We start from the raw sequence: 54,276 nt of genomic DNA on the forward strand, positions 1-54,276 counted from the left end.
TAGGGCTTGTAAGTAAGCATTTCACTGTAAGGTCTACACCTGTTGTATTCGGTGCATGTGACAAATAACATTTGATTTGATTACTTATGCCACCTTGAGATGGAGTGTGGATGTGTGGTGTCCCAAACCAGCCCCTCGCCCCTACCTACTCGCTTGGTGGGCCCTCCCTTGTACCTTCTTCACTGAAGAAACTCAAAGGGTGACTTCCAGAGTGGCAAGCGGATCAAATGAAGCCATCAACTTTAGGACACACTGGTGACTTGAATGATGCAATTCATGTTCCATATTTAAATAATAAAACAAGCATGAAATTCAAACGAACATATCCCACTTGTCCTTTCACAAGATGTGAACCTCAGTAACAGTTAAACATTTAATTTGGGTGGAATTTCATTTGTCAAGCCTCGAAATCAGACACAAACAAATGCACGTGACATATAATTATTTTGCATGAAATTGCGCAAATTCCAAACATACTGCAGTGCATGTTGGGATAGCACTTCGCCTGGAGCCTCCAGCCTTGCTGGCTCGGTCAAAGTGGCTATCGGAGGTTCTAATTAGCACCGACACCCTCAGCTTTGGGACACTTGTGTATATGGCAGAGGTGTGCGTGAATGCCCAAATGAAGAGCCGAGGGGCTGATTTGGGATTCAGCCTACCTGTGCACCTAACTACTAACTAACCTTAACTAACCTCTATTCGTAACACAAGGAAGTACATTTAGAATAAAATCTACCTTAAGCCATGAGGACGAGGCAATGTTCTACAAGATATTTCATCTTTAATATTTTTCTATGAACATCAGAATTACAATCTTGTGTAGCTGCCCCACTACCTCAGCACAGTAGTATAGTAACCCAGAGCACTAAAGCTTTCTTTATATATAACCTTGGTTACAGTACAATATTTACGAAATTCTGAGATAAAATCACTGGAATTATACATACTTTTTTTTTAATCATAGGGAAAGGGATAACATACAGTAATCATGCTGTAGCATGTGAAAAATAGATAACATTTCAACCTATAACTAGTGTACAGTATATCCTTGGCCTCTGTACCATGTTAAGGCAAAGTAAGCATGTTGGAAGCCACTTATTTTTTATATATACAGTTCCAGTCAAAAGTTTGGACACCTACTCATTCAAGGGTTTTTCTTTATTCATACTATTTTCTACATTGTAGAATAATAGTGAAGACAACAAAACTATAAAATAACACATATGGAAACATATAGTAACCAAAAAAGCGTTAAACAAATCCAAATATATTTTAGGTTCTTCAAAGTAGCCACTTTGAATAAACTATTTCATAATTTTGATGTAGAAAATAATTATACAATGTAGAAAATAGTAAAAATAAAGGAAAACCTTGGAATGAGTAGGTGTGTCCAAACTTTTGACTGGTGTATATATATATATATATATATATATATATATATATAAAATCAACATTGAAAATAAACTATATATATATATATATATATATATATATATATATAATCAACATTGAAAATAAACTATATATGTCCATCAAAACAAATGTTCTACTCAGAGAGTCAGACACTATAAGTGACAGACACTATAGTCCACATGAAGTAAAACGAACAAGTGTGCAGAGCAATCAAACAATTACACAGTTTCAATTAAACATAGTTTCAATCATCTAAAACATTTCTTAGGGGCCTAAATTCACACTTAGCGATTGTGGTCACAGCTGTGCTAAAAAGATCACCAACTGAATATTTCCAACATCTCGCACATTAAACTAATTAAAAAAAACACACATTTGATTTTTTTTAAAACATGGTAACAAAGAACAAAGAAATTTAAGATGACATTAAAATATTAAATTCTCAGAGTGAGAAAATAGAGCGTATTGACGTGTATGCATTGTTGATTGCTGTGTGTATGTCTTTGTGTGAGTTCGTATGCTTCATGCGTGAATTTGTGTATTCGTCTCAGATCATGTATTGCTGTGCTATATTTTTTTTCAACAAAGAAAACATAAATAAGAATAAGTACAGTAACATCAGGACAACTGTCAAATATTTACAATCGTACACTCATATGACAAAATACACCGAAGTTTATATAAAGAATAGTGTGACAGTTGGTACCTTTGTATTCTAAATCGGCCACGAAACGAAACATTCAATGTAAACATTGCACTACATAGTTTTTGTAAGATTTGGGAAGGCTAAACATTTTCAGGGAACTCCTGGTAGTATAACAATATCCATTATACTCCAAGACCGCCAGCACAGTATTTGCAAAATATATAAGCCTACTTCAACATATATAATATACTGTCACTCGTATCACTCACACGCTACGCACTGTAGCTCAAATCCCCTCTAAAGCCTCCTCAACAAATACCAATATATATTTGGTTATTTGTTTATTTTTTACATATTTTTTTTACAAAAATTGCAGTTTGACATCATGTCTGCGGAGTATATAATTTGTGCAAAAGTCTACCACGAGGCAGACCCCTTGCACTGGAACATCGGGATTGGCCCCTTACAACAGACCTCCAACCAATAGCGTCACAAGCTGTGGAGGGAAGCTCCATCCCTTTACAATTTACTCTCTCCTGATTGGTCCCTCTCTACCTGCGGCCTGTACCAACTCCTCAGGCCTTTGACGCCTCTTCTGACCTCCTCATGATGACATCCTGACCTCTAGCTCTGACCTCTGACCGGCCTTTAGAAGACCCAGCTGACAGGAACCCACTGCTGCTCTGCGCCTAGTCTCTCCAGCGCCATCTTCAGGCCGCAGAAGGCCCCCTCCAGGCTGTCGTTGATGATGTTCAGGTCAAAGTAATGCCCGTAGGCCCGCTGGATCCTTTCGCTCTCATCCACTGTCCTCTTCAGCTCTGAGTCCTGCATGGGAGGAACAACAGGGTGATGATAGTGGTTATCATGGACAACTATGACCTGTTTGTGTATGAACAATTGGGCCCATTCAAAAAGCATCTCAGAGTAGACGTGCGGATCTAGGATCAGATCCTCCCTGTCCATTACAATCTTATTCATTGTGGTCTAAAAGGTCAAACTGATCCCATGGCATGACCGAGAAGGTAATAAGGGATGACGTAAACACTGAGATTTGTTGTACACGGTCAGAAATGAATTTCCGTGAATGGGCATATTAAAGACGATGAATTGCTAGGGTTAATGCATTTTGAACATACCAGTCCTACATTTTACCATGTGTCTAACAACAATGTCTGCTAACAGTAACAGGACCAATGATGTAGCTGTGATACAACTATCCAGTCTGTCTGGGACTCACCGTTAACTGTTTGGTCATGACTCCGGCTTCTTTGGCAGACTTATTCATGGCTTTGAGGACCTCGTAATCTGGAGCCTCAATAAACACCACGTAGGGAAGGAACTCTGACGTCCGCAGTACCTTAAGTGCCTGTAGCGTGGAATAAAAGTAGCTGTAACAATATATTATTATTAGCCGCTAATGACGTAACGAGCTAATCAAATTGGCCATGAATCACTTGAAAATGTGTCTCATTAAAGGAATCCACTCCTTCTGTTTCATCTCTGTAATTCAAACTCCTTCTTTGGTTAAACAATAACAACATTATATGATAACCCTATTGCTTTACTATGTGCCGAAGTTTGGCATAGTGGTAATGTAGCCAACAATCTAAAAATAAAACAATACAATATGAATGGGGGACAGAATTCAGTTCTCCTTTAAATGAAAAAAAGGTCAAGATCAACCTCTTCCCTGGACCTTGATACCCCCAAAAATGTATAGAGGATAATATCTGAATGAATAAAGATGCCCAGATGCTATAGTCTACCTGTGGGTTGACATCCAGGATGCAGATCTTGCCAGAGTCCACCACCTCGTGGATGGAGTTGATCTTGGTGCCATAGAGGTTCCCGTCGTACTCGCCATGCTCCAGGAAGCGCCCGTTCTTAATGTCCGAATCCATCTCACTGCGAGTCATGAACGAGTACATCTGTCCATCCTTCTCATCCACCTTGGGTTTCCTCGAGGTAACTGTTGATCAGTGGTGGAAAAAATACCCAATTTTCATACTTGAGTAAAAGTAAAGATACCTTAATAGAAAAAGTTAAAGTGAGTCACCCAGTACAATTCTACTTGAGTTAAAGCCTTGAAGTATTTGGTTTACATATACTTAAGTATCAAAAGTAAATGTAATTGCCAAAATATACTTAATTACCAAAGTAAAAGTACGAATAACAAAAAAAATCCTTATATTAAGCAAATTGACAGATAGCCAGGGGTACACTATTGTTTACAACACACAGACATAATTTACAAAAAAAGCATTTGTGTTTAGTGAGTCTGACAGATCAGAGGCTGTAGGGATGACCAGGAATGTTCTCTTGACAATTTTCTGTCCTGCTAAGCATTCAAAATGTTAAGAGTACTTTTGGGTGTCAGGGAAAATGTATGGAGTAAAAAGTACATTCTTTTCTTTAGGAATGTAGTGAAGTAAAAGTAAAAGTTGTCAAAAATATAAATAGTAAAGTAAAGTACAGATAACCCCCAAAAATACTTAAGTAGTACTTTAAAGTATTTTTACTTAAGTACTTTACACCACTGCTGGTGATAAATACAGATTGATGGTTGTTGTTTGGTTATGTACATTAAGGTATAGCAACTGACAAATACAGTGCTGAACAACGCACACGGAATCACAAAATGTAGTCTTTGTAACTCATACAAATGTGTATACCGTATTTGTATTTGTAAATTGTTTATGTTTTTTGTATACTTTTCTAATATGGCATTGATTACAAAATACCAGAGTACATCAAAGTGTCAGTAGCTCTGTCAGTGTTGAATGTTAATACTACTCACAGGGGATGGTGGTCCCATAGCGCAGGGGGTCTGACACCAACAGTTTGTTCTTCAGACTACGGCGGCCCACTCCCTGTGCTCCAATCAGAACCAACGTCTTCCGACGGAACGGGGAAACCTTGGCCACCTCCTCGTAGATCCTCAACTCGTGCCGATCAAACTCTGAACAGTCAGCATATTCATATCAGATATGTGCTTTACTAACGGTATTACTTTACCTAATCCAATGAATGCTGCACCTACACAATCTAGCATACTGCATTGACAACAGTTTACACTTTTGTCTAATAATGTTTACAACAAGTAAAGACTACATTCGCAGCAGTTTCAAACATTGTTACGTTTACAAATGGTCATGTTGGTACAAAAAACGTACCTGCATTTTTGGTCGTTAGATACATCATCTTTTTTTTCTTCTTCCCGCCCATTCCAGAACAAAGAGGACCTGTGAAAAGCAACACACAAAATGTTCGATCTTCATTCAGTACTTCTCAACCCACTTCAGTTGAATCTTTATCAATTTAATGAAGAGCGCCTGCCAGTCAGGGTCTGTTGCCTTTTACAAGTGTTGCTGTTCTGAATCGTAAATCAAGTCTGCTGAGGGTGGAATAGGTAGCATGTACCACCAGAGGGTAGTATGCCTCTGCATTACAGTAAGGATGGCACTCCATTTTATTACAACAGTACAACTGGGAATCACTGTTACTGCCCAGTCGTCTCTGTATGGCCGGCAGGTGGGCTTTGAGGACGTATGTTTGAAGCAGGGACAACAATGGGCGTGACATAACCTTTTGATGTGTGTCTCTTTGTTTTATGAAAAGAAATACGACTTTGACATCAACACAGTGGATCAATATGTTGATGATGCATTACAAAAACTGGCCCTTTGACAATGATCACTTCTGCGTTTTAAATATGTCTAGATCACATTCAAATCATAATCATATACTGCATGCTGGTTCCAATGGCTCAGTCGGTAGCACCATGGCAACGCCACTGTTGTGTGTTTGATTCATACATTCAATACAAGTAGCTTGGGATGGGCATTTTCTATATAATTATTTTCCGCATGAATACCCCCCACAAGTGTCCCATATGTGTCTACATCAGGCCCAAGAGCAGTCTTAGCAGACTGGCACTTCCTCCAACTGAAGTTACATTTAAGTAGATTCTCTTATCCACAGTGCCTTGCATACATTTGCATACTTTTTTATACTGGTCCCCCGTGGGAATTGAACCCACAAACCTGGCGTTGCAAGCACCACACGCTACCAACTGAGCCACACATGAAGTGAAGGGAAGCAGCTGCAGGCAAGGCTGCAGGCTGACTCACCACCCACCACATGTACTAGTGTGCTACAGACAGACAGAGGACACTACAGTATGACTGTGACCTGACCCCTCTGTTTAGAATGAGCTTAACGAGGAACAGATTGAATCAGCCCGCCTGTCTGAGTCATTCTTCTCTAAGCCTGCTGCTTATTGCTAGTCCCTCTTCACTGATGAAACAACCGTCTTGAAGGTTGACTGGGGGACAAGCAGGCGGCTAAAGCGTACACGCGCACAGTGCACACACAAGACACCCAGAGCAACAAATCTTTATTTTGTCTCCATTTATGCTTTGTGTTTTTGTTGTTGTTGTGGACCATATTGTTGCGCATTCAGACAATAATAAAGCATCACCACACCCTATCCCGTTTGAGTTTTTAATTGTCTTGTGTAATTTCCATGACAAATGTCGAGGAGAAAAACGTGTTCAACTTGTGAATTCACAGCGTTATCTTTAGCGTGTAGAATATGTCGAGCTACTTTGTGTCCTCCAGCCCTTATGGGTTATAATACGGTATAAGGAAGGATGCATATATAATATACAGCACCTGTTGTAACCAGCTCCAGATCTCTCTTGACAAAAGCCTTCCTCTTCTCCTCCAGGAGCTGGCTGGGGATGAGACCTGCACTGCCCCCCTCCAGGTGACATGCCTGTGATGGAAAGAAATACATAAAGCTGTCCTATCACCACATTAAACAACAACACATTGAAAACTATTCGGGATAAACGGGATAAAGTGAACGAATTAAGAGTGGTTGTCCATTAGAAGGGACTGACCTGCCACCAGTTGAGGTCCTCCTGGTTGAAGATCTGCAGGATGTCTCCACTGCTGAAGCCCAGGCCTGCCTCCTTACAGGGGATCAGGTTGTCATGGGACGGGTCGTAGTCAAAGTGACACTTCACATAGGCCTGAGGAAGATGGAGAGGGAGCTCGGTGAACAGGTCAGCCACTTGACTAGAGGTGTTTGTAATTATTAAGGGTCCCCATTCGCTGCTTCCAAGGCAGCAGCTACTCTTCCTGGGGTCCGGCAACATTATGACAGTTCTATACAGTTCTAAATATGACATGGCATTACATTTCATGACACTCTACCCAATACATTTAGTGTGTTCCCTCAGGCCACTACTCCACTATCACATATTTACAATACAACATCCATGCGTACGAGTGTGTAGAATGCGTGTCTTCTTATCATGTGTGTCATAATATATAATATACTGCTTATTAAAAAATGCAAAGTTGAACACTTTAGTACATTATAGCTAAACTACTGTAGTTTACATGCCTTTCTAATGTAAACACAATCTGGTCAACCAGCGTGTGGTCTCAATGGTCCCTATTGAATAGCTACAGTATCTGGTCAGGACCATATAAATCAGACGGCCTTGCTCATCCGCCTCTTACTTTCCCAGACATTACAAAGCTAGAGCACCACCCCTTGTAATACCTTCGCCTAAAAATGGAAAAGCCGAAAGGAGGAAGAGCCATAACGGGTAGCCATGACAACCATACGATATGATCTACGGTGATTTCCAATGCTGCCACTAGGAGTCAGAGAGGGCACTGGGTAAAATATGTTGTCTACTTAGCTCGGTCACCTCAGCATACACCCGCACACAGTACAGAGAGGTGGTTATTGTTGATACTGTGAAAAACACAGAGTCGAACATCTCTTTAATGGACTGGATTTATTTTGCACTTAAGGGGAATTTATCATCTACTATCAACATGTACTGTAGCACCCACCTGCACGTAGATCCTTATATGGAATGGAATTGTGTTTTGACAAACAGTTTTTCTCATTATTGGCAATGTGCTGTGATGATGGAGCAGTTTTCCGATGCAAGGGAAATGTCTATACAGACAACAGCGTCTAATCTGTCATCTCTCTCCCTTTCAGAGATAACATTCTGCAGCAGCTCTCTGTTTGGACAGCTTGAAGTCGCCTCCGGCAATCAAAATACTTCAAAATGAACCCTCGTTGGTCGTCAGGAAGAAATTAAATTTGTTGTCCAAACCTTTTGAAATGCGCCCCAAAATATTTCAAAAGAATAGCCCAGACCTGATGTTATCCAGTCAGCCATGAGGGGCCGATTCAAAGGCACTCTTTCAAATGGGCGTCTGGCCCAGGGCCTCTGTCCAGCTCATATTGGGCCTTGGCTGGTCAGTGGAATGGGATAGACAGTACAGAGCTGTGGGTTATTGGCATGACATGAATTACTGTTATTTGAGACAGGTGTCCAGTCCTGTGAGCTTTTCCTTGTTCGCTTTCATTTGGGCCATGCTGTCGCTGAGTATACTCAGTCTATCACACTCTTTGGCTCCTTTGAGACCCTGTGACCATTAGCTAGACTCCAGGGTTAAACACTCACAGAGCTAAGGACACTATACCAACAACAAATTCAAAGGCTGTGCCTCTAACTGGAAAGGGATTGTTTAAAAGGACTAATAGTAACCAGTCATGTGTTTTGGGTGTATTCATTGAGGGTGCATACTAAGGGGAACAATGCACTATTTTGAATAACTTACTGCAAAAGTTAAAACTCTTGCAAATGGTGTGCAACTCTTAAACACTCTTATATACAGCATTTTTGTCAGCTGAAATACTGAGGATGTGGCTGGAAATCATACATCCAAACATTTTCTTTCTAGTTGGAACAGATCTACTTGTACAGATCCGTTTTTTTCCCCAGGTTGTTTTTGGTTTGCTCTAAATCCTACTCACTCCAGTAGCTAATTCATTATTCATGAGAGAAAATAGTTTAGTAGGATTATATGGGGTCAATTTCACGCCATATGTATTGAATTCAAAATAAAATAAATAGTGAACATGAAAAATAAAGTTGAGAACGTAAACATTATATTTTCCAGAACGGGTGAAATAATGGATGTTGAAATCAAAAACCAAATAATTGAAAGCATAATATATAGAATTGTAAACAAAAATAAGACATCAAAAGCAAAACCCCAAAACTTGTAAGCAAATAATTTTAAAGCGAGAGCAAAACGCTATGACAAATGATAAAAAAAATATTTGAAAACGAATGCAAAAATCTTTTCTGTTAAACTTTCCCAGCAACGAATCCTATTGAATTGCATATAGATCTGAAAAGATTTGATAGGTATAAGAAATATGGTAATAGCTCTAACTGTACTCTGACAGACTAAGTGGATTTTTTGGGGGCATATTGGATACACCTATCCAATGCTTTCAGATGTAATGAAGTCCAAAAACGGATATGGGCTAGGGTTCCAATTAGAATGAATCATAGGACCCTAGGAATTTCGGCAGCTGTTGCTGAGGTCATATGGGTCAATGTATGGGGTCACCGAGGGATCAAGGGTCAGGGCCCTACTCACCTGGCGTGGGTTATGAGGCTCCTGGTAGCTGGGGAGGATCTTGAGCACCACACTGCCACTGGCCTCCTTCAGCATCTGCTGGAGCACCTTGGGGTCATTGCCCACCTCTTTTGCATTCACCTCCTTGATAATGTCACCCACGTAGAGGAGGCCCTGCTGGTCGATCATCCCGCCATGAAGGATGCGGGCGATCACCAGCTCTCCACTCTCCACCCGAAATGTCACACCCTACAAAGACAAAGATGTAGCACTTCATTTTACCATTGGTTTTTATCTACCTGAGCCGAGTCAAAGAAGAGGAAAACATCCATGACCATGACTAGAAGTACTGACAAAGGTTTAACAAGGACCACCATTTTGTTTTTCAGTTTCATAAAGAACCACAAATCAACACACAGTTGCACATGTAAACCAAAGCCATTTCAAAATGGCTGCCATGGTGTCCAGCATTTCTTGTCCCTCACTTAGTCTTACCAGGTGCTCTCCAGACACCTTGCGGATGCCCACCATCCTGACTGCATCTGGAGGCACAGGCTGGTTGTTGAAGGCAGCGTCCATGAAGGAACAGGGGCTGGGAGGAGGAGTCTCAAAGGTCTTGGAGGCCACCGAATCATGGGTTTCCATGAGAGACTGTGGACCAATAGGGACAGAGGATGAAGATGTGGATGATTGCATGGCACATACTGTAGGATAGAATTGCTCTAGTAAGACAGTAATATTCACAACTGATCTTAAGAAGACTGCATTGGATACATTAAACAAAGTAGCATGGCATCCATGGTAGCAACATCAGTTAGGTTTCCCTTCAGTAAGGGATTTCTTTGAGAATGGAGTAGAAGTCGTAGAGTTGGAGGGCTGATCTTGGATCAGTTTAGCCTTTTAGATCATGATGAATAAGATTGCATGGACAGATTGCATGATCCTAGATCAGCTATGATAGCAGGCATAAACGAAAACGTTGAGTGTGTAGACCTGGAAGTGTGGCTCCTTCAGTATGCATGCCAGTTCGTCTGCGGCCTTGCTCCTGTGCGTGAGGGGAGTGAGCTCCTTCAGGATGTCCTGCACCAGCTCCATGTTGTTGTCACTCACCGCCTCCAGCCTGGACTCCTCCAGGTTCTCATGGGCCTGCGGGTAGCAGGGAGACGGGAACTGAAGGTCAAAAAGTTATTGTTAATAACTAGCCATCTTTGTTGGTCATTTTAGCCCATTGCAGTAATTATTTATATGTACTATTTAGCAGACATGTTTATCCAAAGCAACTTTCAGTGCAGTGAGTGCATACATTTTAGTATTCAAACCCAGGACCGTGGCATTCCTAGCGCCATGCTCCTACCAACTGAGCCACACAGGACCAATAATACCAAATTAGAGCAAATATATGGCAAATCTCACGACGTACTTAGGCCGTACAAATAGTCACAGAGTATTTACTATTGACTCAGTTCTTTTGTAGCACTAAAGTCACTGTCCTGTAAAAATACAGAAAACTTCTAAAGAAACACAGTGTAACTCCCATGCAGCAACAAACCGCTTTGAGTCACGACGTCACCAAAAAAATATGCGTCTGCCTTAAAACAGTCAGATACACTGTAGGTTTTCTCCCTGTGCTGTGGAGCATCAATATTTTAGTTTATATTAATATTTCACTTCGTCTTTCGCACTGAGGGCACTGGGCCTACTTTACTGGACATGTCTTCACCTTTTAACACGACTGGCCTCTGGCCCACCAGAGGAACTAAATCATAATGTGCTCCTGCCCCTCAATCTCCAAGTGTTTATTTCCCATTAATCCCATTAACAGAAAACCCTCTAATTCATTTAGAAGTTTGAAATGCTTAATTAAATGGTTTCACTTTATATAAACTAATGTTGGCTTCAACCATTATACAGTAGATACAGTGTAATTACAATGTTGAGGCAGTGTTACAATGTTGAGGCAGTGTTACAGTGTTGAGGCAGTGTTACAGTGTTGAGGCAGTGTTACAGTGTTACAGTGCTGAGGCAGTGAAACAGTGTTGAGGCGGTGATACAGTGTTGAGGCGGTGTTACAGTGTTGAGGCGGTGTTACAGTGTTGAGGCGGTGATACAGTGTTGAGGCAGTGATACAGTGTTGAGGCAGTGTTACAGTGTTGAGGCGGTGTTACAGTGCTGAGGCAGTGAAACAGTGTTGAGGCAGTGATACAGTGTTGAGGCGGTGATACAGTGTTGAGGCGGTGTTACAGTGTTGAGGCGGTGTTACAGTGTTGAGGCGGTGATACAGTGTTGAGGCAGTGATACAGTGTTGAGGCAGTGTTACAGTGTTGAGGCGGTGTTACAGTGCTGAGGCAGTGAAACAGTGTTGAGGCAGTGATACAGTGTTGAGGCGGTGTTACAGTGTTGAGGCGGTGTTACAGTGCTGAGGCAGTGAAACAGTGTTGAGGCAGTGATACAGTGTTGAGGCGGTGATACAGTGTTGAGGCGGTGTTACAGTGTTGAGGCGGTGTTACAGTGTTGAGGCGGTGATACAGTGTTGAGGCGGTGATACAGTGTTGAGGCAGTGATACAGTGTTGAGGCAGTGTTACAGTGTTGAGGCAGTGTTACAGTGTTGAGGCGGTGTTACAGTGTTGAGGCGGTGTTACAGTGTTGAGGCAGTGTTACAGTGTTGAGGCGGTGTTACAGTGTTGAGGCGGTGTTACAGTGTTGAGGCGGTGTTACAGTGTTGAGGCAGTGTTACAGTGTTGAGGCAGTGTTACAGTGTTGAGGCGGTGATACAGTGTTGAGGCGGTGTTACAGTGTTGAGGCGGTGTTACAGTGTTGAGGCGGTGATACAGTGTTGAGGCGGTGATACAGTGTTGAGGCAGTGATACAGTGTTGAGGCAGTGTTACAGTGTTGAGGCAGTGTTACAGTGTTGAGGCGGTGATACAGTGTTGAGGCAGTGATACAGTGTTGAGGCAGTGTTACAGTGTTGAGGCAGTGTTACAGTGTTGAGGCGGTGTTACAGTGTTGAGGCGGTGTTACAGTGTTGAGGCGGTGTTACAGTGTTGAGGCGGTGATACAGTGTTGAGGCAGTGTTACAGTGTTGAGGCAGTGATACAGTGTTGAGGCGGTGATACAGTGTTGAGGCGGTGTTACAGTGTTGAGGCGGTGTTACAGTGTTGAGGCGGTGATACAGTGTTGAGGCGGTGTTACAGTGTTGAGGCAGTGTTACAGTGTTGAGGCAAGTACAGCGTAATTACAATGCTGATCCAAATTAGCACCGGAGAAATGAATAAGAACACTGAGAAAACAACTCAAATAAGGATATCAATACAAAGCAGTTGATCTGCTGCTGCATAGACAATAAAGATATATCAGATATCATTTAACATCCCACCGCACTGCTACGTTACTCCCAAACAGACACAAATAGCCATGTTGTTTTGTGGGTAGATTTACAGAGACAGTCAATCCCACAGAGACATGCTCCCATGGGCCTGTTGTCTGGTCTGGCAGCTATGGCTGTTTGTTTACGTGACGGAAGGGAACGCGCCCCTGCTGTTGAACAGGATATGAGTACACACAAACACTTGCTCGGACGCAGAAACACACAGACAGACAGACAGACAGAAAAACAGACAGAAAAACAGACACACACTCAAAGAGACACACACACACACCCACACAAACCCTCCCACTCACACACACACTGTGTAGGACTCTTCTGCAGGAAGACTGGGTTTACTCAATGTGCTTTGGCAAAGGTCTGGCAACCTGGTGGAGCAAGCTGTCAGAAAGTGGTCCTTGGACAGCAGAACAACACAAATACTGCTGCTTAGATCAGGGGGTGGGGAAACAGACAGACAGCCAGAAGGTTCAGCCCTCTTGGAATAGCTACCTTTAGTCTCTGCTGTTGTCTGGCATTGTTAGCTACTTCACAGGCACATTGAAAATATGGGAGGCTGAAGAATCCAAATAGAGCGAAAGGACTGCATGTGCATATTAAGTCTTTGTCCCGTTTAAAATAAATTCTGTAGACCACCTAAATTGACGAGAATACTGTAGCTACCTTTAGTCTCTGTTGTTGTTGTCTGGCTTTGTAAGCTACTTGATATGCACGTTTGAAATATTATATGGGAGCATTGGCAAAACAAACACCGAGAGGACTGTACTGAATACATACACTCTTCCAAAATGGTTCTTCGGTTGTCCCCATAGGATAATCCTTTTAAGTTCCAGGTAGAACCCCTTTGGGTTCCATGTACAACCCTCTGTTGAAAGGGTTCTACATGGAACCGAACCAAAAGTGTTCTACCTTAAACCAAAAAGGGTTCTTCAAACGATTCTCCTATTGGGGACAGCCGCGGAACCTTTCTAGGTTCTAGATAGCACCCTTTTTTTTCTAATAGTGTAGCAGACCAGGTCTGTGTCGTCTCGTTCAAAAGACATAGGCCACCTCAAGACGTGAGCGAGAGCAAGAGCAATTGCGCGCTTGTGATCTTATGAGCTATTTCAATGCTTCAATAGTTCTGATGACTCCAGCATAAGGAGCCAAGCAGTAGCTGCCATGTTGATAATTGATCATGATGCACTGTAGCTTTGTGAATGGCTTTTGGCATAGCTGCTCCATATATTCTATACCATGAAGAATAATACAATAGACCTGCGTGGAGGTCAATGGCAAGCAACAGTACACTCTGTTCAAAACGCCTGTTTCAAGTCCTTGAACATAGGACAGTGTTCGTACAGCTTGCATCTGTGAATGAATCCTTTAGGAGCTTCCCATATATAGATAGACAAAAGGGGGACACACACGCACAGATAATAAATCTCCCCCAGAAAATAAATAAATCAGCCTTGAGAGAAGCGGAGTGGAGAGCAGAGAGAGAGAGCGAGAGAGAGATGCAACTGGATGCATTTGATGCAGTGCTCCCCAAAGAGCTCTAATCTCCTCGCTTCCAGAAAACTCTGTCTGTCTGAATGCTCTGAATCGGAGAGAGAGAAAGACCACACACACAGCATTAGTGAGCCTGTGAGTCTGTTCTTTCTTTGAGAGCATGGCAAAGAACAGAGTATCCCCCACGATTGTAAAATCTCAGCGCTTCTGACAGTTCCTAGGCCTCAACTGCATTTGAATAGATAACGCAACAATCACGACTATACTGTCATTTTAATAATTACAATGTTAATGTCAATGTTGATTTGTTAATTTCCTTCTCAAGGTTCTAAACTTAAATTGAGGTTTTATTATTTTGTTTATTGATTGTGGATTTTTCATTCGAGTAGCTTTTGGAAAATTCAAATGTTTTTAAGGGCGCTGAATTTGGAATAAAAAAGACCGAACCAGGAGCTCAGTGGGGCGCTGCTCTAAATCGCCAGTCTGCTACTCCAAACTCCCTTTATCCCTCCCCTCCTCCTTCCCTCCAACCTCAGTCTCTTCAGAAGCCGAAAAGCTCAAAATGTAACTCAAACGAAGAACATGGATCCATTATATGTTGGAAAACTAGTAGCAGTCGTCATTTAAAAAAGAAAAGTCGATAAGGCAAGTTTTTGTTTTGGTATCTCTTCTCTCACAACAAAGTAGCTTCTTTGTGCTTTTTGGTGAACATTGTGCCTCATAATTTGAGTCCAGTGCATACAGTTTTTGACAAGAACAGACTGATAAGTTGACTAAACAAACGATTCAGGAATTGCAATTCCATCTACGTAAAGCAAAGAATACAGTCATATGAAGACAACTAGAACTCAACAAGAAAGCTATAGCCTTATAACGACAAGCCCGACATAGTGGAACAGATCCATAGAAAAGTAGGTAGACTGTAGGGAAAGGTATATTCTCACCACAGGGCTCTCCATGATGCCCTTGAGGAAGATGAGGTCCAGGTCATTGGCCATGGTGGAGCTGGTGCTGTCACTCAAAGTGTCCAGAACCTGCTGCATAGCTGGAAACAGACACAGGAGAGAAGAGGACAGTTAGGACTACAGGTTACTCACCGTTTCACTTTTCCCCCCCTGTGCAGTGAAAATCAGTTTACAAAAATGAATAATTAAGTAAGGTCTTTGCAGCAACTTTCTGAGTGCGGAACTACTATATCGTTTGTAGATCTATACTCGCTGGTTGTACACGCATACTAACCCTTTGGGAGAATGCAGTGGTTTTCATTTGATTAGTCACCATTGGTCAGCTCATAAGGAAAACAAACACATAAAGAGAGAGAGAGTGTGAGAGAATAGAAATGTTCACCGGAAGCATGAGCAAAAGAACCTAGAGAAAAGTAGTCTAGAGGAAAGCAATACAGAGAGAGATGAAATGCCTCACATCCTTTCCAAAGCAATCTCACCACTGTCAGTGAATTCCCTGTCAATTTCCTTTCTGACAGTGGAGACAGCATCTCACCTCCCCTTCGTCTCTCTCTCCCTCTTATCTCGCTGGGGTAGAGTCATGGGGGGGGGGGGGACAGCAGGAACTGTACGATCTGAGGAAGTCACGTCAACAACCCTTCAAAGCAACTCCACTTGTATAACTAGGAAGGTTGGCAGTGCAGTTTGTCCACTGATTTTATATAACAAAAGGGACACATAGTAGTTGACTGGCTGACGGACTGTCACTAACTGACTGACTGAGTGGCTTTTATTTAACCAGATATGTCATTGAGAACACGTTTTCTTTTACACTAACGACCTGACTGACAGACTGATGGAGACAGTGGCATTTCTTCTCAGAACATTATCCTTCCCTCATTATGTTGGATAGCTTTTCGTTCATCTCACTGGCTTGTCCCATCCCCAACCTGTCACAATGCATCAGACTTGTAAATTGTCAGAGAAGTCACAGTGGGAGTCCACTAGAACATGGGTTCTCCAAGTCGTAATGCACATATATATATATATATATATATATATATATATATATACTTTTATCTTGCCGTGGTCCCCCATGCAGTACCTCCGTGGACTGGGGGTCCAAGGTCATATCCCAAAAATGATATACTGTATGCACTACATCTTTTTACTGAATATTACTAACAACAACAGATTAAACGTATTTTGGCCAAGGGATCCGTGAAATAAGTTTAAAGGGTGTAATACAATAATACAATGTAATATCATTATATATCGTTCATCTACAATTTAGGTTCTTAACCAAGGGCAACATGGGCCTGGGAGGCTCACAGGGATATTGGTATCCACTGCAGTACTCCACCAATTATCAAATGTTTCAACTCAATACTTATTGTATTCCCAAATGTGTATTTTTCCATCAAACATAAATGCATTGTAATTTAAATTTTAAAACTGTAAAGTTTTGTCTGCCTCAAGGCAAAATATGTAGAATTGCAGGATATTAGCTTTAAAGCTGCAACAACAAAAAAACTCTCTGCCCCATGACAAAATGTGTAGAATTGCAGGAAATTAGCTTGAAAACCGCAACATTTTTTCTCCGATGCCAAGAGACGGGCCTTTAAAATGTTCCTCCTCAGGGCCTGAGACTTGGTTCGTCCTGCCATGCACTGTCAAAGTCATATTGAAACTCCTTGTTTGCTATTTCTGGAATGTGATACAAAACAAGGCAGCAGTGTGCTTCAGGACCATGTGGACGCCTTCGAGCGGTCAGGTAGGCTGTTTGAAGTGTTTATCCAACTGGATAAAAAAAAAATATATATAATAATAATAATTATGTCCCCCCCACTTCTAAAACCAAAGTTGCGCCCCTGACTCGAGTTGTATTCTAATTATGAGGGGGTCCCTGTTAAATTTGCTATCATAAAAGGGGTCCCCGACCCCAAAAGGTTTGAGAACCCCTACGCTAGAGTTCTTTTTCCCCATGTCATCACTTGCTAACGAGGCATCATTCCCTAATGAGGGCGTGATATGTACCGCAGAGATGATCTGTCCAATTAGAGTGCAGTTCATCAATTTAATCAGCTCCATTAGGAGTGACTGTTAATTTGGAGACACAACGACCCTGCATCATTTACTGCCTCCCACTATAATATTGTTTTCTCATAACCATAGATCAAGGGTATGATTACCCTACCCTACCAGAGACCATAAAAAAACTATAAAACAGATCCAAACCATAAAGTCCTAGTCCAGTTTTCAGCTCATGTTTCACCTGATTTGGTTAACAAAAGTCGCATCTCAATAGGTGGTCCAGGTAATTCATGAAATAGCACAAGTGTGGGGGTGGGCCTTCCTCTTCTGTTCTCTATTGCTCCTCTATCGTTCCTCAAGCAAAGGGGGAGGCTTGTGTTTTTGATACTAACATGGACGACAATACTGAATATCTAAGGTGGATAATAATATGCATTGTGAACAATAAGATTTGGAGGACAAGATGCATGATGACGTATGACGACTATAATATAACTTAATTTTGAAACAAATCAAAACGGAATTAAAAAGAAGAAGAAAGCTGGACACTATGAAATATGTAAATGATGTTAAGTAGTCTAATAACGAACCCATGTATTGATGTGAAAACAGATTTGTATTTATATGAATTAATCTATTATGTTTGTTAAATAAAAATAAAAAAATCCTTCTTTTTTTTAAAATATAATTTTAACAAAAAAGAAAGAGAACATGTGACCCTCTAATAGTGTCTGGGAGAAACTTCTACGAATTCCACCCCACTCCATAATACTATAGTTCTGGTGGCACAGATGGGTAAGATGACATAAAATATAGAGAGAAGACAGTAGAGAAGTTGTGCATCTTTTCCAACATGAGGGTCTGCAATGAATCATGGCCAAGAGTGACAGGTAGTTCTGTTCTCACATCACTATAGAGACACTTCACAAACACAGTAAGGCTATAAGGAACTCTGAGGTCAGTCATGCATTGTACATCAGACACAGCCTTGACTTGTGTCAAAATAAATGGAAGTCACACACTCTAGTCCACTCCAAATCCTCAAGTATGTCCTATTTGAAGAGAAACACACTATGAATCTATGATGAATCACACACATACAAACACACAAACGGTATGTTACCACAAAAATCTCTGATGGTCGTAATGATACTGTTCATTTTCAAGAGGTTACTGATGAATGGTTTGTTTGCGCTCCCTGTCATTTTGTTTTACATCTGTCCTATCATTGCAGACCTCTCCCCAATAATAGAGACATTACTGTAGTTATACTCATCATAGACAACTTCTGCCGTTTCAACACATCCACCCCCAGCTGTCAATAGCAAAACATAAAGATGCAGCCCTGGTCTTGGTTTGGCTTCCACCGGGACAGGAAGGAAGGACGGAAGGAAGGAAGAAATAAAGAGGAAGGAAGGCCCTCCATGATTACAAAACCCAGCCTCCCTCTGCCTCCCTAAACAAATAATTAGATGTAGTGTGCAGTGGTATAACCTTGTTATCCCCTCCCTTCTCCCCTCCTCCCCTCATCCTCTCTTCTCCTCTTCCCCCTCTTCCCCTGGAGATCTGGAGCAGAGGTTGCAGATCAAAATCTGGAGCGGAAGTTGCAGAGAACAGATCAAAATGCCGACCAAGCTTTTTCAGGCCTGCATAATTCTCTTTAATCACCAACACTCACCACAGTGTGCCACAGGGTTTGTTTACTTTAGTTTACAGGGCCGTTCTTTGCGGCACTCTCTCTCTCTCTCTCTCTCTCTCTCTCTCTCTCTCTCTCTCTCTCTCTCTCTCTCTCTCTCTCTCTCTCTCTCTCTCTCTCGTCTTCTCTCAATTTCAATTTAAGTGGATTTATTGGCATGGGAAACATATGTTTACATTGCCAAAGCAAGTTAAATAGATAATAAACAAAAGTGAAATAAACAATAAAAAATGTACAGTAAACCACGTTCCAAAAGAAGAAAGACATTTCAAATGTCATATTATGTCTATATAGAGTGTTGTAATGATGTGCAAATAGTTCAAGTACAAAAGGGAGAAAAAAAATAAACATAAATATGGGTTGTATTTACAATGGTGTTTGTTCTTCACTGGTTGCCCTTTTCTTGTGGCAACAGGTCACAAATCTTGCTGCTGTGATTGCACACTGTGGTATTTCACCCAATAGATATGGGAGTTTATCAAAATTGGATTTGTTTTCAAATTCTTTGTGGGTCTGTGTAATCTGAGGGAAATATGTGTCTCTAATATGGTCATACATTTGGCAGGAGGTAAGGAAGCGCAGCTCAGTTTCCACCTCATTTTGTGGGCAGTGTGCACATAGCCTGTCTTCTCTTGAGAGCCAGGTTTGCGTTAGGCTGCCTTTCTCAATAGCAAGGCTATGCTCACCGATGTCTGTACATAGTCAAAGATTTCCTTAATTTTGGGCCCGTCACGGTGGTCAGGTATTCTTCCACTGTGTACTCTCTGTTTAGGGACAAATAACATTCTAGTTTGCTCTGTTTTTTAGTAAATTCTTTCCAATGTGTCAAGTAATTATCTTATTGTTTTCTCATGATTTGGTTGGGTCTAATTGTGTTGCTGTCCTGGGGCTCTGTGGGGTCTGTTTGTGTTTGTGAACAGAGCCCCAGGACCAGCTTGCTTAGGGGGCTCTTCTCCAGGTTAATTTCTCTGTAGATGATGGCTTTGCTATGGAGAGATTTACTGTCAGGGCCCAGGTCTGACAGAATCTGTGCAGAAGATCTAGGTGCTGCTGTAGGCCCACCTTGGTTAGAGAGAGAAGCACCAGATCATCAGCAAACAGTAGATATTTGACTTCGGATTCTAGTAGGGTGAGGCCGGGTGCTGGAGACCGTTCTAGTGCCCTCGCCAATTTGTTGATATATATGTAGAAGAGGGTGAGGCTTAAGCTGCATCCCTGTCTCACCCCCCGGCCCTGTGGAAAGAAATGTGTTTTTTTGCCAATTTTAACCGCACACTTGTTGTTTGTGTACATGGATTTTATATATCGTATAGTTTTCCCCCAACACCACTTTCAATCAATTTGTATAGCAGGCCCTAATGCCAAATTGAGTCGAAAGCTTTTTTGAAATCAACAAAGCATGAGAAGACTTTGCCTTTGTTTTGGTTTGTTTGTTTGTCAATTAAGGTGTGCAGTGTGAATACGTGGTCTGTCGTACGGTAATTTGATAAAAAGACAATTTGACATTTGCTCAGTACATTGTTTTCGCTGAGGAAATGTACAAGTCTGCTGTTAATGATGAAGCAGTTCTCTGTTGACGCATATCCCACGGTAGTTATTGGGGTCAAATTTGTTTCCATTTTTGTGGATTGGGGTGATCAGTCCTTGGTTCCAAATATTGGGGAATTTGCCAGAGCTGAGGACGATGTTAAAGAGTTTAAGTATAGCCAATTGGAATTTGTGGTATGTATATTTTATCATTTCATTTAGGATACCATCAACCCCACAGGCCTTTTATGGGTTGGAGGGTTTGTATTTTGTCCTGTAGTTCATTCAATGTAATTGGAGAATACTTTGGAGAATCTAGTGTCTCTCTCTCTCTCTCTTTCTCTCTTTCTCTCTCCTCGCATTCCCCCCTGTTCTTATTCCCATCATTCCTACAATGCTGACATCATGTAGGCCTCACAGTAGGCTCTTTACATGGCTTGAATAAGCCATGAAGGAGAGCTAAATAACAGAGGGGGGAAATAAGTAGCCTAGCCATGCTTTTGGAATAGGTTTGCCATCTAGGCAGATTATGAGCGAAGTTGTGAAAGCGACAAGAGAATAATGGCCCTATTCAACAGCGGTTGGTTACTGCTGCCATTGTTGTATTATTCAGAAGGATTATCACAAATCCAACGTGGCCTCCTTGTGTCTCAATGCCTTGCTGCTCTGTGTCAGTTGCCAGATTGGGTTGCCTCGCTCACTTTCCCCAACCTACACTACAATAAAAGAGTTGTAGAATTAAGAGTAAGAAGAGTACAGGTCAGAAGTTCACAGATGTAGGTTTAGATGTCAGTATTAGTTCAGGTGATCCCTTTCCCATAGTGTATGACCTGCGGAATCTGTGTAATGCATGCTATTGTGTTTCAGATTAAAATGCAGTTTCATCTTTACGCAGAGTATTAAATTAGTAGGGGACCGATTACTGTGAAATCCTCCCCTCTGAACTGTGTCCAGCTACCATTGTCAAGATTTAATAGTTTCAACCACGCTAAAGAAGTACTCATCTATCTCTATGCCACAGTTGATATACACAGTAAAAACAGTAAAAACGCAATCATTTGTACAGTAATCAACTAATCAACTATAGTTTAATTACGTTTGAAGACAGACTCAGAGATATGACATAGATGCAGAAATATAACAGTATAGTGGGTCAATTTCCGCAACAACTAAGAGCGTTGAAGTGCGAGGCTCAACAACAGGTTTCCAGATAGGACCCTTTTGGGTTCCACGTAGAACCCTTTCCACAGAGGTTACTGAATGGAAACCAAAAGGGTTCTTCCTGGAATCAAAAAGGGTTATCCTATAGGGACAGCCAAAGAACCCTTTTTTACAAGAGCAGGGGCGCAACCTTCACTGGGGACGGGGTCCCCACATTCTGAAATTGCATTTTTGTCCCCCCCAATTTTATCATTGGAACGTAATACAAAACGAGACAACGGTGTGCTTTAGGACCATACGAACGCCTCTGAGTGTCGGGTAGGCTGTTTGGAGTGTTTATCCGACTGGATTATAATGACGCCCCCCCACTTCCAAAACCAAAGTTGCGGCCCTGTATAAGAGTGTAGAGCAATCAGCAAGATTACCACATTCCACTGGCTTTCCAGGCTGTGTAAGGGATATTTGACCAAGAAAGAGAGTGATGGAGTGCTGCATCAGATTACCTGTCCTCCACAATCACCAGACCTCAACCCAATTGAGATGGTTTGAGATGAGTTGGACCACAGAGTGAAGGAAAAGCAGCCAACAAGTGCTCAGCCTATGTGGGAACTGTTGAAAAAGCATTCCAGGTGAAGCTGGTATGCCAAGAGTGTGCAAAGTTGTCATCAAGGCAAAGGGTGGCTACTTTGAAGAATCTCAAATATTCAATATTTTTTGGGGTTACTACATGATTCCAAACGTGTTATTTAATAGTTGTGATGTCTTCACTATTATTCTACAATGTAGAAAATAGTAAAAATAAAGAAAAACCCTTGAATGAGTAGGTGTGTCCAAACTTTTGACTGGTACTGTACGTCAGAGGGGTTGGCTAAAGTACATACAGATCTGGTGTCAGGTGATATGGGGATTGGGTCACAGAGGAGCAGACAGTGGTTTTAGCAGATAGACAGTCATTTCCCAGTGCATGCACACACACACACACACACACAAATACACACGCCTCTATGGACCGCCTGACAATAACAACAGGATGTACTGTGGATATTGGTTTTGTAGAGGTTTGAAGGATGTAGGAAATACAGACTAATGATGTCTAGAGACAAAGCGTTCCAGGACAGCCAAAATGTCGGATTTGAATTTGCTGAAGGACTACTCGGTAATTCTGTAAGCTATTTGGGTAGTTTCCCTGAAATCCTCTTCAACTTTGCTCCCTCTGAATAAATCAATGGGGTGTTTGATATGACTGTAAGTAATTGCTGTTACATTTTTGAAGTGAGTGCACTGCTGTGGAGTGATTTATAAATCAACTACTTTCCACACTGACAATGACCGACAAAATCGCCTAGATCACCTATTGGGAGTAAGCCTTTTAAAACATTCCATTTGACAGAGATAAAAACGGTAATATAATAATATCCCCTGCTTTCCTACAGTTGTGTAATTAAACTAAGGCCTCAGGTAAAGATGAGCATCGGTGGACAATATTCAGTAAACGTCTTGGAGTGGAACTTATTCCTGAGTGGTCTGTCCCTGTTGAACAACTTATGATGGAACACGCACTTTTAATCAATAGCTTGTCCTCCCTGCTGAAAACAACAGCATAGACCAGCATAGTTCCAGTTTAGATGGTTTAGATCAGCGGTGTCACACTCAGATTCCCCACGGGCCGAATTCAGTATTCACCGAGGGCTGGAGGGCAACATTTAAAATGTATTATATTTCCTTGCCGTAAAAAAATTGCTCAAAATTGTCCTCTAACAATCACTTTTTCCATTGTTGATGGTCCCTGACTGTCTAGCTCTCGTTTCCATGACTGTTAGCAAGCTGGACAGAGTGAAGAGACTAAACGTAGGTTCATTATCATTTCTACACAGTTTCGATTTGGTTTTAGTCATTTCTATGTCAATTGAGATCTAGGCTACATCAAAAAGAATCCAAAATGCCATCCAACACAAGGTATTGTATTATAAATTGAGCTAGCCTAGAGTGTGAGAGAGTTCTAGTATGTAGATCTCAGAGTTGAAGTCAACATTCCCACAGTGACACAGTAAGTTTACTGTTAAGACAATTGATTTGGACTGATGTTTGTGTAAAGTATGCGAGCATGCAGTGTATGTGTGTGTGTGTGTGTATCTGCGTACATTTGTGTGTTAATGTGTGCATGCATGTGCCTGCGTCTAATGCAAGTGTACAATATATGTGTGTAACACCTCCTGACAGTCAGATATTCCCAACCCCCCCCCCTTCCCTGTTGAGAACACAACAAACCCTCTGAAGGGCCTGCAGTATAACAGCCACTGAAACCACAACTACATCTCCATGGTGATGGTCATTGTGCCCAGTCTGCGTGCCTCAGAAGGGCTCAGACCTCATTACCAACTGAAGGTCATCAGTCCAGACAACAACCAGTGATATTTAGTGACATTTCACTCTTGCACCACCCATTATATTGAATGGTAGGATGTCCAGAAAGATGACAGGGTTGAACAACAGCTCTATTATATGATGGCTGTCAGGAAGGTAACAGACAAATCTGTGGCGTAGACACACTTTTGTTTTTATAATGACAATTATAATCTAGAATTGCGCAATAAGGCCCGAGGAATGTGCGGTATATGGCCAATATACCACGGCTAAGGGCTGTTCTTATGACGCAACGCAGAGTGCCTGGACACAGTCCTTAGCAGTGGTATATTGGGCATATACCACAAACCCCGAGGTGCCTTATTGCTATTATAAACTGGTTACCAACATAATTAGAGAAGTAAAATTAAATGTTTTTTCATAAACGTGGTACACAGTCTGATATACCACAGCTGTCAGCCAATCAGCATTCAGGGCTCGAACCACCCAGTTTATAATAACATTTCAATAGCAACATGACACCATTGTGTCACCAAACCATCCATCTTTGGGTCTTTGAAAATGGCTACGTAAAACCCAGGTTTTATTGTTAGGATAACCAAACAACATTATCAAATCCAGATCACTCAGAAATAATACACTCAACAGTGCTGTCTATGGCCCCACACTTTTATTACTGACAGCATCATCATACATGAAAACTCCCTTTACTCATCATCAACGGTGTTGATGATTTGTGAGTCATAAATGGCGCCCTATTTCCTTTATGGTACACAACTTTTGACCAGAGTCCTATGGTTAGTAGTGCACTACATAGGGAATAGGTTGCCATTTGGGACATGTGATTGAGTATTCGTCTGACAGGTCCTGGTCCAGAGAGGGCAGAGAGAGACGGATGTTATTTGAAGGTTGTGTCTCTGTCGGTGACACTCCCGAATGTGACCGCTCTGAGAAGCGCACTGTTGCATCCGATTAACCGAATAACAGCGAATACACAAAACAGCAGGTAGGAGGGAGCTCCTCAATGAAGGACTAATGTGAATAAACTGACAGACTGTCTTGCCTGTCACGTCAACTACTATTAGGAAATACAGTTGAAGTCAGAAGTTTTCATAAACTGAGTTTAATTGTATTTGGCTAAGGTCTTTCACAATTCCTGACATTTAATCCTAGTAAAAATTCCCTGTCTTAGGTCAGTTAGGATCACCACTTTATTTTAAGAATGTGAAATGTCAGAATAATAGTAGAGAGATTAATTTATTTCAGCTTTTATTTCTTTAATCACATTCCCAGTGGCTCAGAAGTTTACATACACTCAATTAGTATTTGGTAGCATTGCCTTTAAATTGTTTAACTTAGGTCAAACGTGTTGGGTAGCCTTCCACAAGCTTCCACAATAAGGTGGGTTAATTTTGTCCCATTCCCCCTGACAGAGCTGGTGTAACTGAGTCAGGTTTGCAGGCCTCCTTGCTCGCACACGCCTTTTTCAGTTCTGCCCAAAACATGTCTATAGGATTGAGGTCAGGGCTTTGATGGCCACTCCAATACCTTGACTTTGTTGTCCTTAAGCCATTTTGCCACAACTTTGGAAGTATGCTTGGGGTCATTGTCCATTTGGAAGACCCATTTGCGACCAAGCTTTAACTTCCTGACTGATGTCTTGAGATGTTGCTTCAATATATCCACATAATTTTCCTACCTCATGATGCCATCTATTTTGTGAAGTGCACCAGATCCTCCTGCAGCAAAGCACCCCCACAACATGATGCTGCCACCCCCGTGATTCACTGATGGGATGGTGTTCTTCGGCTTGCAAGCCTCCCCCTTTTTCCTCCAAACATAACAATGGCCATTATGGCCAAGCAGTTCTATTTTTGTTTCATCAGACCAGAGGACATTTCTCCAAAAAGTACGATCTTTGTCCCCATGTGCAGTTGCAAACAGTAGTCTGGATTTTTTTATGGCGGTTTTGGAGCAGTGGCTTCTTCCTTGCTGCGTGGCCTTTCAGGTTATGTCGATATAGGACTCCTTTTACTGTGGATATAGAATCTTTTGTACCTGCTTCCTCCAGCATCTTCACAAGGTCCTTTGCTGTTGTTCTGTGACTGATTTGCACTTTTCGCACCAAAGTACGTTCATCTCTAGGAGACAGAACGCGTCTCCTTCCTGAGCGGTATGATGGCTGCGTGGTCCAATGGTGTTTATACTTACGTACTATTGTTTGTACAGATGAATGTGGTACCTTCAGGCATTTGGAAATTGCTCCCAAGGATGAACCAGACTTGTGGAGGGCTACAATTTTCTTTCTGGGGTCTTGGCTGATTTCTTTTGATTTTCTTATGATGTCAAGCAAAGAGGAACTGAGTTTGAAGGTAGGCCTTGAAATACATCCACAGGTACACCTTCAATTGACTCAAATGATGTCAGTTAGCCTATCAGAAGCTTCTAAAGCCATGACATAATTTTCTGGAACTTTCCAAGCTGTTTAAAAGCACAATCAACTTCTGACCCACTGGAATTGTGATAGAGTGAATTAATTATAAGTGAAATAATCTGTCTGAAAAATTACTTGTGTCATGCACAAAGTAGATGTCCTAACCGACTTGCCAAAACTATAGTTTGTTAACAAGACATTTGTGGAGGGGTTGAAAAACGAGTTTTAATGACTCCAACCTAAGTGTACGTAAACGTCCGACTTCAACTGCACATCTCAACCTCACTGTGTTGTACAGTAGTACAAACCACAAGCGTTATCTTATTCACTCCACATTCACCTCTCTATCTAGCTGTTTATTGAATGTGTATTATAATTACTTATGATCGTCAACGCAACATTTTGTCTAACAAAGGCATATAAATCCAGTACGTCCTGTGAAAGCTTCAACGCATTCAGTTGTGCAACTGACCAGGTATCCAATATCCCTTTACGTGTCACGCTTGTCGTTGGTAATGGAGGACCAAAACGCAGCAGGTATGTGTAAGCTCATCTTGACGTTTATTAACTCAGAATGAACGTACAAAAATAACAAACAAGAGAACGAACGATCAACAGACAGTCTGGCAACGCACAAGGCTAAACACAGAACAATCTCCCACAAATACACAGACAAACACACCCAACTAATATAGGACTTCCAATCAAAGGCAACACCACACAGCTGCCTTCAATTGGAAGTCCATCCCAATTAACTCAACATAGAAATAGATCAACCAGACTACACATAGAAATACATCAACATAGACCATAACTCAAAACCCGGAAATAATAAATCAAACGCCCTCCTAACTAACACACCACCCTGAACCACATAAAACAAATACCCTCTGCCACGTCCTGACCAAACTAAAATGACAATTAACCCGTATACTGGCCAGGACGTGACAGTACCCCCCCCCCTTAAAGGTGCTAACCCCGGAAGCACCTTAAGAAAAACAACCCCAAACAACAACAAAACAAAAATCCCCCCCTACTAAAGAGAGGGAAGGGAGGGTGGCTGCCGTCAACGACGGCACTGTGCTACACCCCCCCTCCCCAACCCACCTATATCTGGAGGTGGCTCCGGTTCTGGCCGTTCCAGGCCGTCGGGCCACTCTGGCATCGCCGGGGGGCAGTCGGGCAGCTCGGGGCAGTTCCGGGCAGTCCGGCCACCCCGGCAGTTCCGGGCAGTCCGGCAGTTCCGGGCAGTCCGGCCACTCCGGCAGTTCCGGGCAGTCTGCTCTGGCGACTCCTGACTGGCGGGCAGTCCGGCCACTCCGGCAGTTCCGGGCAGTCTGCTCTGGCGACCCCTGACTGGCGGGCAGTCCGGCCACTCCGGCAGTTCCGGGCAGTCTGCTCTGGCGACTGTTGACTGGCGGGCGGCTCTGGCGACTGTTGACTGGCGGGCGGCTCTGGCGACTATTGACTGGCGGGCGGCTCTGGCGACTATTGACTGGCGGGCGGCTCTGGCGACTATTGACTGGCGGGCGGCTCTGGCGACTATTGACTGGTGGGCTGCTCTGGCGACTGTTGACTGGCGGGCGGCTCTGGCGACTGTTGACTGGCGGGCAGCTCTGGCGACTGTTGACTGGCGGGCAGCTCTGGCGACTGTTGACTGGCGGGCAGCTCTGGCGACTGTTGACTGGCGGGCAGCTCTGGCGACTGTTGACTGGCGGGCAGCTCTGGCGACTGTTGACTGGCGGGCAGCTCTGGCGACTGTTGACTGGCGGGCAGCTCTGGCGACTTTAGACTGGCGGGCAGCTCTGGCGACTTTAGACTGGCGGGCAGCTCTGGCGACTTTAGACTGGCGGGCAGCTCTGGCGACTTTAGACTGGCGGGCAGCTCTGGCGACTTTAGACTGGCGGGCAGCTCTGGCGACTTTAGACTGGCGAGGCTGGGTTTACGCACTAGATGCCTGATGCGTGGTGCTGGTACTGGATATGTCAGCTTTGAAACACACACCTTAGGGCTAGTGCGTGGAGCGGGAACAGGACGTACTGGACTGGGCTGACGCACTATAATCCTGGTGCGTGGTGCTGGTACTGGAAATGCCAGCTTGGGAACACGCACCTCTAGGCTAGTGCGTGGAGCGGGAACAGGATATATAGGACCATGGAGGCTTACTGGCGGTCTCGAGCTTAAACCTGGCATCGCCCTTTCTGGCAGAATGCCTACTACCCCCTGGTAAATGCGGGGCGCTGGTATAGCGCGTACTGGTCTAAAAACACTTGGCCTCGCCATAACACCCATTACCCCGAAGCATAAGACCTGTCCATTAACTGGCCTCCGAGAAACAGTCCGGGGATTTGGCCTGGGGCTCCAAACTTGCCCCGCCAAACTACCCATATGCCCCCCCAAAAAAATATATCTTGGGGTTGCCTCTCGGGTTTAATCACCAGTCGTGTTCCTCGGTAGCATTCCCGGTCTTTGCTCCATTTCTCCCGTTTATCCAATCCAAATTCCCTCTGCTCCTTCCTCTGCTGCTTGGTCCTTTGGTGGTGGGAGATTCTGTCACGCTTGTCGTTGGTAATGGAGGACCAAAACGCAGCAGGTATGTGTAAGCTCATCTTGACGTTTATTAACTCAGAATGAACGTACAAAAATAACAAAGAGAACGAACGATCAACAGTCAATCTGGCAAGGCACAAGGCTAAACACAAAACAATCTCCCACAAATACACAGACAAACACACCCAACTAATATAGGACTTCCAATCAAAGGCAACACCACACAGCTGCCTTCAATTGGAAGTCCACCCCAATTAACTCAACATAGAAATAGATCAACCAGACTACACATAGAAATACATCAACATAGACCATAACTCAAAACCCGGGAAATAATAAATCAAACGCCCTCCTAACTAACACACCACCCTGAACCACATAAAACAAATACCCTCTGCCACGTCCTGACCAAACTAAAATGACAATTAACCCTTATACTGGCCAGGACGTGACATTACGTTCCATTTCCACCACTATCCATTTGTACAGTGACACATTTCCTTAGTGAACAGCATGGACACGGATGCAGTATAGTACGCAATAAATGCAACATGAATTAATACCATCAATTATGGATAGAATCTATAAGAGCACTTCCCCCACACACTGAGAGCACATACAGTATATTCAATGTACTATCATTCAGTTTTGTTCTATGGGAGGCTGTCACTATCTATCTCCTGGTTATTGTAACGCACGGCCATTTACTGTTACGGGCAGCCATATTTGTCATGAAGAGTAAAATGGTTATTGTCATAGAAATCGAATGAAATAGATTGATTATATTTCTATGGCTATCTGAGGGCTCTGCGTAAAGTAGTACATGTTTTCTCTCTATGCACTCATTTTCCTTCAGTCATAAGGGACAATGAATCTATATATACAATAGTTTAGCTAGTATGTAATAATTCCACTTGATCAATGGTCAAATTAAAGGACAGGAATACCATACAAAATGATAAGTAGTCCCATATGCTTGAGGTTCCGCTGTTAGTTATTTCTGACATTGGGTGAATACAGTTTCACACCTTAGCAATGAGTCTCGCACATCCACACCCTATCGCCTTTGGTACTCATGTCTCGCTTGTATCTCCCAGATAGCTCATAATTCTCACAACCGCACTACACTTCTATTTCTACACCAATACATACAAGGAGTAAGTGGAGCCCAGCCAAACATAGATCAACCATAGAATCCAAACCCACATCCCTTCACCATAGATCAACCATAGAATCCAAACCTGCATCCCTTCACCATAGATCAACCATAGAATCCAAACCCGCATCCCTTCACCATAGATCAACCATAGAATCCAAACCCGCATCCCTTCACCATAGATCAACCATAGAATCCAAATCTGCATCCCTTCACCATAGATGAGCCACAGAGTCAAAACCCTCATCCTATTACCATATAGTCCAAACCCTCATCCTTTCTATGACCCCTATCAATAGAGTGCAAACCCTAATCCTTTCACCATAGATAAACCATTAAAACCCTAATCCTTTCACCATAGATAAACCATTAAAACCCTAATCCTTTCACCATATATAAACCATTAAAACCCTAATCCTTTCACCATATATAAACCATTAAAACCCTAATCCTTTCACCATATATAAACCATTAAAACCCTAATCCTTTCACCATAGATAAACCATTAAAACCCTAATCCTTTCACCATAGATAAACCATTAAAACCCTCAGCCTTTCACCATAGATAAACCATTAAAACCCTAATCCTTTCACCATATATAAACCATTAAAACCCTAATCCTTTCACCATAGATAAACCATTAAAACCCTCAGCCTTTCACCATAGATAAACCATTAAAACCCTAATCCTTTCACCATAGATAAACCATTAAAACCCTAATCCTTTCACCATAGATAAACCATTAAAACCCTAATCCTTTCACCATAGATAAACCATTAAAACCCTAATCCTTTCACCATAGATAAACCATTAAAACCCTCAGCCTTTCACCATAGATAAACCATTAAAACCCTAATCCTTTCACCATAGATAAACCATTAAAACCCTCAGCCTTTCTATGACCCCCATCACCATGAGCATCACCCCACCCACCTGTCCTTACCTTTCCCACTGAGCTCCAGGCACTCCAGGGACAGGACAGAGTCCTCCAGGGAGAATCTTCCAAACAGGCTGCCAGCCATGTGGTACACACACACACACCTCCATGACACACACACAAACACACACACACACCTAGCGATGACTCACACACCTAGCGACGACTCACACACTCACACCTGAGACAGCCTGAGAGAAGCTCCTCTCCTCCTCTCTCCTCCCCTCCTTCAGAGCGCCTCTCTCTCTCCTCTTGCTCCTCTCCCTCCTCCTCCTCTCAATACCTGCAGCTCCTGAAAGCTGCCAAGGATGACTGAGCCTCTCCCCCTGAATGGAAGCTTCTCAGAGGAGAGAGGAAGGGGGAGAGAGAAATAAAGGGGAAAAGAGGAGGGGTAGAGTGATGCAGCTCACGTGGGAGGTGTGATGCTTGGAAAGGAAGGGGGAATCAAGGCACAATGATCTTCTACTAGCCACTACCGTGTGTGTGTGTGTGTGTGTGTGTGTGTGTGTGTGTGTGTGTGTGTGTGTGTGTGTGTGTGTGTGTGTGTGTGTGTGTGTGTGTGTGTGTGTGTGTGTGTGTGTGTGTGTGTGTGTGTGTTGGGAGGGAGGGCTCGGGGGCTTAGGGAGGAATCTTCTGATTGGTGCTTATATCAAGAACGTCCTTCCTGTTTAGTGACATCATCACGGTTCACCACACATTGGCCGTGTCCTGATTCTCCACCCTACACTTGGACTCTTTCCCGTATGAATTTAACACTGATGAAAACTCCTTCCAACCAATCCTATACCTTTAAATTCAAGACAGGAGTGTGCAAGTGCACGCTTCCGTGAAAGGGTGGAGAATAGAGATATTGCCAAAATCCAAGTAATAAGAGAGATTGGGAAAGCTATGAAACTCTAAAAACTATTCCTCCTCACCTTCTCTGTGCACAGTATGGTGGCTGTAGCTAGCTATTAGCATTATGCTCACGAAGTAGTGCACATAAAAACCTTACGGCTTCATTGACCGAGTGCATGAACCACCTCTTCGTTTCAAATCAAAATGTAATTGTAACCGGCTGCATATCAGTACCAAAAAATAGCTATACTATAAAATGCTAACTTTTTTGATAACTGGGAGACAAGAAATTGTTCCACGGCACAATTTATTCTTGGTTACAGAAAATGTCCATCAGGGAGATCTCCCCCTTGGCTAGTTTACAAACAGAGATTGACGTGCGGGCCATTTCTAAAAACAGATTTAATGCACATTCAATATCTCAGGGGGTTGAACCGCCATAAATCTAAATTCCCCTCCTCTCCTCGCCTGCTCAAACTCATGAGCTACATATATTTCACATCAGATGCCATACAACTTTCGGTAATACATTGAGTCAGCCAGCTATTGGTGAAAACACTTAAAACGAGAGAATTTCCCCTCTCTTCCATCTCCCAATGGTGAGATAAATTAACTGTCTCTGTTTTTGTCATTGTGTATGTGTCTGTCCTGTGTTCCTGTCCTTGTCAATGTCCTTCTCCCACTCCCTCTCCCTGTCCAATAGCAAACACAGAAATCAGCCCACAATCAGGAATTGAAAGGATTTATTTGAAGAGAAATCAGCCCACCCAATCTCAAAACTCCCAAACCCCCATCTCACCCCAACACTAATACCCACTAGAGAAGCCTCATCGGGGGAAGGTCAGGGGGGGGGGCACCAAGGTCAGTGTGCCTCCATTGGAGGGTAGTGAGGTCTAATAACAGACAGATCCTTCCAGGCAGCCAGACTGATAAGTCTGAGTTGGAGTCCGAATTCACTGCTTCATTAGGCACATCATTAACTCACATTAGAGGAGACCAGATAACTTGCAGGGCCCCACGTGATAAACTGTCCCTACCTGCTCCATCTCTCTCTTTATCTCTCTCTCTGTCTCTGTCTCTCTCCCACTTTAACGCTTTATCTCTTTTTATCCCTCCATCATTTCTCTTGCTCTCATTCCTTCTCTGTTTCTTTTTAGCTGTGTTTCTCTCTGTTATGTGGAAATATGCTGGAGTGGGGGGGGGGGGTCATTCATCCAGTCTCATTCATCAGAGAAGGTTGAAACATCTCTTCTTCTCTTTCTCTTTCCCTCTCTCACCCCTCCTCTCTCCCTTTTTCTCTATCTCTCACCCTATTTTTCCTCTATCTGTCACCCTCTCGCTTTCTCTCTCACCTCCCCCAAGGTTAAAGCCTGTCAACAATTAAAACCTTGGACCTCTACCTCTCTCTCCCTCTCTCTCCCTCATCCTCTCCCTCTCCCTTTGTCTCTCTGTCTCTCGCTCACATACACACACACACAGACACACACTTTTCACCCCTTTCTCGCTATCTCTATCTCTTTCTATCGCTCTGTCACGGCGAGGCCAAGCCACTTACCAGAGTCCGAGCTGGATGATGCCACGGGCATTTTGGAAATCTGGTCTTCCCAAATCCTCTTCTTTGAATCGTGTTAGGTCAGCTGGAGAGAGAGAATGAGAGAGGTAGGGAGAAGAACATGGTAAACAAACATTAATTATTCATCAGTTATGAATACGACCACCCTCAAACACCAAACTGGAGAAATGGACCAAGAGGAGGAAGGGAGGGACGATAAGAGAAGCAGACAAAGAGCAGTAGAGGGAGACTGAGGGAGTTCTCCCTCGTGTTATTTACGCCCACCCAGTCCCAGTCCCAGTATAGTTTCCATGCCCACACATGCCCATTCCCCTGTTGTCAGCGTCTAATTATAGGTAACACCCACACTGTCCAACTCAGTTTCCACGAAGTCAACTATAGCTAGTTAGAGAGATTGGCTCCAGTAAGGGGGTGGGCTGGATAACATGTTGTATTAGCTTGGAGAGGATTGTTAAGGCATCTGATTGAACCCATTGGCATTACGCTTAATGTCATCAGGAACTGACTGGAGAGGCTCAACAACTTCAGACATGTTCTAAATAAATTGTTTGCCGATGGATTTGTGAAGAAGATTCCTAGAATTGCATTACATTACAGCCGTGAGATATCAAGGACAAGTCGCGACGGATTGAAGAGTTGAGTGAGACGTTAGTGTGTGAGAGCGAGAGAGAGAGCTGGAGAGAGAGAGAGAGAGAGATGGAACAGAGGTGGAAAAAGAGAAGTCGATGAGGGAGAACAGCAACCAAGGATGCTAATTCTTGGTTGCCATGACAATATACCGCAGACTGTGGTCAGGGTGAAGGGGTGGTAGCCAAATAGGAGGGAAAGTCTATCATTCAACCCCCTCATCACACACACACACACACACACACACACACACACACACACACACACACACACACACACACACACACACACACACACACACACACACACACACACACACACACACACACTTCCTACAGTATAAAGCACAAAGCACAATCATCATCTAAAAAGTGTGTGTCTATGCAGATGAGTATATTACCACCACATCAGCACTTAGACAGAAGCTGGAATTGTAGTTCCTGCTGTGCCATTGAAACACACTGAAAGCCAGAGTGTGAAATGTACTCTACCACTGCCCAGGGCTTTGTATAACTCTGATCTACGCAGATCAGGCTCTTAAAACGTTCACACCAGTCCTTCCCCCAAGCTTATCCCCCCCAGCCCTCCGGGGTTCACACTGGGAAATGACAGAGCACACAGGCAAGCACACACACGATAAAGCACACACAGACGCGCACGCACACACATACAGTTGCTCTCTCACACATAGACGCACAACAAACACGAACACACAAATGACAGAGCTTGTTAAAAGTATGCAGGCAGCTTGCAGGCAGCCTTGGCCATGCTTGAGCTGGGTTTACAGAGGGTGAAGAGAGAGAGAGAGAGAGGTCAGCATTTTCCTGCTTTATTTCGCCAGCTCTCTCCCTCTTTTTTTTCGGAGCGTTTCTTATGCAGGGGCAAAATCAGCCCAATGACGCTGCACACCGAATGATATCATTTTCTTAGCATATTTTAAAAACGGATGAAATTGTAATTAAGCGATTAAGCCTTTATAAAGCACTTTCCAATCTAAATAATAAGGGTATATAAATGTACAATAGTTGCATTAGATTCTACAACAGAGATCAGGGTCTGTAGTGTGTTCCTGCTAGGTCTTTTATATTGTGGGAACTGCTTTGTCTTTTGTTGTGATCCAAAGTCCCATGCTCTCTGTCATACTGAGCCGAGGCTACATCGACACCACAGCTGCCATGACATCATGCTCGCAGCGCAGGTCTGCAATCATCATCTCTCCACCCTGCCAACCAATTAAGAGAAGAGCAAAGCTGAAGTGGAGAGAAACACTAACACTGGGCCAGGGCCACACAAACAGAGGGATGGACGACAACAGGATTTGCCAACACAATCTCAGAGAGAGGAGTGAGAAACACTGAGGGTAGCATTTCTATTTCTATACGGTCATTTACAGGTCTCTGATATATATTTTTGAAAGGTTTGTTGTTACATAAACTAGGTGTCTTGGATCCACATCTTGGCCAGGAGCCAGCACCTACTTTCTTAATGTGTGGCCCTGGCACACAGGTGTTATATCTACCCCCAACAGGTAGGTTTCACCTTAAAGCTGTGATGCCAACACACGCACACAAAAACACTTTCTCTCACCCACACACACTGTTACTGACAGACACAGACTCTTTGACACACACATACTCTGACAGGAACAGACACACACAAACGCGCACACACATACACCACAACCAAATCCTAATCCACGCGTGGCTCGCGTCACGCCTAAAAATAACCCTGCCCGCACTCCCACAGGTTCTGCTCCTCCTCTCATTGCTTCACAGGGGGAAAGTGCTCGTATCCAAGACAACCGCAAGGATCTCTTTCCTTTTTTCCACTGGTTTGCCATGGCAACAAGGAAAAATGCGTAAAATAATAATAAGGGGAGAGGGAATTGCAATTGTACTCAATTGGGGAATAATGAAATGCAAATGGTAGTAGTTTAATGTGTCTCTGCTATTGTATTGTAGTTTTTTTTATATATATCAAAACAATACTGAGAATAAATTGTAGATGGTGAACAGCACCATTGAAATCCAGAGTATTGCCTTCAAAACGAATCGATCACAGCACAGTGAGATACACAAGCTGGATAACAAGGCTTAAATGGCAGTTTAAAAAGGCCAACTCAGAGGTCTATGATAAAAGCTCTCAATGAGAAATGTCTTTGTGAACTTGCCAAAAGACTGATTAACTTGATTTCAGATTTCAGATATGTATCCTGTCTCACCAAAGTGCTTCAATAAACTTCAGGGGTGTGTGTCTGATTGTACACTTTATATAGTTTATATTCAGGTTCACTGGTGCAATATTTGAGTGGCAAGCGTATGGTGTATTTGGTCTGGGGCCGGGGCCGGGGCGGTATTCATATAGTGTCTTAGAGTAAGAGTGCTGATCTACGATCAGTTTTGCCTATTAGATCATAATGAATGTGATTACATGGACAGAAGGGACCTGATCCCACTCTGAGACCGGCTCTGACACCGGCCCTGATTTCTCCATGAAAAACTAAAGGTAGAGAATTACAGAACATTTATAAGGAGCTTTTAAATAACAGATGAAAGGTTTTACTTATTTACTTAAGAGCTGTGAAATCAGGTGTGACCTAAATTCCTTCTAAACAAACTCAAACTTCTGTGAATCTGTGTCACACAACGGGAGCCCAAAATAACTTGAATTCACTACATCAAAACAAAAGAGTATTTTGTTGGGAGGAGAAACAAACTAATTGAAATGTAATTTGAAGCTAGTATGTGCCACATGGTCAACTGAGATCTGCATTTTCAACACTGTTTTCATTCTCACCACCTCATGTATATTGATGCACACAAGGTGTTACTATAGTTAGCTACTTAAATTTCCCTGGGATCAACAGTGATAGCCCCAACTCAACTGGAAAATAACATTTTAGCCACACACACACACACACAGTAGCCTTAGCAGTGAAGCGGTTCCACTGCCAGTAATTCAGTCAAGGTCCCTGTTGCTGGTAATTCAGTCAAGGAAGTACTGATTGAATAAGTCTGAGTAATGACAGGCCTTGGTTCAACGTCACCAACATACCTCTTGACTAAAGTTTCTGACCAAATGTTACAGATAGGATATGGTACAGTATGATATGGTATACTATACGATATATTTAAGCAATAATGCACGAGGGGATGTGGTATATGGCCAATATTGCACGGCTAAGAGCTGTTCTTAGACACGACACATCGCGGTATATTGGCCATATACCACATTGCAGTATATGTACCACTTAAACCACATTGCGGTATATTGGCCATATACCTTAGCCATATTATATTGGCCATATAAGACAAACCTCCAGGTTGCCTTATTGCTATTATAAACTGGTTATCCACGTAATTAGTAAAAATAAATGTTTTTTTCATACCCGTGGTATATGGTCTGATATACCACGGCTGTCAGCCAATCAGCATTCAGGGTTCTAGCCTACGATATACGATATACAATACAATATGTTACAATACAATATGATCAGATACAATATGAGGGCTTCAAAGGAAATGCTGTGATGTGAACCTCTAGTCACAAAGTTTCTAAACCCAGAGGTGCAACATCGTTAGACTTCCGGGAACGCTTGCGAAACAGACCAAGCAAGCCAAACCGGGATTTGACGTTTGAGAAATCAGTAACCACATTTCCATCCACAGTTTTTATGCGAGTAAAGTCATACCATATTATAAAAAATCCTGACAGCTGTGATGGAAACAGGAAGTCTAGGTACAGTGTTATAAATGCAGATAGATCATTTGTTCGTTCGACGTGGTGGGCTGTTTTTGCATCGGTAAAATGAATTATGCGAGAAATGGCAATGGAAACGCCTTAACGCACAAATATTGATATAATAACCATCATATCAAAGTAAACTTGGAGTCACGCGATGATATATTGTGTGTTCCTCCCACTACGATTTGGGAAAGCATGCAATTTATTAGGCTACAGATTAGATAAAGTATGAGGCATTTTCAAAGGGTGGTGAAAGTGCACGGTGATGAGCTTGATGCTCCTTTCCAATAAATATCGAGGGTCTTATTCTGGTGACATGATAATCGATGCTTGACTGCCGTTTGACAAATACAAATATTCTCGCTCTTATTCATAATAATCTCATGTAGACTAGCCAACCTGCACAGCCAACCCGCACTGTATCTGTGAGCTGTTGGCTAGAGCGCAGGTGCCAAGACCAGAGGAGGTACATTTACTATTTAACGTAACAGTTTTTGCGATGGAATTGAAAATGTGATGGAAACACATAAAAACGTTAGATTTTTATTCGGTACATGAAAACTGTACATTTTGTGTGCACTACCTCATCCTGCACTCATTTGTATCCGCAACAATGCCGTTTGGTGGAAACACAACTGGTGGGAATATAGGCATATATTCTTCATGGGGATTTTAGAATATTCGCATTAAAATCTGTCGCCAATTGGATGGAAACATAGCTGGTAAGAAAGGTGAAAAATGATTCCTTAGTTGTTAATTTTCTCAAATTCCAAAGGCACAACCTAGATTCGAGAAAAGTCTTAATTAGTTGAACATGTTATTACTCCAACCTCATGAACGTGACAAACTGACCCGTTTTAATTTCCGTCAAAAACAACTTTATATCGAAGGAGTGCCTTTGATTTGACAGCCTGCACATGCGCAGTTCAGCGCGAGACAACATGTTTCTGCATGTGAGTTCAGCTAGCCAACGTCACCATGACGTCGCCTACAAGTGTGATCGGGGATTACTATTGGAGAAGCAGCTTCTGCCTATCTTTATACTATACTGTCTTGGATCTAGTGGCCCTGAGTTTTTCCAGAGCACATGAGCTCACCTCAAGTAAAACTCCTGTCCCTATAGAGCCAATCCATACAAAAGAATGCAGTAGCCCAGCCCATTTTACTGTAGCTGTGTCACCATGGTTACGACCCCTAAATTCATCCAGAACTGATCTGTTGTGGTAGTGGCAGGGGTGACATAAGGATTGTTCACACTGCAGGCCTTAATGCTCAAATCAGTTTTTCAAATCCGTTTTGGAATACTGACTGTCCAAACAGCAAGTTACAAGTGACCAAATCGGATTACGATAGTTGTCATAGTAACGACTGGTGTGTGCGCGGTGGTGTGAACTGATTGGTGGTGGTGCTCGTGCTTTCTATCATTCCTTATGTAGCAAGCTAAAGTGATAACAATGCCTACCATGGACGTTTTCCAGTTGCTTTAAATGTGGGGCGAAGGGTGAAGAACGGAGGAGTGCCACAAGAATAGATGCTTTACACCGTCGCCGGTTAATCTCTATGCCGACTCACTGTGCCTACAATGGAGGCCCCACCAAATTTGGTGGATAAATTAAGATAGTGAACTAAGGGCCGTTTACCATTGAAAAAAAATGCAGTTCCGGTCTACTTAACGGGGTGGGTCTCCCATAGACACCAATGCAATAGCAGCTGGGTCTGGTGTACTTAGCTCATTGACTTTCATTGAAGCAGAAAAAAAAAACAGTGAGTGAGGTGTCTTGCTTCCTCTTCCATCTCTGGCCTTACCTCTGCACTTTCTCTGCCGACAGCTGATTCAGCCAGAGAAGAAATCAAAGCCTGGGAGGCTCGGTTGTCTCTCAGCAACACAGTCTACAGCTAAGGATACAGCGCTATGGAGCGGCATAAGGAGAATAGTTCATATGAATATAGACACAATTAGGTTTGGTATTCAAGATAGAAGTTGCCAAAAACCTTTCGTGGACAGGCTACATAAAGATAAAAGGTACAAATTACGTGAGATTTTAGTTCTGGGCTAATGATCTAGGATCCAGTGTTGGGGAGTAGTGAAATATATGTAGTTCAATTAGTAATGTAACTACACATTTTCAGTAGCTTGGTGGTAGTTGAACCAAATTCAAATCTTGATAGTGTTTTCAGTACTTACTTTGTTTCCATGTAGAGATGTAGCTAACTACTGGAACTACACACTATTTTTTGCAAAGTAGGCAAGAATATCCTTTTTTTTTTTACAGCAGACCTGCCTAATTGTCACTTGAAACAGTTTTTTTGTGTTTAATCGGCTAAATTACACATTCTGTTATTAACATCAGACAATTTTTAGTCTATAACATTTCAGATTTAGATATGCAAATTTTTCACATAGACTTTTTCAAAGTACTTTACTTAAAGACATGCTCTGGAACTTTTTTAAACCTCCCGCTTTGGGATGGATGTGTCAATGTGTAGTTCATACATGCATAATCTATGAGCAGAATGAATGTCTTACCTCGATTAGCCACAAAATCCCTAGTTTGAAAGCGACTGTTTCTGGAAGCTGTGCTGCACCATTTTCCCCAAAATTTCCCCCACGTGGGCCAACCCTCTGGCAATCTAAGTTCTAGACAATGAGCAAGATGCACACACAGCAGAGTGAGAGCAATGACCTGGTGCACATATGTGATGTATTACGCAATTTTTGGGGACCACTTTTGGTATGTGAGCACCACATTCCGAACTACTGGCTAAAAAATATACAAAAGTACCGGAGAATCTATTTAAGTAAACTATATTTGTATAGTTTTTTATATAAAGGCTAGTGTTAGTGTATCTTAACTTCTTCCAGTGTGAAGTAAGTGGTAGCTTGGTAAACTACATTTTCAGAGTAGCTTCACCAAAACAAATTACACTACCCCATCATAGCCTCTGCCGAGTTGTCAACAACCGGATGTTCCGGTTTTCAGGGGAAATGGAAAGAGAGTCTGTGATGCAACTTCCTCATCCACATTTACTGGATTGGTTAAACAGTGCAGAAGAAAACCTCTACTGACAGTTTTGTTCTTCTCGTCGACAGTATCTAGACTAGGGCAGGGTTCCTCAACTGGTGGCCCACGGCCCCCCAGGTTTTCTTTTGTTGGACATAAAATACTATTAAAACACCAGCAAATCAGCTCCAAGTGATTTATTTTGGAAATCTGTTCTAAAGTATTCCCATGCATAATAGAGAGATACTGTATATGTGATCGTACACAAATGTAAGCAAGGTAGGAAATTATTATGTTTTAGTCAAATATTATATCTGTTTGGGCTTCGTGCGGTCAATTTGCAGTATACAAATTATTTCTAATTATGTTCTGGCCCCCTGACCATCAGCTCAAGAAAAAAAGTTGATTATCCCTGCAGTAGGGGATCTTGGTTCATGCATTTACTTTACGCCTGCTAAGTTAGGTTACCCCATCATAACCTTATAATTGTGGGATTTGAGGCTGCCCTAGGCCCTGTTTAAATATTTTAGAGATCCTTCCTTCCTTCCTTAATCACTAATCTGACACGGTTGGATTGGTGAATGAATAATCTGGTTACCTTGCAGTCATTGCCTCAAGGAAGAAGAGAAGTAAGGATAGAAGGAGGAAGTAAGGAAGGCTTAAGACTGTGGGAGAATCTCAATTAGATTTCCTCTATTCCTCACGTCCTCTCCTCTGTCCTATCCTCTCCTTTCCTCCTTTTGAAAAAGGTCAAATGCAATCAAGGTGAGGAGGAGAGGAAATGTGGAAACAAATGCGCTTGTATTTGAAATGAGGCTATCCTACTGTAGTGCGTCATCAGGCAAATTACATTTACAGATGTAGAACCCCAAAATACATCTGTAAAATGGTAAAATGAAATGTAGCTAGTTGTGCAAGGCATTAATAAAAGGATAAGTAGCATGTTGTTTTTAAATGTGTGCATGATTTTCTCATCCGATAAAACAACAGCTGTTTCAAAAGGGGTGTGGCGAATTTCAAAATCTTCCGCAGTAGGATACACCTGAACATCCTTCGCCGGAGGAGGCAAACAAGTAGAGGAGCAAACTCCTCAATTTGCCTCTTAACAAACTGACACTCCTTCATATGGCGACCACTTCATATGGCGACCACACCAGGATGACAGAGGAGTCTAGGAGAGGACATACTTTTTACTAATTGAGAATCACCCCAAATCTGGCAGTGTTTTCATGCTGTGTAAGGAAGTGCTTAGGTCGCATTTCTGTGGAGCTCATTGATCGTGCAGCATCACACAGCTGTCAAACCCGCCAAAAATCCTGTTGCAGCTGCAAGTTCTCAAAAGGAGACTATTAAGAAGGATGAAGTTCCTTTAAGCAGAGCTAAAAGCACTCCAGAATAAGACCTATCACAGTTTTAATGTGTAAATCAGCCAGAGGGATTAAAAAAAAAAACTGTATTAGAAGACTTGAATAACTGCTGAAGCTCATCTCAACCCAAACCCCTAATATGATATGATCTATGATTTTAGACATAACCATCTCACTGTAAGTTTGAGTGTAACATGTAATAAAGATCTATCTTCCTGCCAGCCGTGTACTCAGTGCTCATTCAGTAGGCGAGACCAGGGTTTCCCAAACTCGGTCCTGGGTCCCCCCTGGGTGCAGGTATGGTTTTTGCCCTAGCACTACACAGCTGGTTCAAATCATCAAAGCTTGATGATGAGTTGGTTCTTTGAAGCAGCTGTGAAGTGCTAGGGCAAAAAACAAAACGTGCACCCAGGGGGAGCCCCAGGACCGAGTTTGGGAAACCCTGGGCTAGACTACTCCCTCTCCCAATTACCTTGTTAGAGAAGATGTCAAAATGAATTACCAAGTGTTTACATCATGGTCCCATCCACCAGGTATAATGTTCTGATTGAATGGTACGGTTGAGTTTCCACATTATTTCAACAAAACATATATTTGTGGAAAACTGATTGGAATTGCAAAATGTAAAAAATGTAAGGGGAAAACATTTCACCAAACACTTATCTACATCCAATGATGGTGAAATGTTTTGTTGATTTTACCTTAGTTGACAACTGAACCAACTAGATGTTGAACTGAAGTCTGTGCCAAGTAGGGAATTGCAGGAAATAAACTCTAAAACGTATATTTTTTGCTCCACTGTCATAAGGTGCCCATCCCTGGGTTAAAGTGTTTGCCTGACAGTCGTGGGCACCGGTTCGAGTCCCGGTCGGGCTACCCCTCGTATTTTCTACGATATCATTACCCAATAAGCTACTGTAGGCTATTACTCTCAGAACCAAATGACACATTATCATTTGTTTGTTTATTCATATGTTCACATTAAAAATGAAAGTGAAATGTGGTGCGTAGGGAGTGACGTGGGCATGCACCAGGGAACAGGTGCACATGATGTCCGATCCGACTATCCTTATGGCTACATAAGGTCTGGAATTCTGCTATTGTAAAACAGCCATTCTCTCCCAGTCACAAGTACATTTCCAAGAGTATGATTGATAATCCATCATTAACTTGTAAAGTCAGTGATATATTGTTCTAATTCACAAGCGCAAAGGATGGAAGACGGACACGGGTTAGACTACATTGTATCTCCTCACACAACTTGGCACCTATTGAGTGCCGTATGTGGGATAAGAAAATAAATCTGAAATAGCTTCTGTTTTTGCTTAAATGCTTTTCTCTTGGACTATTCCTCACCATCTGTGGGCTTTGTATGCACACAGATGTACATACAGTACTGCGTAATAACCATAACCATCGGCCTATGGACGTAGCCTAAGCTAGAGGACGTAAAGTGCCAGGAATATGCTATCATGTGCACTATCAACATTATTGATATTGCGATACCACCACTATCAATAATTCACTATGTCCAATTCATTCATTCGTAATATGATGGATTCTAGCGTAAAACTAACCACCTGGTGCCACGGGCGCATCACGGCAGAATCACAATCGATTTTAAATAGCCGGGACACAAAGAAAACGATAGCGACAAGAAATTATCATCTTCTATATCAATAACCATTCTTTCTGTTCAACAAATCACTACTTTAGGAGCTCATATTAGGTTACCTTGCTTCTGTTGCTCCCACTGTCCAATTCGAGACGAGAGCAAAGACGGCGCGGCTGAAATGTCAAATCCCTGAGCACCGTTGCTGAAGATAAAAGGGAAAACGGTATGTGTGCCACAGTGCAGAACCCACCGAACTGCGGTTTGAATGCTTCTTGTCGTGCAGGTCTTGAGTCTAGACGACTTAAAGATCAAACTATCACACGTGATAAGACAGTGCAATATACAATGTACCAAAAACAAAGTAAGGAAATAGTACACTATACTGTGTCCAAAAGTTTCCAAATGATGAGTTTCATCTTCACCATAGGAAACTGTATTAAAATGCTGATACTTCAATACATCCCTACTCTTTTTGAGACCGTTGTGAGGAATTATGATAAATGTGTAGGCTGGCCATGTCCTGCAGCAAGGTCAGTAGAATATTTGGTCTAATGGTCCAATGGCAAATAACGTACAGAGAACATTTTCCTTGTAATATACTGTCACCTAGTGGTATGAATATGTCACATACAATGATATTACTATTGGAACCACGGTTAATAATAAGCCTGTAGTGGTGGGTGGTCTAGGATCATTTCCAATCATGGCTTTTGGATATAAATATTGGTTTGCTTATCTGTTGAGTCACAGAAACGGAAAGGCTTTCAACAAAAGCTCACTGTGACAAGATGTATTATAACACATTTATTTATTATTCATTGTATAATTTAATTACAAATTATGTCAACAACAAAAAATAGACAATTATGTGTTGGAATGAGAGAGTGAGAAACAGAGAGAGATGCATGCATGTTGAAAATAAACAGTGGGCCTCACAGTCCAGTGAAGGTTGCCAGTTGAGAAGCCTATTTGAGTTGTTGTAAGGCCCACCATTTGAGTGGAACAGCATGCCAGTGGGACGGGACCCAGATTTATCCGAGATCACTGCCACCCGAACTGTTAGAAAAAGACACAGAAAGTCAGTAGCTGGCCTTTCAAACTCACTAAACTCCATATCAAGTGATCAAACTTAGATATCGCTATCCAGTGTGGGCACTACTTTTAGGAATCTCTGAGTGGACTGTCACATTCCTACTGCAGGTGTACGCATGGGTCATGTTGATATACTCAAGGTATGAGTCTGTTGTAACAAAGAGCAGACAGTCACTTTGAATCACCCTTTCCCTCAGTCTCTTCATCCTCTCACCGTTGTGTTAAATCGCCTTCCGACTGATCTCTGAACAGAAACCACCCCAGAGCTGACTCAGGTGCAGACCTCTTTCCATACCTAGTGGACACAGAGACCATCACATACTGTACATCACCAAGAGATTTACATTACTTGCCTGTGTGTGCTAACAGGGGTCTTATGATCATATCATGTCCCCTTGTGGCAATGAATAGCGTGCCCACCAGATCGTTGACAGACCCATGAATTACAAGGCACTACCTCAATTAGTCTTTCCGAGTATTGGAAGAGAAGATCCAAGGTCCTTCCCTTCAGAACTCCTTCTCCAATGCGTTTTAAGAAAGAGGATGCCAGGAATCGGAGAAAAATGTATTGAGAAAGAGCCAAAGTTTCAAGAAACGACGTATATATTATTGGTGTGAATACCCTACTGCCAGGTTCCCCAATAGGCAGCCCGGTGATTTTATTTGGCCCACGAGTTTTCTGAGCCAAAAAAAATCATGTAGTAACCAAAAAAGTGTTAAACAAATATATTTTAGATTTGCGATTCTTCAAAGTAGCCACCCTTTGCCTTGTTCAAGGCACACTTAACCAGCATGGCTACCACAGCATTCTGCAGTTAAACACCATCCCATCTGGTTTGTGCTTAGTGGGACTATCATTTGTTTTTTAACAGGACAATGTCCCAAAACACACCTCCAGGATGTGTAAGGGCTATTTGACCAAAGAAAGTGATGGAGTGCTGCATCAGATGACCTGGCCTCCACAATCACCCGACCTCAACCCAATTGAGATGGTTTGGGATGAGTTGGACCACAGAGTGAAGGAAAAGATGCTAACAAGTGCTCAACATATGTGGGAACTCCTTCAAGACTGTTGGAAAGGAAAAGCATTCCTCATGAAGCTGGTTGAGAGAATGTCATCAAGGCAAAGGGTAGATACTTTGAAGAATCTAAAATATAAAATATATTTTGATTTGTTTAACACTTTTTTTGGTTACTACATGATTCCATATGTGTTATTTCATAGTTGTAAAGTCTTCACTATTATTCTACAATGTAGAAAATAGTAAAAGTAAAGAAAAACCTCTGAATGAGTAGGTGTGTCCAAACTTTTGACTGGTACTGTATGTTCCCAAGTATTCCCACACATAAACAGAGAGGCATATATTTTTGTTTTTGTCAAAAACTATATCTGTTTGGGATTCTCGCTGTTCATGTGCAGTGTGCAAGGAAAAATAGGCCCACAGCTGAATGTAATGTGGACCCTTGCCCTAGTGTGTGTACTCACTACTCGCCTATACCCTTTTTATCTCCAGAGGCAAGAACACATATCTCAAGCAATTAGCTCTAAACAAGGAGAGATTTTAAAGTCCAATGCCCAATGCTCAGCAAGGCAAGCAATCCTCGGTTCCACAGAGAGTGACACGGCTTTTAAATAATCTTTAAATCACTGAAATCAATGCTTTGCCAATGAGGAGTGAATCTCCCTTTGTGTGAGAACAAGAGGGGCTGAACTGCATGGCACACAGCCCTTGTAGTGCATTGACAGCTCCAGCCCACTTAAAGACATGCTCCGGTACTTTGGCGACTAAGAAAGTATTTTTTAAACCTCCCGCTTTGGGCTGGATGAATGCATAATCTATGAGCAGAATTACTGTCTTACCTTAATTAGCCACAAAATCCCTAGTTTGAAAGCAACTGTTTTCTTGAAACTGTGCTGGGCCTTTTTCCCTAAATTTCCCGCCACGTGTGCCTGCCCCCTAGCAATTCGAGTTCTAGCCAATGAGCTTCAGCCCCTCACATTTGAGTGACAGCTAGCAAGAGGCCGGCCCAGTGTTATCCAATGAGGTTGCAGGGCTCGCCCAACGGCTCGGTGGACACAGCATAGAGAGAGAGACAGAGAGAGAGAGAGAGAGAGAGAGAGAGAGAGAGAGAGAGAGAGAGAGCGAGAAAGAGCAATGACGTAGTGCACATATCTGCATATATTTTTTTATTTTATTTAACCTTTTTTTAATTAGGCAAGTCAGTTAAGAGCAAATTCTTATTTACATTGATGGCCACCTTGTAAAGCCCCCCCTGGCCAAAACCTCCCCTAACCCGAACGATGCTGGGCCAATTGTGCACCGCCCTCTGGGACTCCCGATCACGGCTGGTTGTAGTGACGCCTCTAGCACTGCGATGCAGCGCCACTCAGGGGGCAATTTTCGGGGACCACTTTTAGCTCATGAGTGGTACTTTTACAACTACTGGCTAAAAAGTATACAAAAGTACCGGAGAATCTATTTAATGATAGACTGCAGTCTGAGACTGGATTGGTTTCAGGATCCATCAAACTCTATCGGCCTACATGAAAGCTCTCTGAGCCACAAATATACAAGCACAGAAACATATGCACAGGCACACACACCATGCATGCACGGACACACACACACACACACACACACACATACACACCACACACACACAGGCACTGAGCAATTCCTGTTGAGATTTTCTCTTGCCCACAAAACACAGAGACAGGAAATTAACTTCATGCCTAGAGCAAAACCAGGCTCCTTTTTCTTTCCTGTCCATACCATCATTATTTGAAATAACTACACTCTGTTCTCTAAATAGTCATCTCTCTGTCTGTGTAATGCTGCTGCATATGTGTCTTGCCAAAACTGGAATGAAGTTATGTTATAACAGTGTTCAGAACAACAGGCTGGTTGGAGAGCCAAGAGAATGTCATTATCCTCCAGGCTTAGTTCAAATATCTCTTGTTCCCTCAGAACTTCTCCTGTGACCTTGGCTATAGTGGTCATTTGACCCCCTTAAGAACATCAGCAACATTTGATTGGAATTTAGGGATTGGGATTTTTTTGTTGCCTTTGTATTCAAATTGAGTGAAGGAATATGCTGGGAGGTTCCATTCCCATAGAACTGGTTTGAGAAATTGTCGTGCCCCCCCCCCCCCAATAGGCTGAAACATTGCATTATCTCTGACTCTCGTGCCATATCTAAGACAAGGTTTTCCCGTGTAGATAACATGTTAGCCTACAGAGTGCTGAACTCACTCACCTCTGTCTATTGATGAGGTTGATGTAGTGTCGCAGCGCTGTGTTGTATCTGGCCCATTCCTCCGGAGGCGCGTTGTCATCGGGGCTCACCGGCTTGGTAAAGTAGGCATCCGTGAAAGTGCCCAGACAAACCAGCACGCCCAGGACGAGGACTACAAGGATCAACCAGGGTCTCAGTGTGTTGGCCATCTGTAAATAAAGAATGTAGGCTAGCATTTCCCTCACGTCTGCTGGATTTAAAGAAACGCTGAACAAAAGCTTGGCATTCTTGACATCAGAATCTCAAAGTTATCAGTTTTAAGCAAAGCTTTTTGATGACTCAGATGAGTAAGTCTTCATCTTTTTGACAGGAGGCTTTATCAGAGACACGTTAGCAGTTGCACTGTCTATGGTGCTGAAATGTGTGCCAAAGTTGCTTATGAAATAAACCAATTGGTCTTCAACCTATTGATTCTACAATACTTTGGAACATGTGTTAAGTAATGATAATGAAAGAATTGCTTGTTTACTCTTGCTAATTGCTACTGCAATTGCGGTGGCATTTGGGTCCTTTGCCTTTGCAACCATGAAAAACACTTTAAAATTACAAATACTTACACATCAAACATGTTTTTGTTTATATTGATGTGTTTATCAATGATAGAACATACTGCTAGTCCTTTATACTGCAAAACATTATGTTTATGCATTATTTAAAGTACCTAGGGCAAGCAAATTGGCTTGTCCCAGTAGTGTTTTAGTTACAAGTCTTTCATATACCCCTACATTTTCACATGATGAAAATCATGAAATCACAACCAATAACACTTTCACGTGTGTGTGTGTGTGTGTGCGTGCACGTTTGGAGAGATGTCATTATGTCATTGGTGTTACTGCCTTGAAAATCACTGATTACAAAGCAATACAAGGACCTTGAGCATTCCCTTCAGTGGCAAACTGTTAACCAGGGATGGGTCTTTTCATAAAGTTAACGATTAGACAATCACACCCTTTAAGTATGTCATACATTATTTAGTCATTTAACGATTCCATTGGTAATTTAGTGTGTCTAAATACAAAGTGTCATGGGTGTTACTCAATTTAAATGAAGGGAAATTAAATTGTGAGCAAAATGACTAATCATATCACTTTAGTAAATGAAGGGTTAAAAGGTTAACGACATTAGATTTGCGCATCTGTGGGGTTACTACTCCGAGGGTGAAGTCACCATTATACGGACACTTTTGGTAAATCGCTATGTAGACAATCAAAATCAGCCTACCCTACTCAAGTAGTGTTTATTTTCATTAATTAAGGTCTTAATATATATGTTTATGACGAAAACAAGTGGATAATTGATTATTCAGTGGTTGCTACAATACCTAAAACAACATCAGACCCTCACTTTTGCTAAAGCGTGTCTTTCAGTTGCAGTGGGGCAATTTAGTAGGTGAAGTGGGGCACTATTTTATCATTAGAAATAAATGAATGTCCCACTTCACCTGCCACTTGCTATGAAATCATCAAAGAGACATTGTAGAGGCTTATAAATAACACACTCTGTTTTAACAATTGTGTCAATGACGTTATACCAGACCCTCTCCATGCCCTTGTAAAATATATTTGGGAACCTTCCAAGCTCTTGGTGAAAATCGAACTAAAGGACTCTGCACAACTTTTACTTGATCGCGAAACAGCTCTCTTATTCCACAAATGCATAAATCCGTTCATAAATTGAGCCTATTTTCAATTCTTCCTTTTTTACATGTTATTGTCCTTCCTTTCTTTACTACTCGTTATTTCCTTCTAATTTCTTCCACAATCATACTATTCTGTTTATGTGCCGTATAGCGTTTAGTAGAATCCAGTTTGAGACGTTATAAACTACTAAAACAACATATGTTTATGTATTTTAGAATATCTAATAGAGGAAATGACATTTCCTTCATTAGATACAAATGATGCAGAGTACACATTCAGCAACAACCCAATAACATTTGTAGTGATTGGGTTGCAAAATGACCGTAGTACAGCACCCTCAAGCATACATGTACCAGTACACCTGTAGGGTGTACTAACGACAATGCAGGATCAAGGAGTTAGCCAACTAGCTTCCCTAAATGTTCTGAATTAAATTTTTATTTTGGTCATGGTGTAATTGACTCAACAACCAAAGACGCATATCCAAGTTTAGTTTTCTTGATGAACCAGTTGAAACTCGTTGATCCTACTTTGTAGTATGCGCAAAGTTATCATAATGGTAAAAATGATTAGTCACACTTTATTTGGATTGTCCATCTGTAGGTGGTCATACTATTAACAAAGTGTTGATAAGCAACTGCTTCCTAAAGTTAGATTAGGGTTATAGGGTAAGGTTTAGAATAAGGGTTAGTGTAAGGGTTAAGGTTAGAGTTAGGGCTAGGGTTAGGATAAAGTTTAGGGTTAGGATAATGGTTAAGTTTAGGGTTAGGGCTAGGGTTAGTAGATAGCTGAAATGTTACTGATAGTCGTCATTAAGCTGCCAAATTAGTTGATTTAGAATGGGATGATACCCAAATAGTCTACATTTAAATAAAGAAAAATGTAGTTAATTCTTTCCTAAATGGCATGCCACCGCATTTCAAAATCGACCCAATTGCTAAAACTACTTCAACAGTCAAAACCTAGTCACAGAGAGCAAAAAGTAACTCATTACTCACTCTGCAGCAGGCTTGCTCCACCGGTTTTCACTATGTTCTTGTGGTGCGTTTTATTACTGCCAAGTCCGGATGGTTTATATAGTCAAGTCTACCTGATGCGCGCGCCTTGAGACACGGCAAAGTTACGTTATCAACTAAATTTACGTAAGCGAGAACGAGCGGAGTATGGAAGCATTGAAAGTATCAAATTTAATTTTATTCGTCACATGCTTGTAAACAACAGGTGTAGACTAACGGTGAAATGCTTACTTACGGGCCCTTCCCAACAATGAATAGAGAAAGAAAATAGATACATAATAAAAAAAAGTGTAACACGTAATAATAAACGCAATAATTAATACACAATGAGTAAAGATAACTTGGCTATATACACAGGGTATCAGTACCGAGTCGATGTGCAGGGGTATTGAGGTAGATATGTACATTTAACAAATAACTAGGAATAAAGTGATAGATAATAAACAGTAGCAGCAGCTTATGTGATGAGTCAACAACAACAAAAATGTTCCAAAAAGAGCCAATGCAGATACTCCGGGTAGCTATTTGATTAACTATTGAACTAGCTATTTTTCAGTCATGGCTTGGGGGTAGAAGCTGTTCAGGGTCCTGTTGGTTCCAGACCTGTGCGAAGCATAAAATACAACCTTTCAGTGTCAACTAAGGGCCTTTAATGTACTTCCATGTCATTATTATGATTTGGGAGAACATGCCAGACTCAAAATTTAGTGAATATGATCAAACAGCGTTAACTAGGGAATATAATTTTTCCAAATATAATTTGGAACCCCTGGTCTATGACCAGGGTGGCTGAGATAGCCTACTTTTGTCTGATTTCAAGCAATAACGATCGACACATAAACCCAGCAAAAAAAGAAACGTCCCTTTTTCAGGTCCCTGTCTTTAAAAGATAATTAGTAAAAATCCAAATAACTTCACAGATCTTCATTGTAAAGGGTTTAAACACTGTTTCCCATGCTTGTTCAATGAACCATTAACAATTAATGAACATGCACCTGTGGAATGGTCGTTAAGACACTAACAGCTTACAGACAGTAGGCAATTAAGGTCACAGTTATGAAAACTTAGGACACTAAAGAGGCCTTTCTACTGACTCTGAAAAACACCAAAAGAAAGGGTCCCTGCTTATCTGCGTGAATGTGCCTTAGGCATGCTGCAAGGAGGCATGAGGACTGCAGATGTGGACAGGGCAATAAATTGCAATGTCCGTACAGTGAGATGCCTAAGACAGCGCTACAGGGAGACAGGACGGACAGCTGATCGTCCTCGCAGTGGCAGACCACGTGTAACAACAGCTTACTACACACCTTACACTTAGTTTTACTTTCTTAGATACAGTATACATATCTCCCTGGCATATTACATAATTTATGCAGCAGCATACAATACATTTTTGGACTCACCTTGTTGTGCTGTGCTCATGTGAACAGGAAGGTGGCGTGGCCGTCCTTCGTGGGCAAATTTTGTCATCAAACTTTGTCTTCAAAGTCTGGCATTCTCTGGATTTAGGGTGCTTTCAAGACAACTGAAAAAAAGGACGTCAGTAATCTTCAGGTCGGAGCTCTAGAAAGAGGCCCGAGTTCCAGACTTGGAATTCCGAGTTGGATGACCGTTCAAAACGTATTTTCCCAGTTGGAGCTTGTTTTTTCCCCTAGTTCCCAGTTGTCTTGAACTGACATTTCCCAGTTCCGAGTTTCCAATTGCTTTAAATGAGGCAGAAGTCATGCTGGATTGACAGCATGGCCAATGTATTCAACCTTTTCTGGCCCATGGCATGTGAATCTTTATCCTTTTAAGCTTGGAAAAGAGACCCTTAAATCCAGACTTTTGACCACACACCCACTCCACTGAATAGCAGGCTAGTGATTGCTTTGCAATGCTTGCAGTTATCCACTGATTCCTTCCAAACTATTCATTGTTGAATTTGCGATTTCCAACTTGTTGTCTAATGTTTATATCCAATGGCCAATGAGCACCGATACGTTTTATCTATCATTTCACTTCATATGACAAGGATTGAAAAGGATTTTCCAGTAGATTGTCGACTTGATTCATGATGATTGACATGACTGCTAGCTTGCTAGCTAAGATTTTGAAAGTATGACGTTGACATGATCAGTCCAATCAAAGCTACTGTAGATATAACGTGCTTTGACGTAATTTTATCTGTGGCCAATGACCTTGAGCGTTCTTGGATGAGCACTTCTAATGTAACTCTATGGCAGCACCCAAGGGGCTTAAATTCTCGAGCTCTCCATGTAGATTTTGCGGTTACGTAGTGTCCCCATGAGTGACAGAACACTGAGCCTTCACGGCTCAACTAGAGAACACTTTTTCTTTTTGCTCTGCCCCACGTGCCCTGAATGACGGGTCGCCACTGCATGTAGTGTATATCAATGTCATAGTTGACTGGTTACTTAGCCTCTTTGCTGGAGACCTGTACATATGGTCTCCCGTCGCTGAAGGCGACATCCCGTACGCCAAAAACATATTTATCAGCACTCTGGTTTACCTATTTCTGAGAAGCTTTTCCCGTCACCGATGGCAAATCTATAAACTAATCCAGAATGCCTTACCAGTCGGTACAGTTATTTAATATGTTTTTTGTTGTTGTGAAACCTGTCCAATGATGTGTTTGAACCTCCCTGTGAGAATTGCACTTCTGATCATTGTAAACAAGGACTAGCTTTCCGGTAGTCTAAATTGACTTAATCAATGTGTGAAAAGAAAAGTTTATATTAACTTTTATAGAGTTTACAGAATTCACACCATATCTCCCTAAAGGTGCACTGCCATCTGGGATCAGTGAACTTGGAAAAATTTAGATTTAAACATTTATTTTTACCATAGTATAGCCCGTATCGACTGGTAAGGCAGTATAGAGTTGCCATCGGTGACTGTAAAAGTGTATTAGAAATAGGTAAACCAGAGCGCTGGTAAATATGTTATCGGGGTACGGAATAAGACCAATTTCTAATGATCTCCCAGAGTGAAGAGTCTACAATCAACTCCATTACACTCAAAAGTTACTTCAACACGTAAATGCTAGCGATTGCTAGCTATGCTAGTTATTTTACCAGTCTGTCTTAATGATTGCTAGTACGCTAATAGCACACCGTGCACACAATTATTTGTATTTTTTGAAGGGGTAGGCCTATGCAGTACACTCTTAGAATTAGTGGTGACTTGAGGAACCCTGGAGATCCTCAAGGAACCCCTGGAGTTCCACAAGCAATCATTGCTAGTCAATGGTTCATATTT

The 54,276-nt window shown here is 42.1% G+C and overlaps 2 protein-coding genes across 7 annotated transcripts; both read right to left on the reverse strand.

Moving 5' to 3' along the window:
• Window positions 1–757: 757 nt before the first annotated feature.
• Window positions 758–44,498, reverse strand: mpp2b (MAGUK p55 scaffold protein 2b). 6 transcript variants are annotated; one of them, XM_045702509.1, is made up of 13 exons: window positions 44,090–44,498; window positions 33,598–33,679; window positions 15,346–15,446; window positions 10,520–10,672; window positions 10,022–10,177; window positions 9,548–9,775; window positions 6,964–7,095; window positions 6,734–6,836; window positions 5,233–5,301; window positions 4,857–5,018; window positions 3,826–4,028; window positions 3,297–3,425; window positions 758–2,884 (listed from the first exon to the last, which is right to left on the reverse strand). In XM_045702509.1, the coding sequence occupies exons 2-13, from the start codon at window positions 33,626–33,628 to the stop codon at window positions 2,708–2,710; spliced, it is 1,644 nt and encodes a 547-aa protein (XP_045558465.1). In that variant the 5' UTR covers window positions 33,629–33,679; window positions 44,090–44,498; the 3' UTR covers window positions 758–2,707. The 6 variants fall into 6 exon arrangements, with proteins under 6 accessions (XP_045558465.1, XP_014014486.1, XP_014014490.1 ...); XM_014159011.2 differs by having other exon boundaries at window positions 10,520–10,696; window positions 44,090–44,496; XM_014159015.2 differs by lacking the exons at window positions 33,598–33,679; window positions 44,090–44,498 and adding an exon at window positions 15,846–15,879 and having other exon boundaries at window positions 10,520–10,696.
• Window positions 44,499–44,761: 263 nt separating this feature from the next.
• LOC106579383 (peptide Y) lies at window positions 44,762–51,094 on the reverse strand. The gene is made up of 4 exons (XM_014159227.2): window positions 50,998–51,094; window positions 48,321–48,508; window positions 45,277–45,357; window positions 44,762–45,026 (listed from the first exon to the last, which is right to left on the reverse strand). The coding sequence occupies exons 2-4, from the start codon at window positions 48,506–48,508 to the stop codon at window positions 45,002–45,004; spliced, it is 294 nt and encodes a 97-aa protein (XP_014014702.1). The 5' UTR covers window positions 50,998–51,094; the 3' UTR covers window positions 44,762–45,001.
• Between the last annotated feature and the right edge of the window lie 3,182 nt (window positions 51,095–54,276).

Source organism: Salmo salar, chromosome ssa19 (genome assembly GCF_905237065.1).
Source record: "Salmo salar chromosome ssa19, Ssal_v3.1, whole genome shotgun sequence".
Lineage (NCBI taxonomy): Eukaryota > Metazoa > Chordata > Actinopteri > Salmoniformes > Salmonidae > Salmo > Salmo salar.

Bases quoted from the DNA above. Each gene is read 5' to 3' on its own strand.
- LOC106579383 (XM_014159227.2), bottom strand. From the start codon at position 48,508: ATGGCCAACACACTGAGACCCTGGTTGATCCTTGTAGTCCTCGTCCTG. The intron at 45,358-48,320 runs GTGAGTGAGTTC...TGTGTCCACTAG, and splicing joins AACCTCATCAATAGACAGAG to GTATGGAAAGAGGTCTGCAC. The intron at 45,027-45,276 runs GTGAGAGGATGA...TTTTTCTAACAG, and splicing joins GAAGGCGATTTAACACAACG to TTCGGGTGGCAGTGATCTCG.
- mpp2b (XM_014159011.2), bottom strand. From the start codon at position 33,628: ATGCCCGTGGCATCATCCAGCTCGGACTCTG. The intron at 10,697-15,345 runs GTGAGAATATAC...TTTGACCTTCAG, and splicing joins GCATCATGGAGAGCCCTGTG to TTCCCGTCTCCCTGCTACCC. The intron at 4,029-4,856 runs GTGAGTAGTATT...ACTGATCAACAG, and splicing joins CTATGGGACCACCATCCCCT to TTACCTCGAGGAAACCCAAG.